We start from the raw sequence: 61869 nt of genomic DNA, 5'->3' as shown, positions 1-61869 counted from the left end.
ATATGATAAAATGAACATAAATAAACCTCCTGCTTGTTCTTTGCTGTTAATGCTTCGTCATTGTTCAAATTATCCATATCTATTTAAATATGGGATACTATATGCAATAGGTATGTCAGAAGGCACAATTGTATATCTACAATGACAAATGGAAAAAAAGTATATATAACGTCAGAATAATTGGTATAACAATAACAAATTGATAAACCATAGGCAATAGTAAAAAAGAATAGTCATAAAGGAAAGTCATATTACATATGGCATAAATCGAAAAGCTGTTAACAGTCACATGGTCAAGACTTGGTAAAGGCATTTTCGATGGAAATTGTGGGTTAAATAGATGACTGACAAATGTGTTCGCAAACCCATTCAGGCATACATTCGTTATAGAATAAAATCATTTCGGCCTACCGTGCTATTTCAGGTAATATCACTAATTCTACCTACTTGAACATAGCAAATTCACTTGGTTAAACGTTAAAGATCAGAGAGTTGAAGCTAATTATATTCTTGTTTCAATTTTTTACCAATTATTCAATACCTAATACATCATTGTGAAAGATATTAACATTTAACTTTCACTTGATTATCATTGCATTCTTGAAAATTAGAACATGTTATGCTTTTAAAAAAATACTTGCCTAATATCTAGAAATTAGAATTGCAAACATTTGGAGTTTAAAACAATATCAACACTAAAATAAGGTGGTAAAGGATGAAGGAACGGTTTAAGGAAGAAAACAAACCAGTTTCATTCAAATATTGATTCAACTCGAAAAAGTCAATAATTTGTGTTGACTTCTGGGACAAACGCCAATATTCAATTGATATTAGTTTTGACTTCTGTTTCTGAAGAGAGCTTCCATTCAAAAGTTATTGAATGACTCAAAACTGTCCAAACTGATTTGCGAAAGATCAAACAACTGAATTAAACACGTATTCACAGATGAAATGAATGATCTAAACATTGACCAACGCGGTTATTAAAAGAAAAAAACAATAATTAATTAAGACAGTTGGTACATGGAGATAGACACTTTCATTGTTTTCTATCGATACTGACTTTTTAATTATGTCGTTATTTCTTTATCTCAAGCATGTTAACAGTCTGTTACTAGAGTTTCAAATTAACTTTTGTCGATAAACATTTTTCTTTTTTTAAAAGGAAACAATTCACTTTCTGTTTCAAGATGTTATAAAATTCAATTTTGCACATTTAAAGTTAAAATTTTAGAAAGTCATTTACTACTATTAATTTTGATATTTAAAAAGTAAAATACCAGAAGAAAATTACACTTCAGCTGAAAACAGAGTGCATTGTCTCTAACTTATATCCAAATGTATATATAAAAGTGTTCGTTTGTTTTTTTAATAACACTTACCAGCAATGGGTTTTCGTCATTGATTATTATCTGTATGAACCCACCGAGATTACACCGTCCCAATTCACAAACTCATTTTATAGCCTATTTACTTTTGGTCATCATACGCAATACATAGCTACTACAATATTTTAGCATTGCCCATTTACTCCTTGAAACATGTATACAGAATACCGATATCAATAATATGTCCCGCAATATGAGAAAACAAAGAGACGATCTACATGGACATGTACAGAAGCAAATAAAAAACACATAAAACATGGCGTCAAACTAGCAATGTGAACTTCCACGAAACCCCGCGGGTGATATTAAGGCTGATATTGAAATATAACATAACTGATGGTCCACCCGTTAAAATATGCCTATATGACCAACCACTTAACGACCTAAAAAACTGAGATTTCATCACTTGAAGTAAAGATTTGAAAAAGATATATGAACAATAAGGAAATTTACTTTCAATCACTATGCAAATTTCATGTAAATATACACATGACCAAAGTTGTAATTTTTTTTATGATAGTATTGTTTAAATTATTTAATTCGTTGAATTTTACATAGAACGTTCATACATCGTGTTGACATAATATTTTAGAAAAATCTGGTATTGCTTTTAACTTTCTGTTTGTTCTCAGATCATATCACAAATTGATTGTCGCTTTCTTTGAAATGAAGACCTTTGTATTGGGTTCTATGATCTCGGTTTCCTTCTAATGTAGTCAATTCATGTACATATCTCGTAAACAACATGTCTACCATCTCTTCGACAAAAATAGAGACGTTCAGATGCTTAAAACGGTATTACAAGCGTTATTCCATTTTTGAAGAATACAGTTATCAGTACACCGTAAGTACTTTGATTAGTGAATTGACAACCATGTCACGTTGTCGGTTGAATGCCACCATTTGCAAAGTCAATTTCACTGAATGAAATTCTACAAAAACATTATATTTCAGATAGTTATTATAAGAATTAAACACCGTTTTCCAGAATTTTGGGATGTGTAAAATTGGACCATTCACTTACAAAGCAAATACAAGTCCGAAGCGATTTTACACTTCGATAAATTCTGGAAAAAATAATATTTAATTCTAGAGTAAATCATTGGTGTCCTTTATGAATATCTTTACACGCTCTGGGGAGTAAGAAATGGATGTACAGATTCATTTACAACTCTATCAATTATTGACTATCTATCATGTGAGTTCCTGTCATAAATACCTAACAATGTTCGGTGATGTCTCTTAATGGAGAAGTTGCTTTTCTGCAATGTTTTTTTTAATGTGTACAAATTCGTATTCCGGTTTATTAGAACAAAATACAAATTGAGAGTAGGAAATGCATGTGCGTTCGCTAAATATAGTAAATCATTTTAAGAAAAAAGACAGATATAGTATATGTGATAATTAATAAGTGTAATCCTAATGCATAAAAGTATCTAGATTGTTTTGCCAGGTGCTTACCTTCACATGAAAAGAATGGAGAATTAGTTATCATCAGGACAATTAGGAAAAAAATAACAATGGAAAAAAAAAAGAAATACAACAGTACAATGTAAAAAATAAAATAAAATAAAAAAGAAGTTTCAGAAATATATGTACAAAACCGAAGAGAAACAAAAAATGGACGGATATTCTTTTGTAACACTGATTTTACCTCCATGATATCAGAGTAGAATTTCTTTGATATTTTAATAAATATGAAGACATTATCAAAATAAGTATTTTGTCTTCGTAGGTTAGATCAATACTACCTCTGGTAAGCATCCCATTCTTAAAGGAATTCAGCGCACATTCTCGAATACTGTACAATTGTGTAAATCGCAGTTAAGGATAGACACAGAACATCGTGGCTTGGTGAAACAAAGACTTAATGTACGAGGTCTGTATTTAAAACATTAAGGAATATTTAGTTTATGCAAGAAATCTTCGCTTTAAATTGCATATTCATATCTTGATATTGAATTTACATTCCGCATGTCTTCACTTAAGTTGTTCCATTGTCTTATAGTAGATGGTATAAATTATTCACTAGTTAATCTAGTTTTTGGTAAAATGTTTTTTTGTGCTGATGTGACCACTGTTTTATCTATTATGACAATAGCATGCAAATGCTTTTTAATCACCACTGGTATAGTCGCATCGAAATGGTAAAAGGAGGTTTAGCGAGCTGTAAAACCAAGATTTAACCCACCATTTCGTTTGAAGTGCCTCTACCAAGTTAGGACCATTGCGGTACCAGCTGCTCCGGTGGTGTAATATATATTTTGCCAGATTTATTTTGGACTTGACTTGATTATTATTATTAGTGTACCCCAACGACATATTATCTTAAAACAATCTAATTCGATAAAGTGATAATATTTTATTAGCGGTGCTATGTGTAATGAAGACTTTGCAAGATTTTCATAATTATTTCTCGGAAATGTGCTCTTGATCCATTATTGTAACGACCAAGAAGTCATATACTACCAGAAATGTAAATGTTACTTGCCAAGAAGAAAGTCAATTTCAGATAACCTAATAATTTGTTTGTGTCGGAAATCGGGATTTGTTTACAGTATTGACATCAACTGGAATATCTGTAAACTCTCCGTAAATTCCCGGTTGGTTGACCACATTTAATGAAAGATAAAGCTAGCTATTAAATTTGGTTACCTCTAATTTATTCTATATGTGTATAAATATTTAAAAATAAATTAAAACCATTCAACGTGACAGTTGGAAGACCGTTTGTTTACATCAGCAGCCATTGTTTATGCGACTTTGTGTACTTGAATTTAGCGGAACAAAATCGGAACTACTCGGCCATTTCCGCTACACCAAACATTAATCTCGGATGCAGAAATGAACATTTCTTCTTGAAAAATTTACCGGAATTGTAGTCGTACGCGAATCAAAGTAGTACTATCAAATAGGTGGCGCTAAAATATTCAGTTAGATATCACTAGACATAAAAGTCAGTAACCCTTTCTAATGTATTAAAATAAGCCAATAGTGTAAGACATAGTCGGAGTATGTCTTGCATGTAACATGTGTACTTATGTAAAAGTCTCTTTAATTATGGATTAGATTTGAAGATAAAACAACGCGTTTAGTTCCCAGGCCATAAAATGACACAAATACGATATTACATTGGCGACAAGGATAGGGATTTTCACTTTAAAAACAAATAGACGATGAGGATTAAATTTAGTGAAGATTAAAATTCGGATAAATCCATGATAAGAGTAAATTCGGATTTCACATTTAAACAATGGCTGGACATTTCGACTTGCATGCACCAGAACCGTAAAAGCTACCAGGGTGTCTAAAGATGAACAGAAAAGAGCTATGCTACTACATATAGCTTGACATGAAGTGCAAGACATTTTTGAAACATTTACCGATCCGGGAACTTGGTATAATAAAGGTGTTACGGCACTGAACAATTATTTTGAACCAAAGAAATATATACAGTTGCAGAAACATATGTTCTGGAAAGCTGAGCAACACGACAGATAATCAATAAACAATTTCATTGTGAAAACTTCAAGACTCTGTATCACTCTTGACTTTAGGATAGACCACCGTGAAGATATGATTCGAGGCCAAATTGTTGATTTTGAATCAATCGAATTAAGAAGGAAGCTATTAACAGCGCAATATCTAACGTAAGAAAAAATGTACTTAGTAAAACCATTTAATCGGCTGTAACACACTCCGGAAAGATGGAAAATAGCAACAAACCCGATTCGTATATAGAAGATCCAGAAATAAATACAATCAGACAAAAGCCAAAGCCATTCAAAACTCGAGGTGCTCCGAAATCGTATACGGAAAACAACGGGAAAAGATTGTTACGCGCAACTGCTGAATGTTACAGATGTGGAAATATGGGATATTACGATGTTGCTTAATATGTCGTAAATCTGTATATATCGGACATTTTGCAAAATGTGCAAGACAAAATCTACAAAAATGTTCACGCGATTGAGGACGAAGAATTAGAAATATTCATTTGAAGGTAAGAGACAACGCTGTCGTTCCGTTTTTTTATTGAAGGTAAAGTTGTCGATTTTCTCATTGATTCAGGGAATAATTCTCTCAACGTAATTGATGGAAAAATATTTGAGAAGTGAAATGTGTCAAAATATCGAGTTCAAAAGACATGCTTGGCAAGATTGAATTGAGCATGACTATCAAAGATAAAAACATGACGTAGAATTTCACATATTTAAGGGGGATGGAAAGCCGTTTATTGAAATACTAAAACAATTACTCGCAAGTGCCGAAGTAATGTCATACTACAACCAAAACGCCGAAACGAATATCTCCTTTTGGTATAGGAGCAATCCTAACACAAAAGCAAAACAATGGTGACTATAGGTCAGTGGCCTATGCAAGTCGAAAATTAAGCCCGGTCAAAAGAAGATACTCACAAACAGAGCGTGAGGCTCTAAGAGTTTACTTAGGAACCCGTCGTTTCAATGCGTATTTACTGACCACAAACATTTAGAACGATTTTTTACCACAGCACATGAAGGGCCGTCACACATTCAAAAATAGGTTCCAAACTTACAAAATCTTAAGTTCACAGTGAAATGCCGACAATGATATTTAAATGCAGCTGATATATTGTCATGTTCGCCAAGACAGTATAGGAAATAAAAGTAATGAAACAGAACATTACGATAATTATATTTCAATTACGTTAAATAAACTGCAGTCAGTGCATATCAGAAAGAAATCGAAAATGATCCCACAAGAGACCAAACAATGAATTAAATTCGAGAATGTATTGCGAAAAGCAAGTAGTCTAAACAAGAACAGATGAAGCCATTTTATCTTGTCTGCAAAGAACAAACAGTGCAGAACTCTGTAATTTTCAAAGGGTCAAAACATAGTGATCCCAAGTAATTAGCGAAAACACGTTCTTCGTCTCGCTCACAAATCGCATAAGGGAGTAGTGCAAACAAAGCAGTTACTGCGTGCAAAAGTTTAGTGGCCAAATATTGACTCAATGACGTAGAATCAATGATTCAAAGAGTAAACAAAAGAACCAATATTCTAGCAGAATCAAAATAATTTTTAATCAAGGGAAAAAGACCAGACATTGAAAACACATAAACACGACCACGAACATAAAGTAATTAAGATAATACATACAAAGTAACAAAACTAAATGAGTAACTCGGGCTCCACTAAAACCTGGGAGCATGGACCAGGTGGTACATCGGTAGGGTAAGCATCCTCTGCTTTTCTACAAACACCCGCCAAGTTGCTCATAAAAACTCAAGTCCAGGGTAGACAAAAGAAGAAAGTAAAACTATGACACGCTGTACAAATCAGTTTTCATGGTGCAGATGGATACACCGTAACGATCGACGAGTTCATGTTGACGACCATAAAAATTCTGTAGTGATGACTTTAATCTTGCAGCAACATAACCCTGTACCAAAAGCCTAATTGTAAGAAGTCTAGCGCGATACAAAAAGTCTGCGTAGTTACGGCAAGCTCTTGCATAACGTTGTGATATGAAAACTTCATACGCAGGTGCTGAAGGGATGTTGCCACAGATGAAAGGAAAGTTGACAATTCTGAATGAAAAGTCATCACATTTGTCGTAAAGTTCGGTCAGTAGTTTTCCTTAACCATTGATCTCTAAGTTGCCATGCTTGTCCTTGGGTAGAGTTAGCTTTCGATGTTAGCGGTCCGTATTCAAACAGTGAATATCTGTTAGTAGTTATCGATTTTTATTCCAGATTTGCAGAGGTTGGCATAATCAAATCGATTTCGAGTGCTACAATCATTAACAAATTGAGCCGAATATTCTCAGTCCATGGATTATGTGCAGAAATATATATATTTTTTTATTATGGCAGTCAATTTGTGTTAGACGAATTTAAAGCGTTTCTTAATGATAATGGAATAGAACACACCCGAGTCACACCGTATTGGCTATGTGCTAATGATCTTGTAATAAATTCTATCAGACATTAAAGAAAACTATACGCCGCAGGTTCTGAAGCAAAAAACTGACATGACCAATTGTACAATTCCCTATTATAGTACCGCGCGACTGGATATGCTCCCGCATCTTTACTATTTAAAAGAACTGTAAAGATCAAATTACATTGCTTGAAAGTACGAGAGGCTAAAAAGAAAGCTGCCGGGAAACACTATGCCAATGAAATAAAAGCAAAGAACTACCAGAAATTTCGTGGGAGACAAAATGTAATTCTTACAAAGAGAGGCGGAGATAAACTTTCGACAAAGTTTAAAACATAAAGTATACAAAATTGTAAAGCAAAGTGGAACAAGTATTCTTGTGAGGTAGGATAATGGTAACTTTCTATAGAAGCGTCTTGCATGCCAGACCGTATTACGTTACATTTACAAACCCTAGCAACATCGCGACGATAATTCCTTTATCGACAACCAAGAGATAAGAGGAAACCTCGACGATTTAATTACTTTGTGTCCGCTTTGAAGAAAGTGCACTAGGAAATGTTTTGGATTAGTCTTGTTTTCTGCAAGAGAACGAGTGGTAGGAGTGATAGATCTATAGACTCATTTGGATAATTAAGGAGGTAGACCTAGGATAATGGAAACAACTCTTAAAATCACTGGAACGTTTGTATTCAGCATTTTACATAAATCTTATGTAAGCATCTAATTAACTTGGATTCATTTTATTCTGCTTCAAATGAAAGCTTGAGAGGCTTAGATGAAATTGTGTATGATGCAAACATATCACTGATTTCATGTGTTATGTCCCTTACCCTAGGTCCACCTCCTTAAAACTTCTTTAACTGGAATGTTATTTTGATAGTTTCATTTTGTTATAGACATTGACAGTAAAATTATTTCTTTTTGTTATAGTAAAGTTTTATTCGAAAACAAAGGAGAGATCTAATGTATAAATATAAGCCATTAGTGTAAGAGATGGGCATATTTTGTCTTGCATGTTACACGGCATTTATGTCTAAGCCTGTATTATGTATCTTTAGTTATAGATTAGATTTGTTAGCCAAAACAAGGGATTTAGTTCCCAGGTCTGAAATAACGCCGATACAATATTACACTCTTCCAAGAATTTTGGTGCGAAGCAAGGAGCGAAGAAAAAAGAAATGGTCAAAATTAACCAGTTTAACAACAAATTTAGAATCGGATCGGTAAAATTTCGCATGGATTCTTCCGCCTAGTGCCTCCGAAGTTTTTTTGCGTGTATCCAGAAGGGGTGAGTAGATCCGATTTAATTGGAGGCCATCAATAATTCTCAACAATATGCATGTTGATTGTTAAATGAGTCATATAAAGGAACGCAGCATTTCCAGTCTTCCGGCGATGTCAACCTTTAACGTCAAACTAATTTGAGGTCAATCATCGACCGGACCCAACCGTCGAGAGGCTGTACAAGTTCTGTTTTCTGGATGGTTACAAGAACCATGTTGAATATTGTTTTTGTCATTGCCATGAAACATTGAATATGATATATTTTATTATATCATTTAAATTCATGACTTCAGTATAACTATTCCAACCTAATACCGATACAAAGACCCATACAACTTCTTAACGTTTTGGTTGAGCCCTTTGTACCCCCATACGTGTATTCCACTCGGTAGAAAAGGAAAAGCCGTTACAGTCGTGTCAGAAGTGGGGTTAATGTTAATTTGTTTCGGTGGTTTAAATACATTTTGGTAAAGAATATATGAAGCTGCTGCTGCAGTTAAAATAAACCTGAAAACTGCTTTTTATCTAGTTTGTTAAAATCTGGTGTAAAATGGATGATTCCCGAGAAGTAATCCTTAATCTGAATAATTGCCAAATTGATATTTATTTGTATTCAAAACAAAATTGTAGATCTATCATAATACATGTGTTAGATCAGTATAAAACACGAATAATGTAGATACACATAGAATTGACGTTATCAAAATATATTTTTGTAGCATCATTTAAATATTTTATATACGTTTAGTGGTTTATAAGTATTTTGAGGAAGAAAAAGTATCCAATATGCCTATGCTCAACTGGCAAACATATAGCATTGTTTCGCATCTAGGTACATAGTTTATACAATACCAAATGCAATAATCAAATATTACAACAAACTTATGTATGTTTATTACTCAAAATCTTGTAACAACTACTTAAGACGCACAATTGAAAACCAATGATAAGGTGTTTGATTTGTTTTTTTCTTCTCATGTACACGTGGATGTGCTGAGTGTACGTACTTTTCCAAGTTATATAACACATAGATGTACAAAGGTATACTGAATATATGCACTCAACCTTGGGGTACTATGGTCGAACTATGAAGATATTATTCCTAATAGGATCTTTTTTTACATAAAACATATATATGCTACATGTATTGCAACGATTACAAAAACAAAATGACAGAAAACATAATATTAAAGCCGTAAGTAGCTGACAAGTTCAACTGTAAAGGACGTATTTGTAGCTTCATTCATGATGAACCGAACGCAATAAAAGTTTTGCAAATCTCTAAAAACAGCTTAACAAGTACAAAGTGGTATTCATCTACTATATCTCTCATATTGCAATATAGACATAAACAACGATCTATGCATAGATATGATATAGTCAACATACAAGACAAATCCACATTTAACTTTAAAATGCCACTTCATAAATAAATCAGTAAACATCATTAAGGAAAGTTTGAAAGAGTGAATGAAGATTTCAAATAACGATATACATGTAACTTGCCATTTTCTTGAACCAATGCTGTAACAACTGATCATTAATATCATTCTTAATAATTTCAAACAGGAAAGTTTTGATTTCTTAAAAAAACCATGAAGTCACATACATTGAGACACAAATATTTATACAATATTTTGCAACATTATATCAAACTTTATAAACATCAAAGAAAATCTTATGAGATGTGATAGTCTTTGCACTACATTACCACTGTTTCGATACACATTGCCCTTTAACAAACGTAACATGCCGTAAATTATTCAAAGTTTTCAGCTAATTAAAGTGAGATATCAGCGCATTAATTTAAAGGCTATGGCCCACTTGTCTTCTAATTTATCAAATAAGGGTTTAAGCAAAAGGCAAATGTCAATGAGTCTTTAAACAGAGTTCTATTTAAAACCTTGAGCCTGCTTGTGTCCACCCTAAGAATGATTCTAGAGAATTTAACTATAAAAACATATTTCTTCCAATAAGGACAGTTTGATTAAGTTTACTTATAGGTAGGTCATGGTCATGTAACTTCATCTATCACACGAATGAAAGGTTGAAGTAAATTAAGGGTGTCTATTTGTCAACAACAAAAAATAAATAAAAAAAGAAAAAGAAAAAGAATAGAAAAGAAAAGAAAAGAAAAGAAAAGAAAGAAAATAAAATCGGCAGTCTACTACGCAAACAACCAGTAATGAATTTTTTGCTGATACTTTATATTAGAACATATATTCATTGTAGAGAAATGCCTTATATTGAAGGGATATAATTCGCGGTTCGTTTTTTTTTTATCCAGATAAAAGTTTGATTTAAGTGTCCGATCAGTTTCACTTTATACGACGGAAATGTGCATCCAATGCGGACTTGGCTGCTTTGAAACTGTTAAGGCATCTACTAGTAAATTTCTTTTTCTTTCCAGAGTAGATTATTTCAAAAAGTTTGTTAATGCATTATGTAGAATTGGATATGCATGAGTAATTAGAACGTGCTTGTGCTCCTGTCAAAAAGCCTTACAACAGTATGTGTGGCAGAATATGTACGTTTATGTGAGCTTTTGAGTCACCGACATCATGTTTCTTTTTCTTTCTTGTTTTTCGAGGCTATTCATATCGACATTTAAATGTTGAATTATTATCTTATTGATGTTTTATTTGACTGTAAACATAAAATGATAGTTATGAAATCATGTAACTTTGGAGGTTTGGTGATGAATTTCACTTATTTGTCGCTCGTTTTCAATATGAAATTTAAGTAATGAGTACGACCTCATCTCCAAAGATGACGGAACTAATGCAAATTCTAAATCGTAAAGATTTTATTAACAGTTGTAAATTAGAACATAGAACATATAGTCTCTGGGTTAACTTTATTTTATATATCAACTAATTATATGAATAAAAATGAATCAGAATAAAAAAAAGTGTATCATTTATTTAGATATCTAGATAATTTTTATATTTAATGATAATCATTATTCCTTTTTGTACCTTTGTATTTGCGGTTTGTGAGAAGTAAGTATATATATTAATTTAATGTTATTCTTAAAGTAAAGCATTTATCTAAAATCAATATCTTAGTATATCTTTATATTGCTGGTATAAATGAGTTTGCATTTTAAAATATGTGTGATAGTGTCTCATGAGTCAACATAGGCTGGGTTTTATGACCGACTGTTTTGTACGATCAACATATGCATAGTGGTAAATTCCTGAGTCGTTCACTTCTGATCAAGAAGACCCAACTTTGTACCGTGGAATAACTCTGGCTCAGGGGACTGCAAAAATGTAGGTCATACTAACTGTACCGTGGTGTGTTAAATACTAGATTAACTAATAAACTTGAAGAACGTGACTTTACAAACGATGCGCAGAGTGGTTTTAGAAAAAAAGCGAAGCACCATAGACCATTTGTATACTTTAACACTCAATTATTGATACAAGAAAACTAAAGAGGCTTTCAACATATGTTGCTTTTATAAACTTTAAGAAAGCATAAGACTGGGAAAATAGAAGCATGTTGTTCTCTAAGCTGGAATCTATTTGAATTAACACTAAAATATTAAATGTATTGTATTCTATTTATAATAATTGTTCCATCATGTATCGAACTAAACGGTAATGGTTTGAAGTGACCTCTGGTTTAAGCAAGGTTGTATGTGGTCACCGCTTTTAATTAATATTTTATTAATAGCCTCGATGACATTAAACAATAATCAAGGGAACCAAAATTCTAGCGGAAATCAAAGAAAGTTGTTTATACGTTTGAACAGTTGTGTTAAAGTTGATGAGGATATTATTTCTATATTTTTATATGCAGTTGATGTGGTATTGTTAGCAGAAAATGGATCTTCAAAATTTATTACACACTCTGAATGTATGGTGTGTTAACAATGATCTGGTTGTGAATTCAGAAAAATCTAACATTGTTCATTTAGACCACAGGCATTTTAAATAGTTTTAGTTGTGTATAAATTTAGATACTGTTGATAAAAGTACTTACTTAGGGTTAGTACTAAATGAATTTTGGAATTAAAATGAGACTCCCAAAACTGTAACAAAGTCTGCAAGTCCGTCACTTGATTTGTTAATAGCAAAGTATAAATCTAATGGTGAAAGTTGGAATAAATATAAATACGGCGTGTCATACACATAACATTATACAGAAGTCCATTATACTTTAGTTCATATCCTTTGCGCATTGGCCATCCTTATAAGTCGTTTTAATTCACCACATGAATCAAATTGATAAAAAACATATGACCGACATTTACGGTTTAACTCTAAATTAGGATGATGAGGATGAGATAAAACCTTTAAAGTACAATAAATTTGTCGGCAGTAAAGTATCATATAATGGTTGTTCATGATATTTCTAATCAGTTTGGTGATTAGCAACGGTCATATTTTATCTTGTACATGTAGGGTAACACTTTGGACTCTTTGTGGATACATGTATTACGATGGGATGGAAAATATTGACATTTTTGGTTTGTCTCTATGGTTTTCTGAAGGAATTCAGACCATCAGAAGCTTACTTATCAGCCTACCTGACAGGGTCATGGAAAAACTTGACAGTGGAACAAGTTGACAATGAAATATACCCTATTTGGACTTATGCCTACCTAGGATGGTTGATACCTGTGTTTCTGTTAACAGATTATCTGAGATACCAGCCAATGTTGGTTCTTGAAGGTATAGGTTTTGTACATTTTTAAAAATAGTCAGTAAACAGGGGACAAATCATCTTATCGTACTTTTGGAAATATCTTAAAATTGGACCTATCAATCATCATTATTGATTGATTTTTGTAGAGAGGAGGGCGGGTTTGTTTTTCAATACAAATTTTTTAATATACCGGAATTCAAGGGAACGTAAAAAAGGTACATCATCCGAAATATACCACTTTGTGCTTTACTTCGTATCACAGTTATGTTTGACAACAAGAGAGTGGATCTAAAATGAAAACTTAAATGCATAAAAGTAAGAGTGTCATTTTCTTTAAACCAATTGAATTATATGAATAAATGCCTCTCATTAAAACCTTATCCACCAAAACATGTTTTCCAAACCATTTTGCACAAACAAAATATACTTTTATGAACTTTTGAAGGCAAGGACTTTCATTGAACTCGACTCAATTATTTATTGCAGAACTGCCGGATTGTTTAAGGGTATTTAATGTATGGTATTTGTAACTAATTAAAGAAAAAAATATGCTTCAATCCGTGTTATATCTAATTTAAACAAATACAGCAAACAGTAATGTGCTATACGATCACGGAAAGCCTGTAAAAGTTTTTTTTAAAATCCCGAACAATCCGTTACCATTTAAACCATGTATTTATAAGTGAATACATTTAGCTGTCAAATTCTACAGACATTGTTTTTTCTCTAATATGTAAGGAAATGCATGTGTATCTTTACTTTCATCACAGAAATAGCACACACAATTTTCTAAAGATTTTTTATTCTACATTTAATTTGTCCCGACTTGAACGATTCAACGAGCGTTTTGTAACGTCCGACAACTCTTATCGGAACCTCGCGATTTTGTAACGTCTCACATTAAAAACATCAAATGCAGCAGTCTTTGTTTCTTTCGTAATTGTCTTGCAAAAATGCCTAAAATCAAGCGATGATTATATGCAGAAAAGACGCAAATTTGCTCAATTGGGTAAGATATCTTACGAAAGCCTGAAAATGGTCAGAATGAATTCAACACATAAACTAACCTTTGCATAGTCTACCGTTAGTTGCTCCCGGTGTCTACAGGCTATACTTGTACCTTTACTTTAGATGTCTTCACGAATGGACGGATTTCTTGACGATACGATCCGAACTTTAACATTGCCATCATCGTAAGCCAATCTGGTTTTATCTCCGGGAAAATGAGTCTAAATTTACATACAGTTTTCGGAACTATATTAAGCATACACCTTTAGTAACTTAATTTATAACACAACACTATCAACAACTTAATTTGCATTTCAACTGTGGATATTTACTAAACACACCCATTTGACTCTACAACGCATACACGATTTGGCCATCTAAATCACACAATTCTCCGTCTACTAGGTCTGGCTGGTTAGCGAATAGAGTCGTCACATTCTGAGACGTTTATAATATTGATTTGTTGTGACATGCATCATTAATTTGATCCTCTATCCTACATAATAACACCTAGATTAACTGTCCCGTACTACCATACATCATGTACTAAGTTTCAGCCCTAGATTAATCCTACGAGGAGGAATGACCCGGCCAGCGAAAGCTAGATTTATTATATAGCCTAGCTGGCCGAGTGGTCTAGGGCGCTGGACTTAATGCAGGCGGTGTTGCCATAGATATTACAGCGGTACGAGTTCGAGTCCGGCGGAGGGAACGACTAAAAATTTGCTTCGCAAATTTGACAGTTCTAATATCGTTGGGAATTTTTCAGACCCTTCTATAAGTTTACCTTGTCTTCCCTGTATCAATTTGATCAGATGGAGCAATGTAGCGAATAGAGTCGTCACATTCTGAGACGTTATATATATATATATTTACATTTTACACAATTTAAATGTGTTCGCACTATCTTGCGACAATATGTCAAATTTAAAGAATTTTGACTAAATATATGTCACAGTCACTAATATTTTTATTGTATTATTATTCTATATATATATTTACATTTTACACAATTTAAATGTGTTCGCACTATCTTGCGACAATATGTCAAATTTAAAGAATTTTGACTAAATATATGTCACAGTCACTAATATTTTTATTGTATTATTATTCTATATATATATTTACATTTTACACAATTTAAATGTGTTCGCACTATCTTACGACAATATGTCAAATTTAAAGAATTTTGACTAAATATATGTCACAGTCACTAATATTTTTATTGTATTATTATTCTATTATTTTAGACCCTTATTGAACATTTTGCAAAAATATGTCAGTTTTTTAATTTTGACTGACATATATATGTCGAAGTCACCAAATATTACTTTTTTTGACAATTTTTACGATAATTATAGACTCTTATGGAAATTAAAAGTGCTCATACTCGTACCTTTGGCAAGGAAATGTTATACCTACATTATTTTGACTGAAATATATGCATCTCAATCACCCACATGATAGTTATATTAAAATAATTAAAATTTTATCCAATAATTTTAGACCATTATGGAAATTAAAAGTGCTCGCATTCATTCATTTTGCAAAATTATGTCAATTTTTATAATCATGACTGAAATATGTATGTCACAGTCACCAGTATGATACTTTTATTGACAATTTGTTCAATAATTTTAGACCAATATGGAAATTAAAAGTGTTCTCACTCACATATTTTGTCAATTTATAGAATTTTGAATGAAATATTTATAAAGCAGTTACCAGAATGATACTCCTATTGACAATATTTTAAATAATTCAAGACACTTAGGGAAATTAAAAGTGCACACATTCTTACATTTTGCAAGAAAATGTCATATTTATATAATTTTGACATAAACATTTGTCTTGCAGTCACCCACATGATAAGTAGATTAAAAAATTAACATTTTGGACAATAGTTGTAGACCTTTTGAAATTGTAAGTGATTGTACTGATACATTTTGCAAGAATATGTCAAATTTAAAGTATTTTGACTAAAATATGCGTCGCAGTAATCCACATGATAGTTATATTAAAAAGATAAAATTATATTGAATAATGTATGACCCGTATGAAAATTAGAAGTGCTTGCACTCACACATTTTCAAAACAATATGTCAGTTTTTAGAACTTTGACTAAAATATGTATGTCGCAGCCACCAGTATGATACTTATATTGACAATTGTTACAATAAATTTAGATCAATATAGGAATTTAAAGTGCTCCCACCCATGCATTATACACGAAATAGTCATATTTTTAGAATTCTGACTGAGAAATATGTGTCGCAGTCACGCACATGATAGTAAAATTAAAATATTTATTATTTCATACAATGATTTTAGATCTGAATATAAATTTAAGGTACTTGTACTAGCATAGTACTTTGATCTTGGACTTCATAAACAATTACCAATTCAAGCATCTTAAAGTTTATAATAAAGTTCACTTTCAACTGAATCATAGACCTGTAGTTAATTAAATGTAATCACATAGATTTAATTACAGGTATATGACAGAATGTATAAAATTATACATGTAAACAATTTAAAAAATTAGAATGATCCAAATTACACCACACAGATTTACTATTCAGAACAGTTTCCATTATTTATTGATCGGATTTTCTGTTCTAAATGACTGTCCAGGGGTATGACTGTTTAGAACAGCTTTTTTTGTCATGACTCAGGACAGTTTTTGTCAGGAAATGCAGGATAAAATGTGTCCTGATCCAGGACAATCTCTACCAGACCCTGTCAGGATCTCTCAGGATTTCTCTTCTATCTTCTGTCAGTTTTTCCGGAGTGGTTCTAACAGAATTTAAGAGAGGTTATAAGTGATGGCAACAGCATATGTCTCGAGACTAGGTGTCATGGGAGCAAGTTGCTCAGAGACTAAGTGTCTCGTAAACAATATGTTCGGGAACTAGGTGTCCTGGAAGTTATTAGTTGATTTGATATGTATGTGCGTTTGTTATTTAGGCTTCAGGTTTAATTGGTAGTTTGTTTTTTTAAGAACTATCAAGTTTCAATATATATATCATAAATATTGAAACACCTCAGACTCTGTGAGAACTACTGTATTTGAAAGTGACTCCAGCAAAACAAACGTAAGAGCTTCTCAAGAATAGCTCTGACCTATTTGCAAAAAGAAGTTTAAATTTTGAAGGTTAGATAGGTTGTTTTTGGGTATCTATAGCAGAGAGTATAAATTGCCCCCACGTAGTGAAGTGCATGTACTAGTATGTGGAACCGTCAAGGAATCATTCTGTAAGATAAGGAAGTTGGCATTGTTCAACCAACACAATAATTTGTAGATTCAAATAAAGGTTGGTCAGGTAGAATAAAGAGAATGTTCCTCTTAGACTTATAATAGACTGATGAAACCCAAACAATACATGAAGGCATTATAGTAGGACGACTAAGTCCGTCGAGGGGGTAATTACATCAGAACCTAATGGCACTATGAGAGAAAACGCACAGCCTTCTAATATGCAGCCAGTGTAGATATTGTAAAAAAATTATTCTGAGAATAAAAGGAAACTGGTTAAAACCCTCCTTGCAAAATACTCAGATATATTTTTGAAAACAGATTATGATCCAAGCAGGACCACTGTTGTTAAACACAGCATCAAGAAAAATGAAGTCAGGGCACACAGAGAATCACCAAGACGGGTTCCTTTTCATTAACAACCTGCGGTTGATAAAACAATTGATGTTGGAAAAGGGTATCATTGAATATTTGATTTTCTATGCCAGTACATGTAAAATGTCCGTATGTTATGTATTGGAGAACGCAAATATTGTATTCTCTGTAAACTTACTTGACTATAATGCTTTATCCAATAATCTAATTTGAATTTGAATTTATTTAAATTTGTTCATAAAAAACAAACGTCATTACTTATAGTTCAGCCATTATAGTATCTAAGTGCCGATTTTTGACAAAATATTTCAATTTCTGTGTTGAAAATATACCTTCTCACGAATTTGAAGATATTATTCGGTAGGAAAGGTACCTTTAAAAAACAATAATTCGGTTGGAAATTTACCTTCAAAAGATCTTATGACACACAACTAAGCAGAAAATGATCGTTTTATTCAAATGACCAACAACTGAAAACCTATGTAAACACGGATATGAACACAGAGAAGTCATGTGATATGAATGAGCAAGTCATTAAACACAATTCCAAAATCGGTATAGTTTATTTTATTCCTAGCTATAGTATAATGATACAAAAATCTTTAAAATTCATGATTGGTAAGCACATAAACATTTCTAACATCATACGAACTCTTCACACCCTTTACGGAAAAAAACCGACATGAAATATATTAAGCTACGGTCTGTTACGTCAAGTCTTTTACACAAGATTTACATAAAATACCTTAGTACCAAAATAGAAGGACAACACAGATACATCAAAAATGCATGAAGAAACTGTGAAAACAAGACACATAGTCGATCTACTCGCATTCAACCTGAAGATAACAAAAACAAGACAGCACACGAAACAAACTAAAGTCCTAGCAACAAAAAAATAATGGGAAATCATGTCCTGTTCTTCCGGCGCTGCATGGCATATTGTATGAAAGTTAAATATATTAAGCGTCAAGTTATTTGGTTAGTAAATACTGAATTTAACTGAAAATATATTGTCTCATATTTGAGACAGAAACTTCATATCGGTCAATAAAATTGCGAGGATGACCATAAAACATCTGTAGTGCTGATTACAGTTAGACCGTACATACCTCTGTCTTAGAAGCTTATTTGAAAGCTTTCTCGCTGTACAAAGAAAGTTTATGTATTCCAAGGAAAAAAACGGAATTCCAAATCTGACGATATAGCAATAATATGGACAGGAATCTTATAACTGACATTAAATTAATTGTTTACATTATTTTTGCTGCATATCAACGCGTTCTTGTTATTGCGTTCATTCGATCAGAATCATTCCGGGCTAGTCCTGTTGGCAGTGTATTGTAGTAAGAAAGGTTGGTTTGATTTACAGTCATTTAATGTTTTGCCAGTATATTCATGGTGTGATTATTTTCCTGTCCACAATCTTTTCTCGAATAAGTCATTGCTAAGTTTACTGACAGTTTGCAATGTTGCTATCAATGTTCTTTTCCTTTTTGTTTTATAAAACACTAAATTTGCCTTTTGTTTACTGAATTTACCTTTCAAATATTTTTAGGTATCGCTTACATTTCTACTTGGACCATCCTGCTATGGGGACAAGGAGTTCTGGCTTTCAAGTTTATGGACATATGTTATGGGTTAGCTACTGCAACCGAGATAGCCTATTATTCATATTTGTTTGCCATGGTATCGGAGGAACATTATAAAGTTATCACCAGCTTAACCAGAGCCGCCATTCTACTCGGAAGATTTGTAGCATATCTTACTGGACAACTTTTAGTCTCTTTTGACTTAATGGATTATAGGCAGTTGAATATTATATCCTTTGTAAGTGTGTGTTCAATTTTTATTCTTGCACTTTCCTTCAAAAGACCCGAGAACTCAGAAATTTTCCACCAACGAAAAAACAATCGTGAGCAGAATGAAGACAATAATCAAATTGAAGATATGAACACTGGATCACTGGAACGTACCGGAAAGCCTGAACCGGGTATATTCAAGAAGGGACTCAATTTTCTCTGGACAGAGTTGAAAACAGCCTATTCAAATAAAACTATTGTTATTTGGTCATGTTTTTGGGCCTTTGCATCATGTGGGCATCTCCAGGTACAGAATTACATTCAAAATCTTTGGGAAGTGATAACACCATCAGACCAAAAAGGAACAATATACAACGGAGCCGTCGAGGCACTCGGAACGCTTATAAGTAAGTGTAATTTTGCAGTTGACAATGGACACGTTTGATTTTTCCGAGAATAAACATGTACAAAGTGATGACAAGATGTGCTTTGACATTTTTTTAAAACATGCTTGGGTAAAAATCTACCATCAAACTTACGGTCGCTTGATGTATAAAAAACGATTTATGTTGGTCATAACTGAAAAAAAAACTTACAGAACACATAAACTTGCCAAAACCAGTGTTTTAAAACGGATTTTAAAAAATCCTCCTAACCAAGCAAGAAACTCCACCTGCGGATCAGAACTTCGTTCTAAACTAACTATGAACTGAAGCATGTTTTAAACTGTTAGTTAGACTCCCTTATGTAACACTCCTCTGTCTTTTACATCCGTAGACTTTCGGAACTTCTATGTTAAGTTTAGCTATTTTGTCTATCAATCTAGAAAATATAACAATGCCGCTCAATTTTGAGATTGACTGATTAATGTATTGGTTGATTGTAGTATACGTCGTAATTCACGTATTTCATTCATTTAAGAACGACAAGGACAATTGTAAAATCAGACTCTGCTGAAGTGTTAGTCCGACACGTTGAGTAGCACCACGAGATAACCGAGGTATGGTTTCTCTATTTTAAGTAAGTCGTTTAATTAATTTCATGCAAATTTTGCAACATTAGTTGGTAAGGAAATCACATTTGTTCTTAAGAGTTTTTTTGAAATACATGTACACATAAAGACTCTCTTATAAAATCACAACTTACACAGGCAGCCCCTGGAATAAACAGAAACTTCATCCTTATCCATTTCAAATTAAATGTATAATAAGATTATAATTATAGCATGACATTATTCTATACTTGTTTCAGGTTCTATAGGTGTAATATCACTTGGCTATGTTCCTGTGAACTGGTCAGGACCTGGATTGAGTGAAATTATCATTGCAGTTGTGTGTATCTTCAATACTGCCGTCCTAACGGTGATGGGACAATCCTCGAATATCTGGGTATCCTATGCTTTATACAGTGTTTTCAGGGCCACTTATCATACAGTTATAACATTGTCTACGTACGTTCTAATTAATGCACTTATTCGTCATAATGACAATTCCAATTCGCCTTTAAAAATTGTATACTCGCGTGAGACACTCTTCTCTCGATGGTTCGACAATCGACCGTTTTAGCTAAATAGAATTTTCTTTAATTATACAAATCATTATAAACTTATGTTCAAACTTCTAGACTTTAAAATCAGATGATTCAGCAAACCTTTTTATACCTAAAATTGAGACAATTTTCAATCAAACCACTTTAAAACAGGGAAAAATGTGTTTTAATAAGCCATATCAAAATCAATAAAAACAAACATCGCTATGAAATTGTGGCTAGGAGTAAACCATGCTCTGAATCGCGGAGATATTTCCCGGGTCAGCAGTGATTTTTGGTTAATGTGTGTTACACACACATATAACATACAATATATAAATTCTGTGTGGTATTCAGCATGACGAATTCCGTAAAAGATTTGCATGTGAAGTATTATAAGTCCAAACTCAACACGAATTGGTTTTCGTCACATTTGTTAGTAAAACAATCTACTTTATCAGCAATACGTACTAGTGTAGCTGCATGCAACATGTAAATATTTTCAGTGTTTCTCCCCTCAGCATCTGTTTTTAAATTTTCCAGATTACAAATAGCGACATTGTTGACAAGACAGAGGTACGGATTTGTATTTGGCACCAATATGTTTATGGCTCTGGTTGTTGAGACAGTGTTGACCTTGATAGTTGTGGACAAAGTTGGACTTGACGTTGATGTACAGACTCAGGTAAAGTAGTTCGGAGCAAAATTGCTTCATAATTATCCCATCTGTGAGTAAAATGGGAGATTTTTCCTGCAAATATTTATATCAAATAAAATTTCAGACAGTATGCATATATCCTTCAGAACATAACCCGGCCACCTGTATCCAAAAAGTACTCCTATTTTTGGCCAATTCAGGAAAGTCTTTTTCTCTGGTTTTCTATGGACATGCTGCTACTGAACTCTGATGCATGTATCCTACATATAATATGGTTGCATATTAAAAAGACTCTATGTATGACCCCTATTTGGCTTAATACTTATCACCAACTTGCTTCTATGCTCAATCAAGTGTTATCTGAAGGCTGAAGTCGATGTTAGGTAGACTAAACTTCTATTTAATGTTTTAGAATCAGAAACTTAACGTATTCAATTAACTTTTTGTCCCTTTAAATAACCTGTTTAATTTAATCAAATGTCAGTCCTAATCAGAATCCTGCTGTCGGTGAAATATGGTATGAAAAACCCATCATTTTCATAGTGTAATTTATTTATTTGCACCATCAGAATTAATGAAAACAGACCTGATTGTCCATATCATGCTGGACTATTGAGTTACAATTAAATTGAAATGCGCTGAAAATGAACATTTCAAGGGCAGATAACTCTGTCAAAAACCTCATTTTTATATGATTCTATTGAGAAATTTCTGCACAAAGCCAGTGGTGCAGAAATAAAATAATAGTCTTTTCAAATAGAGAACGTACCCCTGAGTTATATTACATTGTCATATCGGTGGGGTTTTGACATGTATGTTTCTGAATTTACCCATTCTGCCTGATTCTAACAAATACTTAAAATATCTTAAAGACTGTCATTTCACCCATAATTCTTATTTTCTTATTTGAACTCCTTTTTTTAAATTTTCCTCTCTGCTTTTTTTAACTATGTGTCCCTAAAAATTCCAGTTTACAGTGATTCCTTTGACATACATATAATCTGACTATTGTATTTCTATATCCTAATATATCTGATGTTACAACCTTTCGTGCGTTTTTGTGATGTTCTTTCAGTACATGTAATTTAGTTTCTTTGTGTTGTATTGTTGTCTTTATAATGTTTAACGCTGTTTTGTCTACGGATTTCTTCTCCAGTTTCTCCATTCGAAGTGAACACAACGGAGTAGTAGTATTTTTCTGTATATTTTAGTGAACGAGAGCCCACTGCTTTCTTATTTACTTTTGTAGTTTACTGTTTATGGAGGATATTTCGGATTTGTAGGAAGCATATTCGTGATATATGCAGCATACACAATATGCAGTAACAGACGTCGTAACGAACTAGAATTAAATGGGACCTCTGAGAAGGTACAAGTACGATTTTAAAATCATATTAGATTTGATTAAAATGAATGTAACATTGTGGGCTATTTTTAATTAACCGAATAGTTATATCTTTTCCTGTCTTCATGTAACTTAGTTTTAAATCACTTGTTACATTGATTCCAAAATTAGTATAGAAAACTCCAATATCGGTTCATAGAGTTTCACGGAAAATAATATAGCTAGATCTCGTCGTGCTTAACATCTTAGCCTGTCAGAATCTGGCTTAACCAATTGGTTTTGGAGATGTGTGTGAAAATATACTGTTTGATCCCTATGTTCTACTTTAAGTAATAATAACCATGTTTTTATACCGATCAAAAATTGTGCAGAATACACTAAAAACAATCATGCCAACTTGGATTCAAACCGATCTTGTAGGTTAAAAAGAAATTTTTTTTTTTGAAATTATAACATAAAAAATTGCAAAAATTACGAAACAGGACAATAACTCTAAAATTGGTCAATTGTAATTCACGAAAATTAGTACACAGATAATTTTAATCATGCTTAACTCTTTTAAGCAGTGTCAAAATTTGGCTTAACCTTACAGTTTTAGTGAATTTGCAAAAAATATTGTTTGACCCGTATGTTCTATTTTAAATAATGCCAACCATGTTCTTACACTGATAAAAAACCCATCAGTCATTTTTGAAGGTTACCGTAAGGAACAATATTACAAAAATTTCTTCTAAGTAGTCCTGAAGTTTCAGAAGAAAAGAACATACAGAATCGCAAAAAAATGCGAATAAAAGGATAATAACTCTTTAACCGGTTAATGAGTATTCACAATGTACACAGAAAACTCTCATGATGGCAAACACTTATACGTAGTCAGAATTCGGTTACATTTTTGAGATACTTGCAGAAAACTAGTGTTTGTCCAAATTTGTTCTATTTTTAGAAATGGCAACCTTGTTTTTTTCATATTGTGCAAAATTTCCTGCGGAACAACTATGCCAAGTTTGCTTCCGATCTGTCCAGTAGATTCAGAGGAAAATACTTTTGAAATTTATTGCATCAACAATTGCAAAAAAATATGAAAAAGGCCAATAACTCCTCCATCGGATAATCACAAGAGTTTGTTCATAGATAGATCTCATCGTGATGAACACTTTACTAATTAAGAATTTGGTTAAACCTTCTGGTTTAGGATATATATGTAACTGTAACTGTAATCTATGTTGATATTTATAATATTGCGGCCATGTTTTTTTTTCACTGGTAAAGGTCATATCGTGCAGGATATTCTAAAAAACAATGAAGCCGAGATGTGTTCCGATGGTTAATAAAAGAAGTTTCAGAAGAGAACATTTTTGAATTTGTGTCGACGGACACCAAGTGATTGAAAAAGCTCACATGGCCATCAGCCGGTCGGCTAAAAAGGGTAAAAACTCCAACATGGGTAAACACATTTACATTCAAATTTTTCCACAGACCACAGGTAGATCTCATCAACATTTAAACCCAGTCAGAATTGGGTCACATTTGACTGTTTAGGAGGTAAATTCAAAAAACCTTCTGTCTGACCCCCATGATTTTAGTAACGGCAGCCATGTTTTCCGACAAATTGAAAATCCCCACATCAGTTATATGCAAATCACCATAAGAAACATTCATACCAAGTTTTGTATTAATTGGAAAAGTAGTGTCAGGGGAAAAGATTTTTGAAATAAATAACTTTAAAAATAGCAAAAAATCCCTAAAAAAATCGTCGAAAGAGGCCGATAACTCCAATATGGCTCAACAGATTAACATGAAAATTTGACAACAGATAGATCGCATCATGCTGAACACTTATCCTATGTCAGACGGGTTAGGTGGGCTGAAATAGCGTAAAGAATACACTACGAGACATTATTTCATTTTGCCAAGTTTCAATGCATTAAACAAATTAATGTTAATTTTATTGTCAAAATTATACTCGATTGCCAGTATTCATTTCATATTGTTTCATAGTGAATACATTTATGTTTTAATGGTATGTCAAAATATTTATGTCAAAATGTGGAGCAATTCTAGCCACTATTTTTATCTTAAAATGTTAATAGTTCATGCCTTTTACAGGACAAAGATTGAATAGGTAATTCACAGAATTGATGAAAATGTCACAAAATTTCAAAATTGCCTACATTCAACAACTGTTACAATTTGTTGTTGAATCTGAATGATTTATATTTTGAATGACACTGTGTATATTTTAACGGCATAACATCAGAAGCATTTCTGCCAAATGCCAGGAGAATAAATAGAGAAATGCCAACTTTACTTTCAATATTATGCATCACTGTAAATATGTATGTCATAATGAAGGAATATATAACTTTGACAAGATGATGCATATAGCCTGTAGAATAAAAGTGCACATATGATACATAGAAGGTGGTTTGATATGCAGAGAGACTGAAATTGCATTGATTAAAATCAATTTAGATTGATCAGGATTTGACTTACCTTCAGACTGACGCAAAAATATAGCATACTGCTTTGTTTTTTTTTTCTTTTTCACAGAAATAAGGTGTTATTTTGAATATAGCCCGTCAAATCGTGTTTTTATAGTGCCATGAAACATAAAGGAATACGAGTATGAATGCATTTTATTTATTTTCAATAAACATGTACAATGTACATAAATTAAAAAATTGTGTTTATTGAAACTTCTTTTTAGCTTCAGTTTTTATTATCAGTTTGTCCCTTTTTGCTTTCCTACCAGCGCTATTGGTAGAATTTCACTTCCCTATTTCTGCCTCCGCACTTTTTTTTATCCATTATGCAAAATATGTCTCTTATTCCCCCTGTCCCAGATTCTGCATGCCCTATTGATATAGATGTCTTTTTTTTCTTTGTCGATGAAAAAAGCAAGGTGCGATAAACTTATGAAACTTGACGGTCCTGAAACGGAAAAAAGCCCAGAATTTTCTAAATAAGAAATATCCGATCATCTTGATGGAGGAAAAAGTGGACGGCCCAGAAAAAGGTGGTCGGCAAACCCGGCTTAAATGGCGAATGGAAAACACTGTGTGTTCAGAAAGTAATTTTATGAGAAAAGTGGAGAATATATGCATTTTACATACACAGAAAGGGATCTGATATGCAGACATGAGTAAAAATATACATTACATACTGCGGATACGATTTTATTTGCCTATTGGAATACAAAGTGTGTTATCGATTTCATGCATATGTCCAGATTGGGGAATAAAAGATCATTTAGTATACAAAGGGAGCGATTTGTTTATGCAGACTGAGGGTATACAAGCACATCTAACATATATAGTGATTTCATATGAAGTCTTTGTGTGAAAGTGTATATTAGAAACGCATAGTGATTATATAATGATTATATGCAGATTTTGGTATGAAAGTGCGTGTAATCTAAACAGGGAGCAGAATTGTGTATGCAGTCTGGGGTTTGAAAATGTATATAGCATATATACACACATAGAGTGTTTTAATATGCAGAATGGAGTACAGAACTGCATATAACACTTTTTTTTGCTTAAATACTAATTGTATCATACAACCATGAATGAATAGTATTTTTGTTAAAAATCATGACCTCCTGTTCGATCAATCAGAATAACTATAACCCCCATGAAAATTGATATTTTTCCGGTTTTTGTCTTTTTGTCAGCAAACCCCAGGGGTAATTATTAATCAGTCCCTGAAACATGTTGCATTCTATTAATCGTATCGTTTATAACATGTGCAAAATAAAGAACCTTCGTGAGATACACATAATTTGAATTGTACACTAGTTGTCCGTAGATGATCCGTCGAAGTTGCAATCGGAACTCCTCAGCCTTTCTCTTTACACAAACGTGTAACGGAAATGGCCGAGCAGTTCCGATTGAAGTATACAATGTTTAACAATTGTAAATGTATTAATTGTAAATGTAAGAACAACATTGTAAATTGAAAAAAAAAAACACAAAAAGAAAAACAGTGATATACACATACATATGCATGTAACCATCTATTCGCTTGTCAAAAATATCCGGCACGCCTATCGATATTTTCGACACTTCAAACTAAGCTCAACACCTGCTTGGCCTAGACAGTGTAATATATGCAGGTGTCTGATGGGCTAAAATGTTTTACAAACCCAAGTTACGTTTTTTTTTAAATCTAGGATGTATATTTCAGTATATAAAGTAATATTAGAAAAATGTTAACAACATCTGATACTAAAAAAATATATTAATATAAATACTCAACTTTCTTAAAAGAAATTTACACAAAATGTATGTAAACTTACATACCTTTTCAGATTTGTTTTTAACTCTTTCGTGGAGTCCGAGTTGCTCATTTGCTTTTGTTACTTTGTATGTATGGTTTTAGTTACTTTATGTTCTTTGTTGTGTATGTCTGTTTTCCATGTCTGGTCTTTGTCCCTGGATTGCATTCTTTTGATTACCGCTATAACTTTAGTTCCCTTGATTACTCTTTCTATTGGTATGGCGAGGGGATACTAACCTTTTATTTAATCAGTATTGAATTTTATTTACCACTTTATGACGCTTTGTATGGTCCTATGTAGAACGAACTACGTATAAATGTCAATGGGTTTCATTCAGAGATGTCTAAAATTTGGGCAGATCCGTTAGGTCAATTTGTAGCGTCAAGACTTTATTTGATTGGCTGTTGTACGAACTATGTAAATATATCAGTGGGTTCCACTAAAAAAAGAAAAGTAAACAGGTGATCATGCAGGTAAGTGCTTAAAGTTAAATTACTCAACATTTTTCCATATATTTGCATTGGAAAGGTATCAATGAGTGGCGGATAAACGGATATAAGGTCTCACTTACCAATTCCGGGTCAAATGGCCACCCCCTTTGTAGTACCAAATAACACACTGAACCTAGATCTGTGCATTATAAGTGCACTAATTGTGTGTATTCTAAAGAGGGAGGTTTAGCACGCTGTAAAAACACTAGATTTATCCCACCATTTCATTTAAAATACCTTTACCAAGGCAGGACCATTGCAGTATCAGCTGCACTTTTTGCATAGTCCGCTGCCGAATTGGCATAAAAAATGGAGTCAAGTAGTGACTTTGAAGATAATGTTTCCACGCGTACAGGGGTTAATTGCAAGAGAAGTTAAAGAATAAAAACATCATAAAACAAAGAACAAAAACAAAAACCAAACAAGCAAAAAAGAAAAAAAAGAAACCAAACAAAAACAAAGAACCAAATATTACCATTACATAACAAAATAAGGAAAAAAAATAATTTCAAACATGAAGATAAAATTGTGACATATTCTGACGTACTTTGACAAGTTACGTAAGTTAAGGTATTGTATTATTTCGAACAAAATATATACACTTGTTTCAAAGAGTAATCAAGGGAACCAAGGTTACAGCGGTAATCAAAAGAATGTAATCCAGGGAAAAAGACCAGACATGGAAAACAGACACACACAACAAAGAACATGAAGTAACTAAAATCATACATACAAAGTAACAAAAGTAAATGAGCAACTCGGACTCCACTAAAAACTGGGAGCAACTACTTTAAATATTTTTTTTTATAGTCATAACACTTATGAGTAAGAAAAAGGCAAATATAAATTTGAACAATAACCTGCACAATCAATAAATTCCACTTATAACACTAAATACTCATTATTTGTAGCAATTATAACAAATCTGGTACATGTAGAAGATCACCCGATAGGAATGACCAACACAAAATGGAATCTAGATGTATGTTAAACCATCGTTTTCAATGCTTAACTTGCGTAGAAAGAGTAATCAAGGGAACCAAGGTTACAGCGGTAATCAAAAGAATGTAATCCAGGGACAAAGACCAGACATAGAAAACAGACAAACAGATCAAATAATATAAAGTAACTAAAATCATACATACAAAGTAACAAAAACAAATGAGCAATCTCGTCAAATTATAATTATAATCAGACATCATTAATTTTCCATACGATTACCGAAAGTCATGTATTAGTCCATGGGCCACATACTCATTGGGTGGCCACCCCCTGTGGAGACCACATTCTTTTTTAAATTTCAAATAATCAGGAATATATATAACGAGAATTAACCTGTTTGCATACTGCCAATTACTGCAAAGTATAAAAAAAATAATTCAAAATATACCATTGGCGTGTTTTTGTTTTGTTCATGTCAGGTTCTCTTAAAATCATTACTGAAAATACACCATTCCAATATCCAGAAGCAAAGGATTGCAAGTCTATAGAATGTATACAAGTTTTGTCATATGTGTATTTCAACTCAAATAGGGGAGCTGTTGAATACTTACGCTTCCATATTTATTTCGGTTTGAGTTTCCACCAGAATTGCTCTCAATGTAATTTATATCAATAGTTAGCATTAATTTGTTTGAACCTCCACATAATTGTTAACATGATCCTAAAATATTTCGGTACGTACATAAAGTATACAAAATTATTAAATATTCCTTCATATTAAAAAAATAAGAACAATCAGCGTGGAATTAAAATTTACCATCTTATAGATTCAAATTTATATATATTGATCAAATCACAGTTTGCAGTACATTGTATTACATAATTCCAAAAACACCCGAAAACACTGAGCCTTCACTACACCTTGTATTGCAGATTGTAGAACGTCTTGGTGCTGGATTTGGCTCCCTATTTCGAGATTATTGGTTTTGGTAATGAGTTGTTCTTGCATACAACCAAACACCTAAATTATGAAAAAAATATAGTAGCTGAAAATAATAATTCCCTCTGGTCCAGTTATAAACACATGTTAATCCAATCCGTAAAATTACAACAGTATTAAGTTAATAGAAATAAATAAAATATTATCGTACTGTTACTTCTATGATCATTGTTATGGTCCTGGTGAAAGTTCTATCTTCCTTAGATGTAGAAACAAATATAATTCACAGTTATGTCAAGCTTGAATGTCGTAATAATACTTGCCCAAATCTTTGAGGGTTCTACATTGTGGACATTTTGATTGTGGGTATTATATACAGAAACGACACTTTGTGTTAAATTGATGAGCTTGCCCAATATAAACTTGCGCGAGGAAGGGTTTGGGTAGAGCAAAATAACTTCCCTCGCAAAATGTATACATGAGCATGCTCATTGACTCCCCCATAGTTAGCGCAAAATGCATATATATATCCGACTCTTTTGATGATAAAGAGATTTTGTCTTCATTTTTTCTTCTTATCTTCTTAATATTGTTGTTATTTGTAAATTAATATATCAGTCTTACTTATGGAGGTGATATTGTCGGACAAATATAGACATTCAATGCGAATGGATATGTTTTGAATAAAAGCCATTTTCAACACAACCATGGACACATCAATAGCAAACGCAGGAGACAATCTATCATTTTCACAAAATTATCTGTTTTGACAAATTTAGTTCCTCCTAAACATTCGGATAGGTACAATTCAACACTGGGTGGGTTAACTCTTCTGAATCAGCTGTCTTACATTTGAACGAACTAATAAAATAAAGTAATTGAAACAAACAAATAAGCAGATAGCCACACTTGTATCGAGTTTTATACAATACTATCATCCCGAAAATTTGTTTTGGAAATATTAAACTGCCTTATTTCATATTTTGAAAACTGTTAGGAACAGAACACAAAATACTTTACTAGGAACAGGACCCATGAGCAAGGAGGGTACAGTATCCACCTCAACTCAATAATTCATGATATGTTCAAATACCTTTACACCTACCATTGACGACTTAATGTGTTGCCAAAGAATATTTGTGGATTTTGTTTCAATAAAGACCAATGTCTGTATCTAACGAGGTAAATATTTTTTGATAATTACTATTTTGGTTTGGAAGATTAAAACAATATCTGATAAGCAAAATGCACGATGTAATTGTATAACAACTCATATGTTATGCCATAGTTTGCCGAAATAATGCAGACTTTTTGTACCGTGCTACACTTCTTAGAATTAGGAATCTGGAACAGGTTTATGCTGTTACAATATTATAGTCATCACTACAAATGTTTCATGGTCGTCATCATGAACTCATCATGGATCGTTATGGTGTATCCATCTGCACCATGAGAACCGGTTTGTTCAACGTTTCATGGGTTCCCTTTCCTCTTTCGTCTACCCAAACGTGACATTTCATGAGCAATTCGGTGGGTGTTTCAAGAAAAGCAGTGGACGCTTACAGTACCGGTGTACCAGATCCCTGATCCAAGGTTTTACTGGAGGTCAGGTTTTTCATTTATTTTTGTTTCATTGTACGTGTTGGTTTTGGTTATTTCATGTTCTTTGTTGTGTATATCTATTTCTCTGTATTTTTGAAATAATTTTGTACACCCTGACGGGCCTGAGAAAAAAATTCTCGTCCCTAGTCGCTTATTGGGCCGAAATAAAACAAATGGTAGTTTTGTATTTTTATATCGCATTGTCTATAAAATCACATTGGTCAAAGCGACGTTGTGACTTTTCTAACGCTGTTCTCCCCTAACAACTGCTGACATCATAGACAGATGATAGTTACAATTTCCGCCATAAAACAGATGTCGAATGACGCCAAAGATTTCGTTTTGAAAAAATAAGAGAAACAGAGTCTACAACTTTAGAAGTTTCTCATATCTCGAAAAATAAAAATAAATTTCAAAATGTATTTTCCTTGGTGCAAATAATTTGCAGCTTGAGACGTGGAAAAATTTTTTCGTCTGTGTTATTATTAGACTGAAATTTGAGACTTGAAATACTCTGCTCCTACCATGGTATGGCATCTGACAATTTAGACATTTATGCTCGTATTTGAGTGTGTTTCAATGAAAATAATACATCTTTTGCTCTTCTTTATTTATCTAATATGGTTTACTAAGGAGTGATTATTGAGGCGATGCTCCTGCTTGATATTCAATAAAAACAATATTGATAATAATTTGAAGCAACAAACAAAAATATGTTATTCTTCTTCATTTTTCCCTTCGACTCAATAAATTTCCCATCTTCTTAAATTTGCTCTCTCAGAAATTTTAAAATTGCAAAGCGTTAGTGTTTTAATAGTAAATCATGTATGTAAATTTAATGCATTACTTTTTTTCAATATCGATCTGTACTAATTATACAATACGAATCAGCTTGTTATGTAAAGTGACCATTAGGCATAAAAAGTGAGGAACAATTGTCACCATGAGATTCAGTAAGACTCTCTACATTAGACTCTTGGCATTGCATGTTACATTTAGAAAATGAATAAATTCAATGGTCAGTGTTTTAAAGTTTGAGCAGATGACATGTGCACATATTTAAAAAATAGAACTTTTTGTTCTCGAACAGTAAAACTTAAAACAAAAAAGCACAAAACAAAATAGATACTAGTATATAAAATATAAAAAAATGACAGATTGTTAAGCTAAACACATATGGAAATGTCTTAGATACGAGCACAACAAAAGCAGGCAATACAAATTACTACAATTGACATCTAACCACATATTTTAATTGTATAAAGACACGTCGATGACACAAATGGTTCATACAATTGTAAAAGTCTATTTCTGAGATGGTATTCCTACATGAACGAGATCTGTTGACTGTGCAAAGATCAACCATACATATATAAATTTTACCTTTTCTTTCCATGTTATGATATCAGGATAAATATGTTTTATCCACATTTAGTTTCATCTCCTACATTTATCCAGAGTATGTTTTGTTGGATTTGATATTATCTACTTTTCCAAACCGTCACTTTCCACCTAAGAAATCTGTTTACGCACTTTGGTAAAGTTTATTTGTTTTTGTCAATAAGTAATCAACGGAACCAAGATTTTAGCGGAAATCAAACGAATGTTATACAGGGACAACGACCAGACGTGGAATACAGACAAACACAACATTGAACATAAAATAATTAAAATAATACATACAAAGTAACAAAAGTAAATGAGCTACTCGGACTTCACTGGGAACTTGGACCAGGTGTCAATATCATACCTTTTTTGTGAAAATTAACAGTCAGTTAACTGCTGTTTATACAGTATTACAAAAGTCAAAAGTGCAAAAACGGTGAGGCGTCATTCTTTGTACTGCACTTGATATATCTTCTCGGTGCTGGATTTGGCATCTTCTTTCGATGCGGTTCTCTTTAGTATTTATTGTTGTTAAGTTCTTCCTATGTATTTGGCTTTAATATGCCACCAATAAGAGATTTTTTCTTGCAATAAGACACGTATAATGCATTCAGAAAATGTCATGAATTATATGTGTGATTTTTTTATATTTAGCAACCAAATGGTCGAACATACTGCTGGTAGAAAAAAACAAGATTCCCGACAGAATAAAACAGTCCATTTATCAGTCTGACACGATTTATTTACCGAATTATGCATTTTCCAAATATGCAAAAGTGCTAAGACATTTGGTTAAAGTTGTCGGGAAACGGATGTGGCATGTTTTTAGTTTTGAGTATTTCTTGAATAATACTCTTACATCTTCTTTTATCTAAAGCTCTACTGTTAACAAGGAGAGGTTACTCACTGAAACACGTGTACAGCATAGTGAAATTTGATTTTTTATATGATTGATATTTTGCATTCAGAAGAATTGCGAATTAGAACTGGTGATGGACTACTTTTTTATTTGTTGTTTATGCTTTTTCATTGTTCAAACTATCCATATTTACTTAAAAATAAGATACTAGATGCAATAGTGGAGGTGAAGGTACGATTAGTTATCAACACAGCAAAAAAAAAATGAACAAAGAATGTTACATCAGAATAATGGATAGTAAAAAAATAGTCATAAAGGAAAGTCATGTATCAAATGGCGATGCCAAGGCTAAAGATGGAAAGTTGTTAATAACCACGATGATACTGACTTGATAAAGGCATTTGTGATGGAAATGGTGGGTTGAATAGTGGACTGACAAATTTGTTTATAAATACACTCAATAAATTCATATTTTTTTGTAGATTAAAGACCTTTCGGCTTAAATTATTTAGAATGGTAAACAATACCCCTGCTTTTCGTTCCAGTTTGTGTGAAGATGACCGTGCTCAGTAATTCCTCACATTTAAACGCATAATAAAGATCGGTGAGTGTAAAGCAAAATTGCATTTTTTTCAAATATTTTACCAATTATTCAACATCTAAAACATTATTGTAAAGGATAGTAACATTATTTACTTTCAAGTGATTGAATATCAGAATATGTCATTTCGTTAAAAATATATATCCACAAAAACCCAAATAATTAGGAAAGTAAAATAGATTGGAGTTTAAAAACGAGTTTAAAAGTTATTGTATGATTTACAATGCCAAAATTGATTTTGTGAAGACCTCCTTATAAAAAGATCGAACAATTGTTTTAAAAACGTATTCAAAGATGACATGACTGATCTAAACATTAACCCAAGCAGTTATTAAAAGAAAAAAAGGGGTTGATTAAGGCATTTACCGGATGTGCAATTGTTGGACACTTTTACTCTTACTTTCAATATTTACTTTTTAAAACTGCATTAGCTGCCACATTCGTTCAGTTCTGATTCTACTGAAGTTTGCTGATTCAATGAAAAAAGATTGTACGAATGCAATTGATGCAAGAGATGTCGATAATACCTACAGAAAATTATTAAAACAACGTTTTTAAACAAAGAAGATCGATAGCTCTGATGTAATTATTTTCCGCCATTACTTTCGAAGACTGCCGACAGGACATTCACCTGGGTTAAAAATACTTTAACCGTGGTAAACAAAAATAACATTAACGCACACACAGGCACGCACGTGTCTTGTTTACACTTCATTTCATCTATTTCGTGATTAGTTTCAAATAAATAATGGCAATTGCTGACTATTTTTTGTGCCAAATTAAATCGAAATACGTAAATTTCAAAAGGATCCTTGCGTTATATTCGACCTTTTTTTCTTTTACGACTTGAGTCCGTCGGTCTTCCTTGCCGTTGATTAACCACTTTCGCTTTGCAATCAGGTCCTTTTTTAAGAATCGACCCTTACAGCACATGCACGGATTAACGAATTTATCTAGGTCAATTTTTTGTGTTGCAAGACAATGAATATATATACACCTATTTCATGTATTTAATTTATTTTATATGTGGATATCAAATGATATTATACAGGAAAAGTACAATTTAGTAGAAATAATTCAATTTTCACAAACAAAAAACTACGTAAATGACAGCAAATGCAGCTTTAATATATTTGTTTTTTCTTTATCTCCAACACATTTGATTATGTTAACAGTCTATTTCTAGAGTTTGAAAGAAACTTTTATAGTGGCGTTTTTCTTATTTTTAAAGGAAAACAATTCACATGCGGTTGTTACATTGCACACTTACTTCTAATAATTTTAGTATGTAAGAAGTAAAAGGGCAGAATAAAATTCCTAACTTATGACCAAAAGTATATATATGAAAGTGTTTTTTCTAATAATAATTACCAACAATGTGTTTTCTGCCTTGACTGTTATTTGTTTGAACCCACAGAGATAACGCTGTCAAATCCACAAACTCGTTTTTATAGCATTTCTACTTTTGGTTATCCTTTGCATTACATAACCACTACAAATCATATTCTTTTAAATTGCCCGTAGTGTGAACTACATGATTTTCAGATCTCAAACGTCCTATGTTTTTATTTTAAATGTTACCGATAAGATATTATTCCTTGAAACACGTTCATCATACCGAAATGTACATTTATTTTACTCAAGTTTTTAATATTACATTGGTGTTTTGTAGATTTTTTTTTAGCAATTTTCAACTGTTATGATTAATTTGCCATCGAAGTTTTTGTAATAATTTATAATAATCATTTTCTAAACTATTCATAAACAATACTACATTCTATGGTAATTTGGTCAGAACTTAAGTTGCAGTCTAGAGACTAAGAAAGTAGGCCATTCATGCCCATAAGAAAAGCCACAGTTAACTTAATTTTTATTGAGAAACTGTTGCATTAATCAGTCTTTGTTTGTCAATTGGTTGCAAATTGCTCTTTTGAGATATAGTTTTAAAGATATAATATTTATAATTTGCGAGATTTATCGTTCTTGATTTGGTTGGTTTATATCGAGGGGGGCGTTCGTAAGTTTTATACCCTGGTACAATCCAAATAGGACAACATATTTTACTATTGTTGTCTCTTGTACAGAACATATACCCAAAACATGTCGTATCAAAGTCTATGACAGCCACAAACACCTTTTCATGTCTTTTAATAGCCTACAAACATAGGATTTATAGTTAAGTATGTATAAATGATTGATTGGTTCAACTGCTAATATCATTTTAGGCCATGCCTATGATGGACAAAGTTCATTCTTTGTTCACGGTGGATTGCCATTTTGCTATGGGCAAAGTTTCATTGGTTGAGGAGGATGTGTGGAATTTTATTCTTGGAAATCTTGATATATTTCTAAACAATCAATAATTTCCAAAGGAATACCACATAAATATAAAATGTATAATCGTATCCATCGACTCGTTAAAAGACAAATAAGCGCCTCCACACTTGCGCAATTGTTTAGTACTGTGTCGACAAATTTCGTCACGTTTGTCAGAATATTTGTTTGCCATTCAAAGTTCTAGCCTTACATTTTACATATTAAGGACGTCGCTAACGCTCCGCCTATTCTAAATGCAGTAATATGAAAATGTTTTATTAATACTCTCAACATATGCCATCTAAACATGATTGTGTTTACAAAACAGCGCTTGTGCAGAGTTCAAAAATGATTTATCTGTCATTACTACTTCAAAAACTTTGGTTCTGTCCCACAAAGGCGAAGTTGCTTTTAGCACTGTTGTTCTTTTTTTGCACGATTGCATTTGTTATCCTGGGTGGTTTTATGTCATGCAATGTAAGATTTCAAAGCATCAGCATGCACTACAGTTACATTCAGATAGTACGCTTTGTATACAAAACCTGGTTTACTTTTGTTAAACCTAAATTAAAAAGTAAAATTTTCAGTAATATACTAGCTTAATGCAGGAAAGCAATTTTTGCGTGTTAAGTATCTTGAATATTTTGCAAGAAACCTACTTTCACATGAACTGAAAGGGTGAGCAGAATGAATAGATTTAAGAATATTTTATTTACCTTTTCAAACATCTTCTATGCATTTTGCTCAAGTAATAGTATGTAAGTGTATGAAATATTGTATTTAACTGTAAGTTTTGGAAATCTATCCCTAATTTGTTACTAGAATAATTGTTATTTTTCCATCATGCTGCCATGGCTTATTATTTTAAGGCTTCATTGCACTGATCAATGTCTTGAACCTTAACAAATCAAGGATTAAAAACATGTACTTCATTTAGCACAAAACAGTTTCACTTTTTATTGCCCCAGAACAGCTTTATATCACCATAATCAGACAAAATATTCATATTTGACCTTTTTATTAAGTACTATCTGATCCATGCTATTACGAATGAGAGCAGTTGGATGATGCCTTCTAAGGATGGGGCTAATCAGCTGTGTCCAACCTTTTGCAACCTTTTTTAATTGAACTTGACATAGTTACAGTAATATGTGTAAGTTATCAAGGAAACCAAAGTTTTAGCAGAAATCAGAGGAATATAATCAAGGGATAAAGACTAGGCAAAGAATATGAAATAAACAAATTGACGTATGGAACATAAGAAAGGAGCAACAAGCACTCCAATAAAAACTGGGAGCATTGACTAGGTGCACCGGTAGGATAAGCGTCCTCTGTTTTCCCTGAAACACCCGCCTATTTATTATTCTTTAAATGTCAAGTACAGGGAAGGCGTAACAGGAAAGGAAAATCATGCCGTAGAAAACAATTCGGTTCTCATGGTGCACATGGATACCGCGTTATGATCCAAGAGTTCATAAAAATTTAAGTATTTAAGTACCAGTCCATATAAAATGCAGACACTGCCCATGGAAAAGTGATTCATGGTGTAAAAAAAAAACCAATGGATCAGAAGATGCTTTTTTGGTCTACATATGCTACGTTCAATGTGACAGTTCTTTCTGTATTTCCATCTGTATTTAAAACCATTTAAACACTCCCGCTTAGTTTTGATTCCTTTAAAACACTGTTTTAATAAGACACTATTTGGCAGGTTATAGAGTTAAATAGTGAAATACCTTTGATGTAGAATTTCCACTTCCTCTCTCTAGAACTCACGGAAAACGTAGCTGTTTATATCAACTTCACCAAAATGTTACTGAATTCATAATTTTTTAAAACATTGTCGGACTCCACTAGAAACTGGGAGCATAGACCAGGTGCACCGGTAGGGTAAGCGTCCTCTGCTTTTCTAGAAACACAGTCCGAGGTAGACAAACAAAGAAAGAAAAACTATGACCCGTTGAATAAATTAGTTTTCATGGTGCAAATGGATACACTGTAACGATCCACGAGTTCATGATGACGACCATAAAACTTCTGTAGTGATGACTTCAGTCTTGTAGCGACATAACTATACTTTACTTTCCTTTTAATCAACGGAAGTGGTCTTAACATTTTATCAGATATTATCCTTGTGCAACTGTCGCTTGAGTTTAAACTATTATTTTTCAAACTCATTGATTTTGTTTAGTTTTACATCTTGAAAATATTTACACCACATTTCTCCTGTATATAAAATAATAGGATAATTGATAAGATAATTGTTTGGAAAATGAATAACCAAAATATGAGAACTCCAAGATAGATGGAACTCATGCTTTTTTTAAAATAAAATTTCCAAAAGTTGTGGGATAATTACATTTTCAGTCGTTTACAACGACGCATTCATTATTCTACTTATTATATATATATATTTTCAATAATTAATTAAACTTTTGTTTTCGAATAAATTCAAAAGTGTTCTCCGAATCATCAGCGGCATTATATGAAGGTGAATTCACAAAAGAAAAGCGTTATGACTTGTTCGGGAAAGAAGTCAAATTACTACAGAAGCCCATCAGGGACATTTGAAAAAATAAATATGTCGACATTACGACATATTATATCGAAATAAAATCATATCTATGTCGAAATTACGACATAACTAAGTCGAAATTACGACATAAGATGTTGAAATGACAAAAAAAAACGACGTCCAAATTACGACATACCATGTTGAAATTACGACTTAAGATGTCGAAAGTACCACATACGATGTCGAAATTACGAAATGTAATGTCGTAATTACGATAAAGTCATATCGAAATAACAACCTAAAATGTCGAAGTTACGAATTAATAGCGAGGAATCGCCAGCAGGACTGTCATGTGTTCACGTGGATATTGACTGAATGACGACCAGTTTTGATATTTATAACAAGTAGACACAATGTATTGCTAATAAATACTTTAAATTTGAGCAAATCCTTTGAAGCACGTTGATTCTAAAGTGGACCGCAAGGTGCACAAGAATGTAAACAATGAAATAAAATGGATACGTCTTACTGCATCATAAACCTTCATGGTGGGGGGACGTTATAGGGAAGAGAGAAACTGGAGTTTAAAGCATGTGGGAAACGGGAAAAATGAAGTAAAACAGTTTAGGAAGCGATATAAATGGTGTTTAAAAAAATTGGGAAAAGGGTAAATGGAATGAAAACAATGGAAAGAGGGGGAATAAAACAAAAATTAGGGAAGTGGAAAGATGGCACCCTGTGTCTCCCTCCTCAACCTTTGACTTCAAAAATCAACTCAATCCGAGATATTGCCTACGACGTTTTGTCAAAATCCCTTGAAGAATATTGAATCGAGAGTGTTCACATATAATGTGATAGACGGAAGGGTGCATGGACAGAAAGCGAGGAGATAAGATACGCAAGCCAATTATATATTTTTGGGATTCATTTGTTACTAGAGTAGGGAAACAGTGCCGATTTCTTTTGGGGATATGTAGATATTCTAGGCTACATTTATAAGGGATTTTGTTTGTAAAGTGGCCAACTGCATATGTAAATATGGTAAGTAAATTTATCTTTAGTCCTATTCTAGCCCCTACAACCTATTAAATATCAGATAATTCTATACGTACCTCTGTTCTTTTCACTGTTTGCCATTCAGTCAATATCCACGTGAACATGTGACAGCCCTTCGCTCAAATCCTCGCTATTGATTCGTTGTCGAATTTGTAATTTCGACATCATATGTCGTAATTTCGAGATAATTATGTAGTAATTTCGACTTAGCTATGTCGTAATTGAGACATAGCTATGTTGTTATTTTGAAATAATATATCATAATTTCGACATATTACATCTTTTTTCAAATAACTCTTATGGGCTTCCGTAAATTACAATTTCAAACCTATTTCACATTATCGAAATTTATTATACAGGGTACATTTAGATATTCACTTATATCCATATGATAAATAATAACATTGCTGATCTAACATCCTTTCAAACATAATTTTGACATTGTGTCCAAGATTCGGATACAAATGTAATGAACACTTATCTTAAATGGTGAAAATCATTGATAATTTGCATGTTCAACACTATTTTCACGTTGTCGCCTTAACAAAATAATCTAGTGTTGTATTTACGTCTCTGTTTGTCTTACGTTCATGCCTTGCCGTTAAATGGTCTTCGCTTTCTTTGAAGTACAGATATGAAAATACTTATGAGAAATAAGCAAATTTACTGTTACACACATATGAAAAGTACAGGTGAATATACACATGTGCATATCTTCTCAGGTGTGCAAATGTTTGACTTGCGAATGAGACTAATTTCATCGATTTACTTGAGTTTTAAGTTGTTACATTTGTTTCTGTAAATATAAGCTGTATGTTGCCTCAGACATTTAACTTAAAACCACATTACAAAACAGATACAAAAGCGATTTCTACTTTCATATAAAATATGTAATTTCGTTAATTTTGTTAATTTTACACTTAATCTTAACATATTTTCCCCATAATGTCGTTTTGACAAAATAATCTTGCTATGACTTTACCTCTTAGATTAACTTGCGTTCATGTCTCGACATGAATGGGTCATCGTTTTCTTTGACATGAGCATCTTTGTCTCCACCAAACCGTTATAAATCATTATTATCCTTGATGAATGTATTTATATGTTCTGATGATGTTATATATATGAACGTATAGATTCGTTTATATCTGTGTACGGTTGATCTATCGACGTCGATTTAGCCTGTGTGTTCTTGTCATTGCTACTCAGAGACATTTTGTTATATCTCTCAAAGAGGAAGTTGTTTTTGCAATGAAGCAGTGCCGATCTTTTTTTTTTTTTTTTTTTTTGGTTTTATATCAAGCGATACCAATTTCAGAACATCATGAGCATATTTCTCTGCGGTGTGGGTCGGCATTTGTTGGCCTTCTTTTGAATACTTTTTTCCCCTGACAAAGGCCGTAAGGCCGAATATTCTTTAGGTAGTATTATACGGTTAGGTCCATTCAAAAATTTTGTCTCATTTTATTGAAATAAAGCTGTTTTGAGGCAGTCCGAACATAAATTTCAAGTGTTTTGTCATAAAATATCAGACTCTTATACATTTCCGTTGTGCTATATAACAAGTTAAATGAACTGTTTGTCGGTCTTTCCCTGATAAAAAAAAACGACCTTCATGACAGGCAAGCGTAAATTAAAGACAAGAATACTAGCATTACAGATTGTATACAATTTTACAAGAATTACATTTTACAAAAGTTGCAAATCATAATCAGATGAGACTGAAATAGCCTTTGAACTCATTATTTGTCTTTTCCTCACGAGCTATAGCAACCAACTCTGTTCCACTTGCGTGCATACGTACAAACACTCTACTTCTTGTCTTTAAATCAAACTGAAGAACCCCAAGAAAAGTACAGAACTCATCATCCGTATAAATAGGGTTTCTTTTAGAAGAGGCAAAAACTTCCAGAGTAATAGAAGTGTGATCTTTGATAGTTGGAAAGTATTCGTGTTCTTCTGGAATGTCATCTTGGTTGACAATTTGTCCTACTTCTACATGTTTATCGAACACGTCATCAACCATCAATCTCTTGTTCATACCTACGACATTTTCTTTTCCAGGGTATTTTATTGGATCATGAGGCATTTGCATTGAAATACCATACGTGCATTGTGCGACGCGACAGGAAATGCATCTTGGATTAAATGCGTAAAGAATAGCGCCTTTTAAAACAGCAATATCGCTATCCTCTGGAGTTATAAAAGTAACGCGTGAAAATTCTTCTTTCAATTTTTCCATCAGAATATTGCATTTAGAAAACCCACCAACTGCAAAGATTTTATCAATGTCTCTTAAGTGTTCTTTTGCAAATATATCCTGCATAAAACTGACAACATTTAAAACAGTTTTGTTTATCCATGACATAAATAATGTATTTTTGATTGTCATTTTGTCTTTGCAGAAGGAAACATTATCTGTATATTTATTTTTCCAATTACCATTATGAAAGCTATCATTGGATTTACAATACTCGATGAACCTAAATGGAACTTTGAATGTAACACCCTTGCCTTCACCTTCAGGTGTAAATGTTATTTTCTTCTTCTCAATAGCATTAAGAAGGTCATAGTAGTCATCTGGTTCTTCTTTCTTTACTTTATCAATTACATCATTTCCAAATATTTCTAATACAAACGACTGGAAAGTCTCATTTATTGTGTTTGATCCCCAACCCCCACCACAAGCTTGGTGAATTTCCTTCAGTGTAGATTCTGATGCTACTTCATGTATGGTAAGGTCAATAGTTCCACCTATAAATAGTTGTGGTATACGATAATGAAAATTTCAAGAAATGAAATACATACGGTGTTTGAATCATACTTTTAAAATACGCTCTGCAATTAATAAATTGACTGAATGAACATATAATAAACTCATCTACACATACACCAATTTGGTTTACCTGCTACCGTTCAGTATCTCATTTTATTCACCATGTTGATGTTCAAATTGTTGGAAATTGAATCGTGAATGTCCACTTTCATTTAAATTTTGTTTTCGGTATATCTTTTTTTATATTTCTGCCCGTTCTTGGTTGTATGTTAACCTTTTCATTGCTTTGCCTACGTTTCTTGAACTATAAACTTGTATTTTCTCTGTTACCACAGTAACAATAAGTTTCAAGTCAAGATGTATATATTTTTCTGTAAGAATTTTATTTACTTGATGCATGTAAAGATTCATTAGTATTTTTGTTTTATATTTGATCATCTATCAATTGTGTTTATTACACTGTAACACTAACAACAGACGACTTACCACCTTGATCAAGAACTATATACTTTTCACCAATCTTCAATTGAGAAATAGTTTTCCCTTTGTCCTTACTTTCCTCAATAAACATTGACAAATTTCTGCAGTACAGAGACGCTGCTTCTGGTTCTAAAGCCAAACTCAGCTGATCATTGACAATGCCAGCCTTCGGATATAAAAAAATTTCAATTGTAGAGGGAAGTCTCGAATACCACCGAAATGACATAATAAGGAATTATTAATGATTCATTTGGAGAAAAACCAAAGTTTAAAGGAAATATCTAATGAAAACACACACACACCCCTTGTAATCCACCAATTAACAGTGAATATAACTAATATGAGGTTTTGTTAATTGATCGACAATGTTTTTTTTGCAAAGTAGATTTTTGTAATGTTTTTTACACAAACGTTGCTTTCTTGTTGTAAAGGAGACGTGCCACAATATTTTTTTTCAGTTCTTGGTTTATTTGATTTATTACACATTATATATATAAATATAGCCTAGCTGGCCGAGTGGTCTAGGGATCTGGACTCAGTGCAGGCAATGTTGCCATAGATGTCACAGCTGTACGAGTTCGAGTCCCGCTGAGGAAACGACCAAAATTTGGCTTCGCAAATTTGACAGTTCTAACATCGTTGGGAATGTTTCAGACCTTTCTATACGTTTACATATCTTCCCTGTATAAATTTGATCCGATGGAGCAGTGTAGGGAATAGAGTCATCACATTCTGAGACGTTTGTATATATATTTATAAAACGCCCCTTGCAGTCATTTACGTAGTTTAATTGACGATAAATTGATTAAAATCCGACGAAGTCCCATTGGAATTTTAATTAGCCATGTGGTCACGTGACCATGCTACGTCATTGGTTCTCAATTCATAGATCGAGTGGTCGAAATGCGTGGGGCTTCTGCATTTTGTTACATGATTTCTACAACTGAGAGTGAAAATATTGAAAGTTTTGGGTTGCCAGCGAATATATACTTACAGTTGTATCGATTTAAACCATTTTGAGAAGAAAATGATATACAATGACAGGAATATTTAATTATTACCTGTATGGAGACTAGAATCCACAGAGAGACGACACCACTTCTTTTCGGAGATTACCAAGATATATTTTCTTATGTTCTGTCATGTTCCATCGAATTTTTTACATGAAGTAAATTAAATTCACATTCCAAGATTTTTACTCTTCCGATCTTCAATGAAAATATTGATTTCATCCATGTTACGGAACGTTACTCCTACCAAGTGTACCAGTGCCACGCCAGTACGGCTTTAGGAAAATATTAACATGTTTATTTTTATTGGTTTTTGATAATTTTATTTGAGAACCCATAAGTGTTTCGTGCTGAAGCTTCCTCGTGTTCTAAATCTTTTTTTGCTATAGATAATTAAAAGTTTTCACTGACACATATAAAAAAAATTTTGTTCTTACCAGAAAAGGTTTCTGTTGATCATAATTAGGTCTACTTGGCTTGTTAATTGATATAACCCAGCGGCAAAGAAAGGACGATACACAGAGTATGACTATTTTAGTTGTACCTTCCTGTTTAAGTCCTAAGAATAGTGTGCAAAGTAGTTTTGTTTTCTTCACTCAGGGATGTATGCCTATAGAAAATGAAAAGCTGGCAGAAAACGAGAAGAACTTTAGTCTTCTTACTTTCTGAACACGATTAACGAACTCATACACAGATCATTGGACCACTCATATATACAAGCTATTTTTTATTATTTATTCGGTTACATGTATACATTTGCAATGCACCCAAATTGAGATTGAGAACCAATGACGTAGCACTTCCATATCTGGTAAGTGGGTGTTACTTCCGGTTTTCATTTATGCATATTAATTAAGTCGTCAGGATAACACAAATAATTCATTCTAACTTTATTTAGGGCTAACCTGATGAGAAAACGTGTGTTATACTCGTATCTAAACATACGAATGTCAAACGAATATTGAACAGACCAAAGCCTTTTTCATATCCAGTTTGATATTCAAATCCGTTCTATATTCAATATATAAACCGGAAACGAATATCAAACGAATATCAAACGAATATCGAACAGAAAGAAAAATAACAACAGTTGGATATTTAATTGATATTCATTTGGAGTTTACATTCTTAAAAATAGTCAGAAATGAAAATCAAACGAATTTCAAACGGTAACATTTTACCATTTGATATTCAGTTTGATAGTGAAAAATTTGAATGTCGAATATCGAACATTGAATATCCAACGTACTTGATCTCGGTTAAGACTTATCGAAGCTGGCTTAGTAATACCACAATGACGTGAGAGCAAATGAAAAGCCAATTACCTTTAATGCTGCATCTCTCATGAACTGTTTTGCTTTAATGTTCCAGATTCCTGGAACTGTCAATACCCAATGGATATCACTGTCTACTATTGGATTATCATGAGCAAGCTGTATTTTTTTTAAACATTCGTTTCGAAAATAATTTATAACGACAGCAAAGACATCCACAGCTTTCATTTTAGTTTTACACGTTGAAGCCATTTCGTCCTCTACTTCTGTTTCTGAATCCAATATATCCTTCAATTAAACAAAACCAATAAGAATTCCCGTTTAAATATGAAAAAAAAGTAACAATAGAAATAAGAAATCAGAGAAAACAAATAATTATATATAGAAAATGAGAATATCAAAATCGAGAGTAACTTTTATTTTGTGTATCAGTAATAAATTATGTCATTTTGAAACATTTTAATTTATTCATTTTATAACTTTGTCGTACACTTTTAGTACATTCAAAATCACGAAGAAGATCTTATGACGTCCCAATTACACTCAATGTTTTGACAGATATTTTCGAATATCTTGTCATGTTAGAGAGAAAAAGAATATTCATCAACAAGATTCAAGGAAGAAAGTACTGATAATCGATAAAATAAAATATTTTTTTTAAAAGATAAAACTTGATAATGAATGGATCAACTTTTAATAATACTTCAATAGAAGAACCAATTAAAATGTCTTTTTGTCAAAACAACGACATTACAGAGATTACCATCTGTAATTTAAGGGGACAGAGTTTTCCTATGATTATATGACCCTTACCTAATAAAATACCTTAGGTAATTGACTGGACATTTAACGAAGAGATTAAAGTTCATCAACATATGTGTTAAAGTTCGTCTTTTGTGATAACATTTGAGTATATGTTTTCCTTTTTTTTTGGTGTTTTTTTCTGTTTTTCCCTATTGTATGTAATGTGCTCAACTTAGGACTGTTTTACGTTATTTTTTGATATTTTTTTGTTTTTGTTTTTTTTTTTTTTAATTTCCTGTTAAAAGAAGATGGACGACATTTATATCCACATATGTGTGTGTATGTTTTTGATGTGCTATTTAAGCTGTTTCTTTTAAATATTCAGATATTTCCTTAGTCCAACCACAGTTTGACTTTACATAGCAATATTTACCATTATCTGTATAAAGAAGTAAAACAGAAAAAATACTATTTTCACTCTGTCAAACCTTTCTTTTAATTTTCTATTGCGAGAAAGTTTATTTAACTAGTAAGTCACTAAAGAGGTTGTCCTTTTGGAAGAGGGGGATTTAATGATGAAAGATTTGAAAGTAATGGTGGTAGGTACTGCTGAAGCTGTTGATAAAAGTAATAGGGGTTGTAGAACATCTGTGTGTATCCATTAGGTATGTAATATTAGGATGTTCTACAATTCTGAGTTACTGATACAGTTTTTGTAGATTTTGTGATGGTACATGTTGTATCATGAATCTTTACAGGAGGATGGTTGTTATTTCCCTCATCACATATTTTAAAAGAATGTTTTCTTTTCTTACTTGAGTCAAGTGCTTTTGAAAATTCAATATACTCGACGTCCCATGCAGCACAATTTCAAATTGACGCTCTACTTGTTAAACTGTTGGGACTTACCGCTAGAGTTGTTTCTCTTTTATTTAATCTGAAGATAGTTCGTATATATGCACGACGTGTTAGTCGCTTATTGGCTTAAATGGTGCGTAACAAATCCTTACGGGAAAATCCCATACTAATATCCGCCATGTTGGTTTCTACGGGACGATTTGTTTACAAACGAAGTTCGTAAGTTCCCTTCCAATTCCGGTGACAATCGTCTGCTTGATCAACTTCTCGGTATTGTACGTTGTTCGCGTAAAATAAATCCGAGATATCTGAACGTACGCCGAAATGCATTCTGGGTTCTTCGGTTTTTTGACAAACCATTTAAACGTAAACAACATCTCCTAGCAACCCGATCACTGTAAACATGGCCGACTTTTGACAATGTAAAAATTGGGAACGAGAATTAAAATCTCACAGGAATATAACGATTCAATGTTTAGGGAGAAGCCGTTTGGCTAAACGAATGAGCACATCATTTAAGACAATTTAAACAACGGTTGGTGTCAATAAAGTCGTAGAAAATATTTTTATTCAAATTTTAACAGTATCTTATTTATGTGCCGCCGAGTATAATGTCATCAGTTGAGTCTCGTTTCGGAATCTCACCAGCAAAATAATCATTTAAAGCATGCAAGTTACACATCAGCAAATTGCTTTGAATTGCATACTTTACTGAAAAAAAAAAACAGTCTTAAATTTTAGTTTTATAGCAAACATGGAAAATGTCTGAGATTTTTGTTAAAATTAATCAATGTTATCCATTTCAGTTTTCACTTCAAATAATACTGACTGTATTTCCTTGCTTTCTTTTTCCTTTTTTAATTTCTTATTTTCCCAACTTCATTTTTGTGTTTCATTTCTTTCCACAAAACTTGCGGGATGAGCAAGGGCCTTTTGTTCACTGTGATAAGCCTTTGTTGTCATCTGTTCTATGAGCTTAAACATGAATTTCTAGTTTTTTTTCTGTTTGATCATTGAAGCATCAAGCTTCTTAATCACATCTAGAAACTTATCTGACTAAGCTTTGATATACATGAACTCCCATCATCTAAATTGTCTATCAATTAATGACGAATCGTGAGAGATTTCATGAATGAAGATGTAGTGGCTTGTGTTGAGTTCTTAAAGAAAAATAAGCCTTCAATCACATACAATGAAATTAGGAATAAATCTCTAGAAAATGAAAAATCTAATGAGCAAAGTCAACCCTCTGTTAAGGATTTGTCACATTCACGTGTCAATGATCTTGGGTATTTCTATAAAAAATGGTCAAAAATCCCAACTGAAAGCAAAATTTGAAGAATTTTTAGAATTTATCACTTACAAAATTAACAAAATTAACACAAAAAAAAATAACAAAAGTAGTGTTATTGAAACAACAGCAAATTGAAGTTATTGTAACGAGTACCCAAGGGAATCAAGATTCTAGCGGAAATCAAAAGAATGTAATGCAGTGATAAAGACCAGATATGGAACACACAACAAAAAACATGAAATAATAAAAATAATACATACAAGGTAAATTAGCAATTCGGACTCCACTGAAAACTGAGTACATGAATCAGAAAGATAAAAAAGGATATAAAACTGCCAAAATATGCTTCAAACGTTAAGTTTAAGATCAGTTTACTGCACTCAAGATCAGAAATAGATTTTTTTTAATGTGATAGCTAAGAGGCACTGGACATGAACAATAACAAACTAGCAACAGGCATCCCTGCTCTGTATTCATCATGGGCGTCATAAAATGGAAAAGTGTGCCTTTCATTCTTCAAATATTGTCAACCACTACTTGCCACTTTTATTGAGACAGTATTGGATAGAAGTAAAATATCAGCCGCCATATCAACCGCAACTCTGAGAATTATTAGAATTACTTTTAAAGCATCTAATAATGTTTTAAGCAAACTACATCAGATGAAATTATCAAATAGCAACTTTGTGTTGGGTTTACAGCTTACTCTTCAAACTTAAAGAGGCATCAGGAACAAATTAAATGTTTTGTTTGTTCATGTGTTTCCTTTTGACACTCCATTTATTTGAAAGTGAATGTAAGTGAACAGCTCCCCTTTAGATTCTGTTCATATTTAAAAAATGAACATTGAAATTTATGACTCATGTTGCCTCATGTTTTTAATTTTCTGTGATTTTTAAATAATGTTTTCTATACCAATTCCGATCTAACCTCAGTCATACAGTAAATTGTTTCAAAACAGCCTACACTATAAGATCCCAAGTTACTTTTCATACTAAATCTTATTGCATGGATAAGTTTAAAACTAAAACATATTTCTGGGGCTTTAACAATTTGCATTTGTTACATTTTACTAAAAAAGGAAAATAAACTAAGTTGATCACTAATTAGATGAATGAATTGTATAATAAGAAGTTTAAATCTCCCTGTCAATTATCTATGGTGTTTCATCAGGTGATGGTCATATAATCAAGGGAAGACCAACTCTATCATCCTGAAGTTACAGATGGGACTCTCTGTGAAATAAACGTTACTGATAGAATACAGCAACAGTTTACCTTTTTCGTATATAATAACATCTTGAAATTCTTGAAAAAGTACCAACTACGAAAATCATCCTTGTCTTGCTTGATATGGAAATTCTCCTCTGCATCATATCCAAAAGTATGAAAAGATCTGTCTGGTTTCAGCAACACACAAGTAGGGGCTTTGTAAGTACAATGTCCCGGTGCTTCCCAAATAGGCATATAAATTTTACTCTTGTCTTGTCTTGCACAGTACGCATATCCAGAAAATGTCGTACCAAAGTCTATGGCAGCTACGAACAGTTGTTTATGGCTTGAAGCAGCCTACAATTATGAGATTTGCAGTAACGTATCTGCTGAATTGTTACATTGCGCATTTCTATAAAAATGTATGATTAATACTCTTATTGTTTGTCATCTTAACATGATTGACTGTACCATACAACGTTTATGCACAATTCAAAAATATTTATTTACGAAGAAATCAAGAAATCTCTTTTACCATTCCACCTTAACTCTATTCTATATTGATAAAACAATGAAATGCCATTTTTCAGCCGCAAATTGCCTAGTTTTGTGTTATTTTAATTAAATTAGAGAAATTAGATTAGCCTAGTCCTGAGTTTAATATTATGTTTAGCCAGCTGCAGTCAGCCCTGTGGTGTGAGGGTTTTATCATCATTTAAAAGTCCGAATTGTGTAAATGATGAAGTAATTATGTAAGAATAAGAAATGTTTTAGTAATCAGTATAAAAGGTCCTGAACGAACTTTTTTCTCTTTTATTCAGATATGCATACATGTAATTTTTGCACAAATGAGCATATATGGTATGCTTTTTACGTTTATGGGGAAAACAACGGATGTTTTCATGGAACCCGATTATTTTATTAGTTACCACTGGTACAAATTTATATGGAAAAAAGCAGGAGAATGTCTTTTGTCTGCTTTGACCTATTTAGTGCAATCTTAAACAATCTCGATAGGCACATTTCCACGTTGGAATGGATTCACTCTTCTGAATTGGCTGCCTTACATTTTAACGAAATTCCATATATAATTTAATATCATGAAGAAATAAACAGATATCTACACTCATTTTGTGTTTAGTACAATACTATCACGCCTTGTTGTTTTGTTGGCATTTTTAAGAGTAATCAAGGGAAACAAGGCCATAGCAGTAATCAAAAGAATGTAATCCAGGGACAAAGACCAGACATTGAAAACAGATATACATAACAAAGAATATAAAGTAACTAAAATCATACATACAAAGTTAAACTGCCATTTGTTTTTGAAAACTGTGTTTTTGAGATAATTATGAACGGAACAAAAAATACCTTACTGGAGTTCATCGGATTGCAGGACACACTGTGCGCCCAAACTCATTAATTTCAGGAGTTTCAAGTGACACTTACCTCCAACGAAGTTTTGGCTTTATCTTCACCAGAGTCTGTGTTGATGGACTCGAATCTGTACTCTTCCGGTTTTGATCTTTCCCTTTGTTTCTTCTTCCCCTTCTTTTTGTTTTTCGTAAATATCATAAACACTTCTTTTTATAAATAATATGCTCGTATTTGACTGTATTTTAATTTAAAAATCACTTCTTTTGCTCTTTTTCGTATATTGAAAGAAGTATTTGATTAATATTCAATAAAACAATATTGATAACAATTTGAAGCAAAAAAAACAGACAAAGACAGAAGAACAAACAAATAACAAAATAGAACAAAAACATAAACCAATATGCTGTTCTTTATTTTCATTTTACCTTTCGACTCAATAAATTTCCCATCTTCTTTATTTTCTCCATCTGAAATAATTTAAAATATAATGCGTTAGTGTTTCAAGGGAAAAACATGCATGCAATCTTAATATGCTGATTTTATCAGTATCAATTTGTACCGTGCAATAATTCTTTAACATTAGACCCTTGTCACTGCATATTACATTTAGACAATAACTTGATTTTATGGTCATTCTATTTAAAATTATGCAGATGACAAAACTACAGCTGAACTTCAAAAAAAAAACGTAGGTATATGTACTAATATATGAAATTCATAAGTAAAGTGGCAGATTGTTAATCTGAACACATATGAAAAGGTCTTCAGGTACAAAAACAAAAAATAAAGCGGGCAATACAAATTATTACAATTTGACATCTGACTAAATGTTTGAATTGAATTAAGACACGTCGATGACACAAAGCATAAGTCTAATTCTTTTATGGTTTATATGTACGAGATTTGTTGAACGTGCAAACATCAACCATATCTTACACTCAGTTTCGTCTACTCTATTTATCCAAAAACTCACCGGAGTATTATTTCATTTGATATTATCTACTTTTCTTACTGTTATTTTTCCCCTAAGTTACATTTTGTTTAAGCATTTTGATAAAGTGTATTTGATTTTGACAAAACAATATTAGTATCTTTTTCTGGAGATAAACAGTACAATACACATCTGATAAATTTCGTATCCATCTTCCGCATATTTTATAGATAGCATGTACTCGTGATAAAACATTTGAAGTACATGTATCTATGAAATAATCAAGTAATAAAACATTTAATGTTATATCACTATGCATGGATACATAAGAATGGAAGTCTATAGGAAAAGAATTGATACTTATTAACTAATTTTTCGTTGTATGGATCACTCATTTGTTTTGTAAGTACATACACATGTACATAGTCAGGATAACTTAAGGAGTAATCAAGAGAAACCAGGTGCACTGGTAGGGTAAGCGTCCTCTGCTTTTCTAGAAACACCCGCCGAGCTGCTTTAAAGTTTGTTATAACAAAGGACTAATAAAGACTTCTATTGTATAGAAATATTTTAACTATGCCAATAGAGCTTTCTCGTGAACATTAACAAACCAGAAGATATAACTAGGAAATTAGAGGATATTCCTTATTTCTCTGCAGACATCATGTATAGGAAACTCATCTGAAAAGAACTAAGATTGAAAAATAAAATTTGACATCCTTAAGGATATAATATGATAAAAAAAAATGTGGTGATTAAATCAAATTCCATTAAATGATTTTTAAAATTGAAATAGGAAGTGCGCAATGGTTTTATGTGATTCACCATATGAATCTTTATCAATTATCAATATGATATTTCTAAAAAAACAATCATCACATTCTATTTAATAGTTTAAAATGTTGTTTAAGTGAGGAATCCACCTTAATTGAGGAATCAAAAGGCCATTCATATTAAAACAAAACAAAATAGGATATGTACTACGCCATCGTTTAATAAAAAATGAGTTGTACTAGTGTAAACATTTTGGCAAATATCGCTAAAATAGCGTTGTTACAACAATTCAAAATTTAAGTGCAAAAAAGACTGAGTCTTCATTCTTTGTATTGCACTGCTCGGTGCTGGATTCGATATGATTGTTTTTAGTAATTCTCGTGTTGAATATTTATTGTTGGATTAAGATGTATAAAAACATCCCTTAAGCACCTGCGTATGGAGTTTTCATACAACAACCACAACTCATACGTGAAGCCAGAACTTGTCTCACTACACAGGCTTTTTGTTTCGATCTAGACTTCTTACAGTTAGGTTTTCACAGAGCAGGGTATGTTGCTACAAGATTGAAGTCGTCACTACAGAGTTTTTGTATGGTCGTCATGAAATCGTAGATCGTTACGGGGTATCAATTTGCACCATGAGAACCGATTTGTTCAATGTGCCATAGTTTTCCTTTCCTCTTTCGTCAACTCCGGACTTGACTTTTTATGAGCAACTGGGTGGGTGTTTCTAGAAAAGCAAAGGACGCTTGCCTTATTGATGCACCTGGTCCATGCTTCCAGTTTTTAGTCCGAGTTGCCCATTTACCTTTGTTGCTTTGCACGTATTATTTTTGTCAATTTATGTTCTTTGTTTTGTGTCTGTTTCCCTGTCTGGTCTTTGTCATTATACTACATTTTTTTTTATTTTCGTTAGAATTTTGGTTCCATTGATTACTCTATAATATGCTGATGATGAGAAATTTCTCCTTGCGTTGAGACACGTGTAAATCATACAGAAATTTTCAATATTTATATACATTGTAAGTGATATTTTTGTATTTAGCAACAACTGGGTTGATGCCTGTGCATTTTCGTGAAGAACAGTCCATTAATCACACATGTCTGACCCGATGTATATCAAAGATTATTTACCGAAATATGCAGTGTTACAAAGATTTAAAAAAGCCCAAACATTTAGTAGACGTTCTTGGGAGATGAATGTGGCATAGTTTCGGTTTTGAGTATGAGTATTTTTTACATCATCCCTTGTATTAAGCTCTAATGCTACGGATGAGAGGTAACTCACTAATACACGAGTGCAGCATAGTGAAATTTGATTTTGAAAATGAGTGATTTTTTTTTGTATTTCATAAGAGTTGTGTGTTAGATTTGGTGACGGATGGTTAAACAATTGACTGACAAATATGTTCGTAGAAACACTCAATGCATACATTCTTTTTAGATTAAAGATCTTTCGACTTACCTTGATTTGATTTGATTTGACCTTGAAAGAAGACAACGCCTCTGCTTTTCGTTTCAGTTTTTGTGATTGATGACCATGCTATCCCACTAATTCTTCCCAATTGGTTACAAAGTTTCATTTGGCTAAACGTTAAAGATTGTTGAGTGTGAATCTAACTTGTATTTTTAGTTCAAATATTTTACCGATTATTCAAAACCAAACACATCAGTGTAAAGGATAGTAACATTTTTAACTTTCATGTGATTATCACTGTATTCTGAAAAATCAGAACATGTCATTCGTTAAAAATATACCTGCCATAAATCCTTACCAACAATGGATTTTCTTCCTTGACTGTTATCTGTATGAACCCACAGAGATAAAACTGTCCTCATTCATAAACTCAGTTTAATGGCCTTTCTACTTTTGGTTATCATTTGCATTACATAACCACTACAAATCATATCTTTTTTTATTATGCTTGGTGTGAACTTTCTCATATCTAAAAACTACGGAAGCAACCATTTGATTTTTTTAAATCAATTTTGTTTTTATAGTTCTTGATAGAGATTCCTCATACTTTGTAAGAAATAATTCCATTTTTAATATAGATTTAATAAATCAATTTTGATTTTTTTTAGTTCTTGGTAGAGATTCCTCATACTTTGTAAGAAATAATTCCAAATCATCTTCCAAATATACCGAAAACGATGTTTACAAAAGGCTTGAGTTCTTAATCGACAACATATTTGTCCAGTGTGGTGGACTCGTTTTTCAATAAACGTTCGGCATTCCAATGGGAACAAATTGTGCTCCTCAATTTGCTGATCTATTCCTTCACTCTTATGAGGCTGACTTTATATCTGATCTGATCCGAAACAAAGAATATCATTTAGCTAAATCCTTTAATCTCAGTTTCCGCTATATGTTTTTGGTATTTGATACATCGCATCTACCCCAAAGAACTTGAGATAAAGGATACTACAGACACCGTAAAGTCAGCCTCATAGCTTGACCTACACTTAGAAATCGATGGTAAAGGAAAACTATTAACCAAACTTTACGACAAACGTGATGACTTTTCAGTCAGAATTGTCAATTTTGTTTTCATCTGTAGCAGCATCTCATCAGCACCTGCGTATGGAGTGTTCATATCACAACTCATACATTATGTCAGATCTTTTTTATATCGCTAGAATTCTAACAAACAGGCTTCTGGAACAGGATTATGTTGCTACAAGATTGAAGTCATCACTACAGAAATTTTATGGTCGTCATCATGAACTCGTATACCGTTACTGTGTATCCATCTGCGCTATGAAAACTGATTTGTTCGACGTGTCATAGTTTTCCTTTCCTCTTTTGTCTACCTCGGACTTGACTTTTTATAAGCAACTCGGCGGGTGTTTCTAGAAAAGCCTAGGGCGCTTACCTTACAAGGGCACCTTGTCCATGCTCCCAGTTTTTAGTGGAGTCCGAGTTTTTTATTTGCTTTTGCTACTTTGTTTGTATGATTTTAGTTTCTTATGTTCTTTGTCGTGTGAGTCTGGTTCTTTGTCTCTGGATCACATTCTTAGTAAATCGAAACTTAGTAAACCGTGAAATAGAACCACAAAACGTCTACAGGATATAATGATGAAGTTATTCCGATGCGACATTGAATTCAGATTTTAAAGGAGTAAATCGAGTACTTGCTGACACTTTAAGTAGGGCTTTTTTTGGAAAATGACACTACTACAGAAAGCTAGCGGCCCAGAATCATGCAAATGAACTCATTTGAAGACATACCCGATGCACGAATTCAGGAAGTGAGAAGTGCTACGGCTGAGGACTCTGGCTTACAAACACTTATGCAAATCATAAATGAAGGCTGGCCAGAGGACAGAGATAATGTTCCATACTCCGCACTGCCGTATTTTGAATGTCGTGATGACCTGAGTATTGAACAAGGAATAATCGTGAAAGGGGAAGCAATCTTGTTACCTATATCACTGAGGGCTGATATTAAAAGCCGTTTGCATAGTGCTCATTTAAGTTATGATTCGATGATTTCAACTAGAAATACAAACCATGAACCGAATACTAGTTTGCGATCCTCACAAAAACACTCTGTCAAGAAATGGTATGACAGACGAGCAAGAGACTTACCACCGTTAGCTATTGGTGACCGTGTACTTTGAGCACAAACAAGGACATAACTGGAAGTTAGGAAAAATAAACGAAAGGATAAGTGAACGCGCGTACATTGCTCAAACTCAGGAAGGAGTTCCATATAGACGAAACCGTAGTCATATGAGGCCGACAAAGATGTGCTGTGCACATTCGCTAAACAACACCTCTGCGAGAACTGATAAACAACTATCAAGCTGAAGAACCGAATATGATCACATCCAATGAATCACTGAAATACACTGACTTAACGCATTCTGTGAGCATTGACAATGCGCCAATCAGATCCGAGCAAAAGTACACCATCCGCAAGTGAATATAAACAAGCTGAACTGATTTCCAGACCGAAACGCATTACCAAAGAACCAGCTTACCTGAAGGACTTTGTGCGTTAATTTTGACATTTTTCATTTAATAGTTTCTAATCATTTAGTATGTTGTTAGGGATGTTGATAAAGCTAATACGTTTCACAAGTCCGAATCTGTAATTTACAGTGACTCACACATGGACAGTATCCTAATAGGTACCAGTATCGTATTGCATATCCCTGAGCAGGTGTACGTCAAAACATGGATGCTATAAAAATATAGTGCATTTTCTTTTTGCCTCTCTACAAACTAATATTTTGTCAATAGATATGAACAATGACTTATAAAATAGAGCAAACATCACACTGTAAGATGAAGAACTTTTTTAAAAGAAAATCTAACATAATATCATAAAAATGTTCCACTGAAAAGGTTGGTTTGGTGAGTGCAAAACGAAAGTGAACGTATGGAAAATGGCTATTTATAGTTCGAGACTACTTTTCTGTCCGATCTTCGTGGACTCACCCTATTTTCTTTGCGGGAAATTATTTTTTCACATGTCCTTAGAAATGCTACATAAGTGAAGGTTTTATTGAATCAATTTACATATTTTTTTAAAAATCATAAAAATATGCACTTCACTATAGAAGTCTATGGGAAAATTAATACGATACTGAGACCAATAATGTATTTATAGACCGGATGTTGTGTCTGTAATTAGATATGCTTTTGTTTATGTATTACACATCTTGATATCAAGCTTATTCTGATTGCAGCCATCGTCTGAACATAGCTGAAATATTGCTGCTCGGACGTTAAACCCCAACAAACAAACAAACAACTGATTGCAGCCGATTTCAAACATTATGAGCCTACCCGTAATAGACTAATTAACAGTAATAAAAACAATAAAATTGTTTGTTCATTACTAGCCTTAACTGTATATTTGTTATTTGTAGAGATTTTTTTTTTCGATTTGTCACGAAAAGAAATAAACTGTTTTTCGCATAAGGCGATAACAAAAGATTGTTTAAGAATAAAATCCATCAGCCTACCTCTACAAAATCAAATGATTGCCGCCTAACAATCAATTATACTCGGCGTCACATAAATAAGATACTGTTAAAATTTGAATAAAAATATTTTCTACGACTTTATTGACACCAACCGTCGTTTAAATTGTCTTAAATGACTTGCTCATTCGTTTAGCCAAACAGCTTCTCAAAAACAAGTCGCTTATTAGCTTAAATCATGTGTAACAAATCCTTACGGGAAAATCCCATACTAATATCCGCCATGTTGGTTTTTACGGGACGATTTGTTTACAAACGAAGTGCGTAAGTTCCCGTCGAACTCCGGTGACAATCGTCTGCTTGATCAACTTCTCGGTATTATACGTTGTTCGCGTAAAATAAATCCGAGATATCCGAAATAACGCCGAATTGCATTCTGGGTTCTTCGGTTTTTGGACAAACCATTTAAACGTAAACAACATCTCCTAGCAACCCGATCACTGTAAACATGGCCGACTTTTTACAATGTAAATATTGCCACCTAGAATTAAAATCTGACCGGAATTTAACGATTCAATGTTTAGGGAGAAGCCCTTTGGCTAAACGAATGAGCAAGTCATTTAAGACAATTTAAACGACGGTAGGTGTCAATAAAGTCGTAGAAAATATTTTTATTCAAATTTTAACAGTATGTTATTTATGTGACGCCGAGTATAGCTACGAATATCCTATTTCAAAATATTATGGAGTGAGAGCTTCTTGTAATTTATTTGCTTCTTTTTCAATCTTGAAATTTCTATTTCACTTTTTCGAATGCCGATGTTGGGAATTTACTCCTTGAAATGTGTATATATAATACCGATGTCAACAATATGCTAACATTGTTATTTTCGTATTTTTAACACCTCTAATACATAGAGGTTTCATTCCTTGTCTTGGACAAGACAGATGACTTGTCCATAAAACTGGATTTTCTATTTGTTGTGTTGAGAACATCTTGTTGTAATTGATCTACTAGATTTTCGGATCTCAAACTTCCTATGTAGTGTTTAAAATGTTGCTGGGATTATTCCTTGAAATACGTTCAGCATAACGAAATTTAGTTAATTTTACTTCAGCATTCATATAACATTGAAATTTGTTGCTGTCTTTTCTTAACTATTTTTTTAATTGTTATAATAAATTTTGCAATAGTTTATATTTATCATTTTCTAAATTATTCCTATAAAGTCAGAACTTAAGTGGCAATCTATAAATATCAGACGATATACTAGTAGGCGATTCTTGCATGTTAAAAAACCCACACAATGTATTTTATTTTTTTTTATTCAGAAACTGTTGCAGACCACATAACTAGTCTTTTTTGTCAATTGATTGAATATTGCACTTTTGGGATAAAATTTGTAGATTGTACATGAAACTGATTCTGTTCAAGAGTGGTCGTTCTTGATTTGGTTGAATTTTGTTGGATGGGAATGCATAGTTTACTCCACGTAAAATATGGCGTATGTTGTAAAAAAAAGACGGGGTTTTCTGCCCCATTAACCACCTCAAATGTTGACAGTGTATGAATTTTATATGTATTGGTACCTTAAAACAATCTGACATTTCTCTTATGATATACTGGCGTGAAAAAAGTAATTTTAGTATATGTTTTAAAAGGTTACCATAATTCATACGAATAAGCCTCCGCCAGATTCAGAGCAACAATAAGATACCTACAAACTTAAGTCGAACTGAATAATGAACATATATGATAAGGTTAACCTAAGACATTCACCTCAGTGAGGAACGAGCATTGATAAACATAACATCTAGATCTTCTTGTGCCATAAGCCACACAAATTGCGCAAAATTGTTCAGATTCTAATGTTTTACTTTTTAAAATAAATCATCAAATTAAATCATCGTTTCTGTCTTATACAACTAAGGAGCATTCACACCCAAAAAAAAAACAAAACAAAACAAAGCAAAAACAAATGCGTTGATCATCTTCAACTTTGCCTTGTATACATATTCTATTAGTTTTTCCTACATACGTTTTTGAATATCTATCAGTTCAAGTTCTCAATCTATGTGCACTTCTTCTTAATTTAGATAGACTGTTTAATTAGGTCCGCAATCTTTTGAACCCAAATATTTTTTTTTCTCCACAAAAGTGTTTCTTAAATGATAAGCATCTAGCAAGTTTATCTGAATAAGAGTTAATCGAATGAAGGGTAATACAAAAGTAACCGAACTGATAAAATCTAGGCAGTAGTCAAAAGGAACAGTCTTAAAGGAAATTCCGTATGCTAATGGAAATATCAGGGAAAAACCGGAAGGTTGGAAAACCACCGAAATGATTCGAAATTCTGATTGATACAGTCATTTCAAATTGGAAGGTGGGTTATACCAGATTTTATCTAGTGCTAAACCTCTCGCTTCTATCACGGTTCTTTATTGTTGGTATCGACACAACTGAAGCATCGAATTGAATTATCTCTGAGATTTTCCCAATATTTAAAAAAAAAAAAAAAAAAAAAAAAAAAAAAAAAAAAAAAATTAATATAGTTTTACATATAGATCCAATGTTCTTATCGAGATCTTGCAAGCCCATCTCTTTTGAAATATAATCAATACTGTACATGTATTGCATCTCTTCATTACAAACATATGCTTCATTTAATAAGCTACGGTCTAATTTAAAGTACTGTATATACGTTATATTTTTACTAATTCGAAGCAGACAGATGAATTCTATTAAAGAACCCGCGAAATTATTTTTATTTTAAATTGAAAATTGAAATCGGCTAAATTACTTATTTGACAAATCCGGATATTAATCCGTTTATAATTAATATTAATCATCTTTTACCATTAAATTATATATGTGCATTGATTGATCTTCTTGTCTATGTTATTAAAATTTCAATTCAATTTCACTTTTTGCATGCTATACAATTATGCAATTGTATATATGAAAGAGTAATCAAGGGAACCAAGGTTATAGCAGTAATCAAAAGAATGTAATCCAGGGACAAAGACCAGACATGGAAAACAGACATACACAACAAAGAACATGAAGTAACTAAAACCATACATACAAAGTAACAAAAGTAAATGAGCAACTCGGACTCCACTAAAACCTGGGAGCATAGAACAGGTGCACCGGTAGAGTAAGCGTCCTCTGCTTTTCTAGAAACACCCGCCGAGTTGCTCATAAAAAGTCAAGTCCGGGGTAGACAAACGAGGAAAGGAAAACTATGACCCGTTGAATAAATCAGTTTCCATTGTGCAGATGGATACACCATAACGATCCACGAGTTCATGATGACGACCATAAAACTTCTGTAGTGATGACTTCAATCTTGTAGCAACATAACTCTGTTCCAGAACCTATTTGTTAGAGTTCTAGGGCGATACAAAAAGTCTGCGTAGTTTCGGCAAGCTCCGGCATAACGTAAGAGTTGTGATATGAACACTCCATACGCAGGTGATGAAGGGATGTTACCACATGATGAAAGTATGCTAAAAGATTTTTGAAAATATTTTTTCCAAATACATTGCTTTCTTTTTTTTCGAATTCTTTATAAGTTAGTTTAAAATCTTGAAACTACCCCTGTATATGCTTTGATGCGTCTATGCCAATATTTCAACATACATAATAAGACAGAAAATACACAGGATGTACCTGCCAATTTAAGACATAACAGCTTTATAAATTAGTAGCTTTGTTGTTACACAAATTATATAATTCATTTCATATGATGGTTTCGTTCATTACATTCATTACTTTTCTTAGTGCATGTTGAAGTGAGTGAAGCAAACATTTCCCATACCTCGTAAACAAACGGGCTTAGTTGAATTGTCACAAAGATATACACATATAATTACGAACATATACAGTGTATACAAAAAAAATCCTTTAATTTGGGGATATAATGTACATTTTAGCATGTTCATTTCGTATCTGATCACTTGTCATTAAACAAAATTACATTGAA

General features: G+C 32.6%; 2 protein-coding genes across 15 annotated transcripts; one reads left to right on the top strand and one right to left on the bottom strand.

Moving 5' to 3' along the window:
• The first annotated feature begins 12966 nt into the window (after positions 1-12966).
• LOC148609630 (thiamine transporter 2-like) lies at positions 12967-42417 on the top strand. 10 transcript variants are annotated; one of them, XR_015914443.1, is made up of 10 exons: positions 12968-13285; positions 19457-20107; positions 20952-21150; positions 21771-21912; positions 23135-23254; positions 28912-28982; positions 29876-29931; positions 30880-31064; positions 34275-34333; positions 42282-42417. XR_015914443.1 is itself a non-coding variant. In XM_088540563.1 (6 exons), the coding sequence occupies exons 1-6, from the start codon at positions 13054-13056 to the stop codon at positions 24276-24278; spliced, it is 1449 nt and encodes a 482-aa protein (XP_088396689.1). In that variant the 5' UTR covers positions 12967-13053; the 3' UTR covers positions 24279-24493. The 10 variants fall into 10 exon arrangements, 6 of the variants coding, with proteins under 6 accessions (XP_088396689.1, XP_088396691.1, XP_088396693.1 ...); XR_015914442.1 differs by having other exon boundaries at positions 34212-34333; XR_015914441.1 differs by having other exon boundaries at positions 33525-34333.
• LOC148609629 (heat shock 70 kDa protein 12A-like) lies at positions 41864-54818 on the bottom strand. 5 transcript variants are annotated; one of them, XM_088540560.1, is made up of 8 exons: positions 54724-54746; positions 54414-54535; positions 51667-51708; positions 51314-51415; positions 49931-50221; positions 45809-46045; positions 43480-43639; positions 41864-42971 (listed from the first exon to the last, which is right to left on the bottom strand). In XM_088540560.1, exons 3-8 carry the CDS (start codon positions 51706-51708, stop codon positions 41929-41931), a joined length of 1875 nt encoding a protein of 624 aa, XP_088396686.1. In that variant the 5' UTR covers positions 54414-54535; positions 54724-54746; the 3' UTR covers positions 41864-41928. The 5 variants fall into 5 exon arrangements, with proteins under 5 accessions (XP_088396686.1, XP_088396687.1, XP_088396688.1 ...); XM_088540561.1 differs by lacking the exon at positions 54724-54746 and adding an exon at positions 54707-54723; XM_088540562.1 differs by lacking the exon at positions 54414-54535 and having other exon boundaries at positions 54724-54818.
• Positions 54819-61869: the final 7051 nt, after the last annotated feature.

This window comes from Perna viridis, chromosome 8 (genome assembly GCF_037379345.1).
Source record: "Perna viridis isolate PV_CMFRI_1.1 ecotype Kerala chromosome 8, ASM3737934v1, whole genome shotgun sequence".
NCBI lineage: Eukaryota > Metazoa > Mollusca > Bivalvia > Mytilida > Mytilidae > Perna > Perna viridis.
Note: the sequence above shows the minus strand (reverse complement) of the source record. Positions and strands in the feature narration are given on the sequence as shown.

What these genes read in the sequence shown, in the direction of transcription:
- LOC148609629 (XM_088540558.1), bottom strand. Translation starts at nt 54,787, where the DNA reads ATGAGGACAGTTTTATCTCTGTGGGTTCATACAGATAACAGTCAAGGA. An exon ending in TTGGTAAGGATTTATGGCAG is followed by an intron (nt 51,709 to 54,706) that starts GTATATTTTTAA and finishes AAATTATTTCAG; the next exon opens with ATGGAGAAAATAAAGAAGAT. An exon ending in GAAATTTATTGAGTCGAAAG is followed by an intron (nt 51,416 to 51,666) that starts GTAAAATGAAAA and finishes AAAAACAAAAAG; the next exon opens with AAGGGGAAGAAGAAACAAAG.
- LOC148609630 (XM_088540563.1), top strand. Translation starts at nt 13,054, where the DNA reads ATGGGATGGAAAATATTGACATTTTTGGTTTGTCTCTATGGTTTTCTG. An exon ending in GCCAATGTTGGTTCTTGAAG is followed by an intron (nt 13,286 to 19,456) that starts GTATAGGTTTTG and finishes AAATATTTTTAG; the next exon opens with GTATCGCTTACATTTCTACT. An exon ending in ACGTTGATGTACAGACTCAG is followed by an intron (nt 21,913 to 23,134) that starts GTAAAGTAGTTC and finishes TTACTTTTGTAG; the next exon opens with TTTACTGTTTATGGAGGATA.